The sequence below is a fragment of the Malus sylvestris genome, chromosome 13 (assembly GCF_916048215.2).
Source record: "Malus sylvestris chromosome 13, drMalSylv7.2, whole genome shotgun sequence".
Lineage (NCBI taxonomy): Eukaryota > Viridiplantae > Streptophyta > Magnoliopsida > Rosales > Rosaceae > Malus > Malus sylvestris.
The window spans coordinates 23,128,061-23,200,149 of record NC_062272.1 but is presented as its reverse complement, the minus strand read 5'-3'; the positions used below and the strand labels follow the sequence as shown (position 1 = coordinate 23,200,149).

Below are 72,089 nucleotides of genomic sequence, written 5' to 3'. Positions count from 1 at the left end.
ATCTCTTCCTTGACCTTTTCCTCGATCTCATTTGACATCCTCTGTGGTGCTTGCTTGACAGGTTTATACCCTTCCTTAGTAAGCATTCTGTGTTCTACTAAGGTTGAATCTAAACCTGGCATTTCAATGTAATGCCAAGCAAAACAGTCTTTGAACTCATGCAAAAGGTTGACTACCTTTGCCCGATCCTCCGTTTCTCATAAGCCACTGATCTGGATAAGCCTTGGATCTTCCTTAGATCATTGGTCTTCAATGGGTCTTGTACTTCTGGTGGTGGCTTTTCAGGTTTTGTGCACAAGAATTCAACTAACTCTGGACTCTCGGGCAAGTATTCTGGCCCATCCAGGTCGTATATACATTCAGCCATTTGTATGGCCACTTCCAATTCTTTTCCAAAAAACTCCTCTCCATTCTGGCTCCTTGAGGCTTCCTTTTGGTACTTCTCGGCCAAGCTCTCCCTCTCTTCTATACACCAACTGTCTTTTGATCAAGGACCTGACTGCAACTACCTGGCATTTTCTTCTTTGTTCTGACATTACGGGTGTTGAGGAGTTGGGACAATATGGGGTCGGTTCCATTCTTCCCTTGTAAGGAACAACCCTTGTTCCAAAAGCTTTTGGGCCGTCACCTTAGTCGGGCAGCCGTTCTCATTAACTCTTAAACACTAGAGAATCCCAATGCTAGGATTGTAAAAATTGGCTTCCGCCACATTGGCAGTGGGAAGGAATGGCCGTGACTCGGCCTCCATCATATCCCAAAATCCAGGTCTCATAGTTCCCTCTTCGTGGTAAACTGCCACTTTTTAATGTATGGTGGATGGCACCAAGAGACTGATGAATCCAATCTCGGCCCAATAAAGCTACATATTTGGAAGTACTATCCACAACGAAGAAAGCTAACATGATCTGCTTGGAACCCAAGTCAACCTCCAAGGGCAATATCCCATGAGTTTTGGTGATGGCTCTAGAAAAACTTGGAACTGTTAAGTCCATGGGGATGGGATCTTCCTCACTTTTACATACCCTATTCATCTACTTGAAAAGAAACACATTGATTGTGGCTCCTCTATCAATTAAAACCCTCTTGAAGGGCACTCCCTCCAGATTAGCAGTTACATAAATGGGCTTGAGATGGTTGGCCATGGCCAAACTCGGACGACTGAAGACCATCATGTTCAAATATTAAGCCAAACAAGACTATGACTGTACGTAGAATATATGAGGTCACATTTCCTCGTGAACAAAGAAGTCCGCATTAATGCTCAAGGGAGTTCTAGTCCAACTCTTTCAATAGATCAAATTGACAATACAGCTGAACATTGGAAGAGGGATGACATTCTTGTCTTTAACACTGGCCATTGGTGGGACTAATGGAAAAATTATTCGAGGATATGATTGCAAGCTTGTCTCATATTTACTTGATATAACGTAGTTTCTTGCATTTGTTCTGCAAATTGGAATATAGTTTTGTGGTTCATTCAGGGGTGTTAACCACTTTGGTTTGTTTTGGGTGTTTCTTCCTTCTTTGATTTTTTTTTGGGTGATTGAAAACATAAGATCATCCATATGATGTCCATGCATTTCTTACCAAAAAATTTACTTGGTTGGCTTATATAGATGAGACGTAGTCTGGTTAAGCGTGCATAAACTCTTTGGCCATTTTTACTTTTGTACTCTGACTGTTAATTTCTCATAGGAAAAACTACTATAAAGAGGGAGATTATCTTTATCCAAAGCTTGATCCAGTTGATGCCTATAAAAGGGCTATGAGGACATGGGCAAACTGGATTGATCATAATATTAATCCATCAAAGCAGGTGGTCTTCTATCGTGGTTACTCTTCTGTCCATTTCGATTATATTCAACTACTTAATCCTTTCATCTTTCATGTCTTTGTTCAGTTCATACGAGATGACTAGCAGAGAGTATTTTTATGTAATTTGCTTTTCTAGTGAAAATTCCAACAGAAAAAGGTAAAAGATGAATCCGGGTTTTTTTGTCAAATACTTTTTGAGAAAATTGTAGAAATAGTCCTTTAACCTTAACTTAATTGAAGCAATGGTCCCTTAACTAAAAATCTATGATCAATGGTCCTTTAACTCATCAAAACATGCAGCTATGGTTTTTTTTGTCAACTCCGTCAAAATGAGTCATCTTAGAAGGACTATTGCTACAATTGAGTTAAATTTGAGAGATCATTACTCTAATTGAGTTAAAGTCGAGGGACCATTCTTCCAATTAGATTAAAGTTGAGGGACCATTACTACATTTTTTCTCATTTAATTTTTCATATTTGCCCCTTGATTCAGCCTCATATGCGTGGTACATTACTCATTTTGATTGAAGTTCTGACGAAGTTGACAAAAATGACCATACATGCATGTTTTGTTTTGATGAGTTAAGGGACCCAATGGTCGTGGATTTTTAGTTAAGGAACTATTACTTTAATTGGATTATTGAGAGATCATTACTACAATTTTCTCATATATATATATATATATATTTTTTTTTTTTTTTTTTTGTGGAGTTCTGGTTAATAGTGGATGATTTAGGAGGCCCCCGCTTTAAATTGATATAATGAGAAACGGAACAAAATTTTGGGATAAACAAACAATTATAACAAATTCTTAAGTGCTTAAGAGAAGGAACAATTACTTTGGCATTGATTTAATTTATTATGGCAAGTGTTTGATCGAAAATTCTACTATGTTCTAGTGTACGGCACACCAGAGCATACTAGAAACTCCCGTGTTTGATTTATTTCTCTCTTAATTGCAAACTCCTGAAGGCAGAGGTGGAAATTGGGATTCAGGTGGGGTTTGCAATGGAGAAAAAGAACCAGTCGTAAGTGGAGCCATACTTGATGACTATCCTTTGGAAATGAAGATAGTGGAGGTATTCAATATGCGGATTCCTGTGAGGCTGCTGAACGTGACAAGGTTGACCAATTTCCGCAAAGATGGCCATCCATCGATCTTTGGCAAGAATGCAACCCCTGGAAAAAATGTTTCCACAGTGATCCAAGACTGCAGCCACTCGTGTGTTCCTGGGGTCCCTGATACATGGAACGAGCTCATTTATGCCACTTTTGCTTTACAGCAGACCTACTCAGAGTAAAATTTCATAGGGCTTTCTAATTTTACCATGACACTGACAGTAATTACTATATACTTAGTACATATCTGCATTCTTTTACTTGACCAAGAATCAGTTAAATCGGAGTAGAAGAGGAGAGTGTTCGGGGGTACAGGGATCCCACGTACCAATCCATTGGCGGTGTACGTATTTTCCGTGTAGGCCAACTCTTGTCCGAGATGCAACTCATTCTTTACTTACAAAGAAGTCATTCTTTATTTGCAATCAAGTTACTATTTGAAAAGCGTTTGACAGACTGTGATTTACAGATAAAAAAGAATTTGCGGTGAGTTAAGCATTATTCAAAGTAAAATTCATTCTTGGAAACCAGCCTACAAGGCAAGGGGTGCTCGATGCTAACGAAAGCTTGTGTTCATCTTATGTAACAATGCTCAAAGTAATGCACTTTTTTTCTTATATGGAAAAAGTATTACTTTCTTCAGCGTTTCTAAAGTGGGCACCTTAAAATGTTTCTCACCATTAATCAATGCTAGAATTCTTCCTTAAGAAGATATCATTTTCAATCAATTTATGTATTACAAAGGGCTTGAAGAGTAAAGTGAAATTGTAGTATTGCTAACTTGGTCATGCAAGTGGCCTTTTACCACAATGGTGCACAGGTGTTGAGTCATTGCATGACAGTGTGTGTTCGAACCTCATCAGAAGCTAATCTAATATCTAATATAACAAAATCTATCGTTTGACAAAAAAAAAAAAAAAAAAAAACTTGGTCATACAAATCATAATAATTTTAATCGAAAATTAAATGATTACCATATATAACAAAAAAGAATAATTGATCGAAATTGAAAGATACATCTCTCCTATGTTTCCCTGAAAATTACAATTTTTTTTTTTATTCAAAAGAGCCAACGCCAATACCAGCATGCATGCTAGCTAGTACCTTTCAGTTGTGCTCAATGATATCGGATATTTAAATAGTGCATGAAGAATTCATTGTTCAACAGTTACGACATTTTTTCACGAAGCTAATATGCCATTGCGGAGCGGATCGGCAATGTAATCATGTGGAAGACCCTATTGCCACCGGTACAAGAGGCTATCTTCTGATGAGGGTCGATATTAATACCAATATGCCACTACCGATTGGGTTCCGACTCCCACACAAGGAAGTCCTTGATAAGGCTCAGGTATGAAGGTTTAAAACGATTATGCTTTCGGTGTGGTAGACTGGGGCATGTCAATCGCCCAGACAACCAATGTATTCACCCACTTTGCCCGGTGATGGTTCGAGAAGGATTATCATATCGGACTATAGCCTTGCCACCTACTATATCAAAGGTCCGACTCCTCTGTTTCCAGCAAAGCCAATGAAGAAAGCCACGAGTTCAACGGTTTGTGCAGATGAACCTCACCGGAGAAACTGGTCGGAGAGGGAAGAGGGGAGTATGTATGGCGTGCACCCACATGAACGAGTTGACTCAGAAGGAGAGGACCGAGAGGTGGAATGGTCAAGACCTTTGGATATTAACCAGGTCAGTTTTCAACGATTTGAACAGAACAATGCGCCTCCCGAGGCATTGAGTTTGACTAGTAATAGCAACACACTGCACAAAGCAACGGTAAAAAATCTTGAACCTGGTATGTTAACCATTGAGCAATCTTCTTTAAAGCTTCTCTGGAACGGTCCTTTTCAATCAACTCCTACCACTTTCCTTGATAGGGCTTTTGATACTCTTTCCATCCCTCACCAACATGTTACCTTAAACCCAACCACCCAAAATTGCTTAACCTAAGCTAGTCCTTGTGAACACCCCATCTGCTTTGACAAAACTTTAGCATCCCAAAGCCAAGTTGCACTAACCCGTGACTATAAGCTATCCATCATCCCACCCATAAACACTTGTCCCACCAATATCAAACAAGTAGAAAATACCCCACTCACTTTAGATGTGGACGTGGGGTCCACAAATACAAATCAGACTGTGAAGGGAAAGAGACCCATACAAGTCAATGGTGGTAGCAAGAACATGAAACGAGGGAAGGGGGCCCATTTCAGCCTAGGGGTCTCGTGTCCTCTAAGGCCATCTCCAACCGAAAGATCCAGAGGGCTAGGCCAAAGGGCTCGGGAATCTAGGAGGGTCCCACGAAATTTCAAAGGGCCAAAGGGCTGGCTGCTTTCGGTTATAATGTTTTGTTATTCCTGTCGGTTATAACCGACAGGAATACATGCTATTATTTAGGGATGGTTTGGGAGTGAGGTGCTTAAAAAAAAACACCCATGAAAAAAAGCTGTGAGGGTTTTAGGTGTTTGGTAAACTGAAAAAAAAAGGCTTGTTTTGGAAGCTGCTGTGAGAATAAGCTGAAATCAAAGGAAAAAACTGAAGCTGCTATTTGCAGCTTTGGAAAACTAGCTTTTTTTCAAAGCACATGGAGCTACAGTGCTCATTTAATGAAAAGACCAACTATCAGACTGTTTTTTTTTTCAAAAGCACTTTTACAAAAAAATTTACCAAACATTCTGCTGATTTATTTCACAGCCGCTTATCTTCACAGCATAGCCACTTATTCTCACAGCAGTTTTTTTTCAAAGCACAGCAATACCAAAACAACCCTTAATATACTAAATAATGGCATGTATTCCTGTCGGTTATAACCGACAGGATTTAAAAAAAAAATTCAAATGAAACGGCTACTAGCCGTTCCATTTGATTTGATTTTTTTTACATTATTAATTTTTTTTTTACATAAATTTTCATATAACTTCTATTTCACAAAATTTATTTCATATTTTTTTTAAATTCCATTTTTTTCCTATAACTTCTATTTCACAAAATTTGTTTCATATTTTTTTTTTTAAATTCCATTTTTTTCCTATAACTTCTCTTTCACAAAATTTATTTCATATTTTTTTAAAATTCTATTTCTTTTCCTATAACTTCCTAAGCCATTATACAACATTAAATTAAATTAAGTAACATGAAACAACATGAAACAATATGAAACAACATTAAATAACATTAACCAACATAAAAATTATACAACATGAAACTTAAACAACATTTTTAAAAACATTTAAAAACATAAAACGTAAATGCCTACTCCATGCTTCTTTGGGCCCAAAGATGTGCAACAAGATCTTGTTGTAGGTACTTGTTTGTGGCATGAGAACGTATCATTCTATAACGCCTCATGTACTCATCTATAGAGATACTACCAGTTCTTGGATTGAAAGGCAAATTAGGTTCATCATATATTTTTGCACGAGCCATTCTTGACCTATTTGGATCTTCTTGGTCGTCATAGGACTCTCCATCAATATACCCATCTCGCTCATCCTCCACTATCATATTGTGTAATATGATGCAAGACACCATGATGGAGTCCAAATTTTCTCGACTCCACCCGCTTGTCGGTTCTTCCACCGTGCTTGTAAAATATCAAAAGCTCTTTGAACATCTTTCCGATATGCCTCTTGGTGTAAGGTAAACAACTTTTCTGCATCATTCCTAGGGTTTGGAATTGCTTGGACAAGTGTCGCCCACTTTGGGTAGATGCCATCTACCAAGTAATACCCCATATTGTATTGACGACCGTTGATGTAGTAGTCAAGTTGAGGTGCTTTACCTTCCGTCAAGTTATTGAAGAGGGGTAAACGCCCAAGAACTGTAATGTCATTTTGGGATCCAGGAACTCCAAAGAAAGCATGCCAAATCCATGTGTCATATGAGGCAACCGCCTCTAACACAACAGTTGGCTTTCTCGACCTTCCGCTAAAGCCTCCTTGCCATCCGGTGGGACAGTTCTTCCAATCCCAATGCATGCAGTCTAATGACCCTATCATGCCCGGAAACCCACGGTCTTCAGCTTTGTGAATGAGCCGATTTAGATCTTCTTAATTTGGCTTGCGGAGGTACTCGTCTTTGTAAAGCTGAACAATTGTGTCACAAAATTCTTGAAGAGTATCAAGGCATGTAGACTCAGACATACCATAGGTTTCATCCATCGAATCAGCTGGGGAGCCATATGCCATTATTCGGAGTGCAACAATAACCTTCTTATGAGGTGAGAAACTAGGGCGGCCTGCTCTGTCCCGCTTCTATCGAAAGTACGGATTGACCTGCTGGACATCACAAAGTAAACGCTCGAAGACATAACGCCTCATCCGGAAGCGACATCTGAAATCCTCTTCTGTGTACACCAAGTTGGGGTCGAAGTAGTTGTTCATCAGATTGGCATGCTTCATCGCTCTGTTTCGTGGTTTGTAAGAGCGACCAGCAATAGAGCCATCCCATTGGGGTTGTTCCTCAATTGGCTGACACACTATGGCCACAGCCATGGCGCTACTATGTTTTGTTTGTTGCGCCTTACTTGAACTTCTTCATCAGACTCCTCATCTTCTCGTCTCATTTGCGCCCATTTTGCTTCTTTTTTGGAATTGGATGAGGACCCCCAGTTGGAATCTGAAGAGGATCCAAAGTTGGAATTCATTGCAAACTTGAATTGAAAGAGATTGAATTTAAATAGATTGAATTCAAAGTTGTGTGAATTATATCCCAATATCCACCCTATTTATAGCAAAAAAAAAATTCAAATCCAACGGCTAGCTGACGTCATGCTGACGTCACTTAGCCGTTGGATTTGAATTTAAGTTGTAGTTTTTAAATAATAAATTATGTTTGGCCCTCGGTTGGAGACGGTTTTTTGTGAAAGGGCTAAAACAAGCCCTCTGGCCCTTTGGCCCTTAGTTGGAGACGGAGGCAAATATGGCCCTGTACTGTTCATTAAAATATTAATATCTTGGAGAATCTTGGAGCCAGAGGGCTAAAACGAGCCCTCTGGCCAGCCATCGGTTGGAGATGGCCTAAGACTTTCAAACCAAGCAACATGTGGCAGAGGTCGAGGATCTCGTGAGAGCAACAACATAAAACACCAAGGAAAACTGTACATTGCAAAAAGGGCGAAGCGGAAGGTGTCCATAATGAGGGAAATTTGACTGAGATAACAGTTACTGCCTCGGAACAACTACAAAAAGTGGAAAGTAGGATGAATGGCTTGGGTGAGGAGGAGTTGACCTACCTCTTGGGCTGTGGTGGCTGGCCTTATGCAGCCACATGGATTAGATAAGTATAATATGTTGGAGCTGTCAAGGGTTGGATAATGCCTTGACAGTCCAAACTCTACGAGAGATGGTTCGCTCTCACACTCCCTCTTTGATTTTTCTAATGGAAACCAAGCAGAAAAGTTACTGCATGAACCAATTGAGAAAACAATGTGGATACCATTTGGTATCAATATTGAGCCATATGGTACTGCCGGTAGGCTGTGTTTATAGTGGAAACCCTGTGCTAATGTACAAATTGTCTCATCGTCCAAGAATTTGATTGACACCTTTATTCATCTCAAGAATGAAAATTTACTCTTCCATGCATCCTTTGTTTATGGTCCTCCTTATAGAGATGAGAAGCTGCCCTTTTAGGAAGACGCTATGACACTTGGTAATGGGAATGATTGCCCTTGGATTTGTGTAGAAGACTTCAACGAGTTACTATGAGCTCATGAAAAAAAGGTGGGAGTCCATGGTCTATTACAAGGGTCAGACACTTGCATAATTTTATGGACTCTAATTGCTTGATTGATATTGGTTATAAAGGGCCAAGCTTCATTTGGGTCAAGATTGAGGATGGGTCCATTGTTTTACAAGAAAGACTTGATCGAGCATTGGTTATGATAAGTGGGTGGAGTGTAGGCCTTGCACTTATGTTATTCATGGACCCTGAATTGGGTATGATTATTGCCTTATCATACTCTACCTTAAGCCCAAGAAAGGAAAGTCCAATAAGCTCTTTAAGTTTGAGTCTTCTTGGGCCACTGAACCAAATTGTGGTGATGTTGTTAAACAAGGATGGGACAAAGGTAAAGGAGTCTTGGGTCACACAAGGTGGCAATCTAGTCTTGGGCATTGTAGACGTCACCTCATCACTTAGAGTAAGGAGAAATTTCAGAACAACTAGGTTAAAATTAGAGAGCTTCTAGCGGAGTTATCTGATATTCATGATAGTAATAACTCTTGCAACCATTGTGAGTTTGATATTAATGCCAACCTTATTGAGTTGTGGACGAGCAAGGAATCGTACTGGAAACAGAGATCTAGAATAAAAGATGGTGATGGCAACACCAAATTCTTTCACTTATCCACAGTTATGAGAAGGGGTCGAAACCGCATTGTAAAATTTTTTGATGATGAGGGCGTGTGGGGTGAATAGTGATTTAGCTATCAGAAAGGCTTTTGAGAATTATTATATGAACTTATTCTCCACAAGTGGGGTTAGACCTTGGGGGGAAGTCCTCTCCCATATGCAACCCACCATTACTTATGCTATGAACTCCACTCTTTGCTCTCCATTCTCCATAGAAGACGTCCATGAAGCTATTTTTCAATTGGGTGCCTTGAAAGCTCCGAGCCTGGATGGTTTTCCTAGTGTTTTTTACCATAAGTTTTGGGAGACTATCAATGACACTATTATGGATACAGCCACAAAGTTTCATGAGGGTCGAGTGATGTTACAACAACTCAATCAAGCCCACATAACCCTCATTCCCAAAGTTCCAAACCCCGAATCCACTTCATAGTATAGACCTATTAGCCTTTGTAACAATTCATATAAAATCCCTTCCAAGATCCTAGCTAACCGACTTAAAGCAATCCTCCCAAATATTATCTCCTATCATCAAAATGCTTTTGTCCCTAACAGACAAATACAAGATAATATTCTCATTGTCCATGAAGCTTTCCACTATTTAAAGATGAAGAAAAAAAGTAAAGTTTGTGAGCTTGGTCTTAAGTTAAGCATGAATAAACTTTTGATCGGGTTGAATGGGATTTCTTGGATGCCACTATGAGAATGATGGGCTTTGATGATCTTTGGATACGGCTGGTCATGTTGTGTGTCACAACGGTTTCTTTCTATGTAGTGATCAATGGAAAGCCGAGGCCATATTTCTGTCATACTAGAGGATTGAGGCAAAGGTACCCTCTTTCCCCTTATCTCTTCCTTCTAGATTGCAGTAGACTGATGATAATTTTTTAGGAATATTGCCTAGCATCTGGACAAAGCATAAATTATGATAAATCATCTATTTTCTTAAGCCCAAATACTCCATTCCCTTTAGAAAATCAAGTCTGCACAATTCCAAAACTCCCTGCCTCTACATACCCAGGGAAGTATTTGGGTCTACCAGCAATATGGGGAAAGTCTAAACGTGATGCTCTCGTCTACGTCAAAGATCGAATCTTGAACAAGATTCAAGGTTGGAAGCAAGTTCACTCACTATGGCAGGTAGGGAGGTCCTTCTGAAGTCAGTAGCTTTAGTGGTTCCTATGTATCCTATAACTTGCTTCAAGTCTCCCACTACCACTTGCAATTCTTTCAATGGGGATCTTGCGAGATTTTGGTGGGGTGAATTTGAGAAAGGAAATCATATTCATTGGACAAGCTGGAAGTATCTTTATGGCACTAAGAAGGAGAGGTGGGGTTTAGGGACCTTGAAAACTTTAGCATCTCTCTTCTTGCAAAACAATGCTAGAAAATCTAGATGCCTTTTGGGTTCGTGTTCTTAAGGCTAAGTACTTTCCAAGGTGTGATTTTCTAAAAGCTACAAGAAGAGCTTGCCCTTATTGGGCTTGGTCTAGTTTACCTGAAGGTAGAAGAATTATTCTTGAATGAGCTAAATGGCATGTAGCGAATGGTGAATCAATCAAAATCTGGCAAGATATTTAGTTTCCTACCTTGGAATGCACCAGCCGTTTACCTCTGCAATTGATTCATGGGCCAATTCCTACTTTGGTGGCCTCTTTGATTGATGTGAACACTGCTACTTGAAGATTGGACGCAATCTCTAATATTTTATCTTCACATGACATTGCTCTTATCAAATCTATCCCATTGTACAATACTCATGATCATGATTCTCTTTTCTAGCCTTGGAACAATGATGGTGTCTATATGGTAAAGAGTGGATATCATTGGGCACTACCACTACATCCTCTTCTCACTTGATTGATAAAGAGGTCTGGAAGATTTTGTGGGGGATAAAGGCAACTCCTAAAGGTCTCATTTTTATTTGGCGAGCTGTAAACAATGCTCTTCCTAGCAGATTTAATCTTTTTTGCAGGCATCTACATGTGAATCCAATTTTCCCTTTCTGCAAGGATCAAAATGAATAGATCGAGCATTTACTTCTTCTATGCCCATGGGTACAATGTGTGTGGTTTGGCCTGCCAATTAATTACAAGCCAAACTCTCATCACATTACATCTTTTGATTGCTGGCTATTCTCAATGGCAAAACTAGTTACAACCAATACTACATGATGAGTATATGTTATATTATATATTTTGCCCTATTTTTAGTATATTTTGGTTAATATTTTGGAACAATTTTGATACTTTGAATTGTATTTTCAGTATAGGACTTTCGACTTCCTCTGGAGCAAAACAGGACCAAATAGATGAATTTTGGAGTAATTCTATTGGAGGACGTTCGTGAGTCACTTAGCTTGATCGGATCAAAATTTGGGATTTTTCCACCAAGCGGTTATTTTCTGGCGATAAATTAAAGGAGCAATGTACAGTAATGGAAAATGACGTTTTTGGGCTTAAATTACGTTTTTGGAGCCCAAGATGACCTCGGATGGTTTCGTGGCCTTCTGGTGATGTGTTCGGAATGTCCTGATCTTTAAAACAAGCTATCTTGGGCTGGATTGGGAGGAGATCTGAAGCTAAAACGTGGCTCGACAATTACTTGGTAGATTCTCTTAGTTTAATTAGGGTTTTATTTTCTAAGATATTTTATTATTTTTCTTAGTTTCCTAATTGGAATAAGAGACCTATGGTTTAGGGTTTGTGGATAGCTTAGCAAATATATTGCTTGGCCGTTCTTAGTTTTTTTGGCTACGCTTGTTTTTATGAAACTTTGGAGACAGAGAAAATTGCTAGGGTCCTTGAAGATTTTCTACTTGGAGGTGTTTTCATTCTTATTCATTTTAATGATATTTCCTTTGATTTTTATTATGAGTATGCGTAACTAATTCTTTTGCTAGGGTTAGGCCATGATCCTTAGCAAGAATATGTAGTTTTATTTGTTGATGCACAAAATCAGTGGGGACTTTGGTACACCAGAAAGTGTCAAGTTTGTGACCTTCGCTAGATTGTTCCGGTCACTAGTGTGGATAAGTATGTAAATGGATAAGGACAGGGAAGCAAACACAAGATGTACGTGGTTCACCTAGATTGGCCACGTCCACGGAGTAGAGGAGTTCTCATTAATTGTGAAGGGTTTACACAAGTACATAGGTTCAAGCTTTCCTTTAGTGAGTACTAGTGAATGATTTAGTACAAATAACATTAGAAAATATTGTGAGAGAATGATCTCTATTTATAGAAGAGAGTTTCTAGTTTCATTCTGACATTGACACGTGTCGTGTTATGATTGGCTTCTGATGTTGACATGTGTCGCTCTATGATTGGCTTCTGATGTCGGCACGTGTCAAGCTGTGATTGGCCTCCTGGTTGTAGGGAAACTCTTTTGGGTCCTTGATGGTATAACGTTGACTGGTGCTCAGCAGTTTCGGGATTGGTCAAGTATGGTACAAACAGTGCTCCCCTAAGTTCCCAAGTGAGGGAAGCTCATCGGCTGGAGACTTGTAAGATCCAAGCCATTGAGTAATCACGAAACTTCTAAGCACCGAAGTGTGGTATCATTTTCACTTGCCTTATCTGTCTCATATGTAGATGTGGCATCTTCTCTGGAAGTATTTTTCCTCCATCCATGGGTAATATCTTTAACCGATGAAGATGCACAAGGTAATGTATCAATTTCACTTGAAGCTTACTTGTAGTTTCGGGCTTGGTCAAGTACGATACAAACCCTATAGTAGGAGTCCCCCAAGTCGCCAAGCTAGAAGATTTGCCGAAGAAGGTAACAAACAAGGTAAGTAATCAGACTTCCAAGTAAGCAACCTGGATCGAAGGTTCGACTTCGGCTTCCGATTGATTGTTCTCCTTCTCCTTGTGTCATAAACAACAACAAGGATAAGGAGAAGGAAATGGATAAGAGATAATAGGAGATACTTTTGCTTTTGAACAAGTAACTTTGCACAGGCTTATTCTTGAACTGGGCTAGAGGCTGGTTTCCTTCAGAGTATAAGGCCGACTCAAGAATTTGAGGGTAAAAAAAAGTCCATTAAATCTAGAGTATGTTCGACCCTGATGATATGGGATACTTTTGCTGTTGACAAAGTAGTGGATGTATCGGCACGTGTTCTGTTACGCTTGTCTCCACATGCTTCCTTGTATCCCTCTCACTTGCCTAATATGTTCCTCAGGCAGATGTGGTATCTTATCTGGAAGCTTAAGATGTTGAAGATGAGTACTCGAGAGCAATGCCAGGGAAGTAATCAGGCAGGGGGTTCTAGCCAGTCAGTTCCTGACTGGAAGCTTAATTCCAAGTGTTGACTGATTGTTCTCTTTCTCTTTATCTTACAGGTAAGAACAAAGCCAAAGGAAAAGACAGGAAAAAAGCATGATATGGGATACTCTTGCTTTTAACCCTGATGATATGAGATACTCTTGATCTAGTGTGGCTTGTTTGTAGAGGTATTATCGGGGGGAAAAGAAGATGAGTATTTCGAGAGACTCTGCTGAGAGTGCCCTCTCGAATGTGAAGAAAAGTTAAGCATTTTTTTTATTTGCAGGTCTGCCTGGCTGTGGAGGATAAAGGTCGACATATATAGGAATTGTCCCAACAGCGAGTGGTAACACTGTTCCTTTACCTTTCTCGGTCATAGCAATGTAGTGGGAGCTGCAAGATTCACGTGTTTTAACTTTGTCAGAGCACTTTGAAAAGTGGTTTGTGGTATTTGGAAAGCTGATGTTGCGTGTGAAGATCGCAAACAAGCTTTATCCAAGGAAATCTAGCTCTCGAAGTTCGCAGAGTGGTGCCTCTTCGATTTTCGAACAAGCAATCCTATCAGGGATCTAGCTCTCGAGATTCGGAAAACGGTGCCTTTTCAGTTTTTAAGAAAGTAATCCGGTTGGGAGTCTGGCTCTTGAGATTCGGAGAGTGGTGCCTCTTCGATTTTTGAGCAAGTAATCCTATTGGGAGTCTAGCTCTCAAGATTCGGAGAGATGTGCCTCTTTAATTTTTGAGTAAGTAATCCTGTTGGGAGTCTGGCTCTCGAGATTCGGAGGGCGGTGCCTCTTCGATTTTTGAGCAAGTAATCCTGTTGGGAGTCTAGCTCTCGAAATTCGAATAGTTGTGCCTCTTCAATTTTTAAGCAAGCAATCTTGTTGGGAGTGTTTTCTCGAATGTGAGTAAAGGTTGGGCATTTTTGCCAGTCTGCCTTGCCACGGAGCACGAAGGTTGACACACATAGGGACTTTCCAGTTATCAAGCAGTGGTGCTGTTCCTTTACCCTTATGGGTAATAGTAGGGTAGCTGGACCTTCAAAATTTATATGTCTAAACTTTGTCAGAGATCTTTGGCAAAGTTATCTGTGGTACCTGAGGAGCTGATGTTGCGAGTGGGGATTGTCAACATATTTTACTTAGGAAAATTTGCTTCTCGAAATCAGGAGAATGGTGCCTCTTCGATTTTTAAACCAACGACCATTTTGCCCTTTCTTTTATAGGGGCACCAATTGTGTGCAAGAAGTATGTTCAGAGAGTTATTGCTTGTAGGAATTTTCCCTTTATTTTTGTACTTCAGAGATTTATTGCACCTCATTTCTCCTTTATCATTTCTGAGAATGTCTGGCCCATCCGACCGTCGTTTTGACTTGAACTTTGGTGAAGAGACAACCATGCCTTCTCAAGACAACATATTTCTTATCCCATACTGGTCCTTTTACCGTTGGGGACTCTGTGATGAAGAATGATATGATAGCTGCGGTGGTGGCTAGGAACCTTCTCACTCCCAAAGATAACAGACTACTTTCCAAACGGTCTGATGAGTTGGCTGTTAAGAATTCTCTGGCTCTCAGTATTCAGTGTGCATGTTCTGTGTTTAATATGGCCCAACGCCTATTTTCTCGAACCTGCCAAGTTGAATCATTGGCGGTTGAAGTGATAAGTCTCAAACAGGAGATCAGAGGGCTTAAGCATGAGAATAAACAGTTGCACAGGCCCGTACATGACTATGCTACAAACATGAAGAGAAAGCTCAACCAGCTATAAGAATCTGATGGTCAGATTTTACTTGATCATCAAAGGTTTGTGGGTTTGTTCCAAAGGCATTTATTGCCTTCGTCTTCTAGGGCTGTACCGCGTAATGAAGCTCCAAATGATCAACCTTCGATGCCTCTTCCTTCTGGGGTTTTGCCTAGTACTGAGGCTCCGAATAATCACCCTCTGGTGCCTCCTCTTTCTAGGGCTCTGCAAATTGCTGAGACTTCTTCTAAGCAACCTTTGTGAAGGCTCCCTCTTGTTTGTTTATTTTGATTCATGTATATGTACATATTTGTAACTTAGCGGGGATATCAATAAACAAGCTTTGCTTCATTTCAACGTATTATGTTAAATACACCAAGACCTTCTTCACTAAGTTCTTTGAGTTTTTTCTTTTGTTGAAGCTTGTATGTTGAAGTAGTGGTTTCTTAATTTCCCGAGTGAGGAAAATTTCTCGGTTGGAGACTTGAAAAATCCAAGTCACTAAGTAGCCGTGAGACTTCCGAGTATCAAGGTGCAGTAGCATATGGTAGGAGTCCCCCAAGTCTCCGGTCGAAGGAGTTAATGAAGGAGGTGTCTTCCTAGTAGCCAAGTTTCCAAAGTAACAAAACTTCACCATTTTCCTTTCTAAGTGGTAGCCCAAAACTCCTCCTTCATATATATTTGTTATGAAAGTTGTTAGGCCCAACGAAGAGGAGGCCTGGGCAATTTATTTTTTTTTCAAATTTTTGAATTTTCGAATTTTCGAATTTTCGAATTTTATAATACAAATATATATATTTGAAGCCTTATAGGTGAAGCTTTCTAGGTGAAGCTTTGAGGTTGAAGTTTTGTTGGGTACCATGAATTGATTTTGCTTCACACTATCTTGATCAAGATAGTGTGAAGCTTTTGCAGGTAAAGCTTTTGTGTTGAAGCTTTGTAGGTGAAGCTTTTATGGGTGAAGCTTTTGTGGTGGGTGAAACTTTTGTGGTGTGAGAAGCTTTTGTGGTATGGGAAGCTTTTGTGGTTGGGGAAGCTTTTGTTGGTGAAGCTTTTGTAGGTGAAGCTTTTGTGGTGGGTGAAGATTTTGTGGGTGAAACTTTTGTTGGGTGAAGCTTTTGTAAGTGAAGCTATTGTGAGTGAAACTTTTGTAGATGAAGCTTTGGAGTTGAAGCTTTATAGGTGAAGTTTGGAGTTGAAGCTTTTGTTGGGTACCATGAATTGATTTTGCTTCACACTAGGATGAAGCTTTTGTCGGTGAAGCTTTGTTGGTACCACGAATTGATTTTGCTTCACACTATCTTGATCAAGATAACGTGAAGCTTTTGAGAATTTGTAGTTGTCCTCCATTGATAAAGCTTTGTTGAATTTCCTTTTTTTTGGGGGGGGGGGGGAAACTAGAAATTTGAAAATGTGGGAGAGACAACATATACAAATTTTGCTTCCACACTGTTGAGCAAGAGATTGTGATGCAAGCCACACCTTGTAGTAGTCGAATGTTTGGATGAACCATATAAATTGAATTTGCTTCGAACAATCTTGAATTTGCTTCGAATGTTTGAGAATTGTAGTTGCCCTCCATTGATGAAGCTTTTATTGGCACCATAAATTGGTTTTGCTTCACACTGTCTTGATCAAGAGTGTGTGAAGCTTTTGAGAATTGTGGTTGCCCTCTATTGATGAAGCTCTTGTTAGCACCATAAATTGGTTTTGCTTCACATTGTCTTGATCAAGAGTGTGTGAAGCTTTTGAGAATTGTGGTTAAACTCCTTTGATGAAACTTTTATTGGCACCATAAATTGGTTTTGCTTCACACTGTCTTGATCAAGAGTGTGTGAAGCTTTTGAGAATTGTGGTTACCTTCCATTGATGAAGCTCTTGTTGGCACCATAAATTGGTTTTGCTTCACACTATCTTGATCAAGAGTGTGTGAAGCTTTTGAGAATTGTGGTTGAACTCCTTTGATGAAGCTCTTGTTGGCACCATAAATTGGTTTTGTTTCACACTGTCTTGATCAAGCTTTTGAGAATTGTGGTTGCCCTCCATTGATGAAGCTCTTGTTGGCACCATAAATTAGTTTTGCTTCACACTGTCTTGATCAAGAGTGTATGAAGCTTTTGACAATTGTGGTTGAACTCCTCTGAAGAAGCTCTTGTTGGCACCATAAATTGGTTTTGCTTTACATTGTCTTGATCAATAGTGTGTGAAGCTTTCTACGAGTTGTAGTGTTTGCATTCTTACAGAGGAGAAATGCCTGAAGCAGATGCAAGAGGGCTGAATAGCTTGATCTTTGTATGCTATGCATTGAAGTTGTTGTTGGCTTGCAATAAGACTTTGTTAGTGACTATAACTCTTGTTGGGCATAAGTGCTCCCCTAGTTGAGTTGTCAAGCTTGAGGGTTTTTGATTATTTGTGAATGCTAGGAGTTCACATGTACAAGTTGTACCACTCGTCTTCTGGTAGGTGGAATGAATGGTGAGTTGCTTTCAACACTTGGTTAGTGGTACGAATGTGAGTTCCTTCATCACCTTTCATCATATTTCATCACCTGGTTGGTGGCACGAGGATGAGTTCCTTCTTCACCTAGTTGGTGGCATGAATGGCAAGTTGTCAAATGATATTAGAGTACGGGTTGTATATTTTATCACCTGGTTGGTGGCATGAAAGAGAGTACGGGTTGTATATTTCATCACTTGGTTAGTGGCATGAAGATGAGTTCCTTCTTCACCTGGTTGGTGGCATGAGTGGCAAGTTGCCAAATGATATTAGAGTACGGGTTGTACATTTCATCACTTGGTTGGTGGCATGAAGAAGAGTACAGGTTGTACATTTCATCATCTGGTTGGTGGCATGAATGGCAAGTTGCCAAATGATATTAGGGTACGGGTTACATTTCATCACCTGGTTAGTGGTATGAAGGAGAGTACGGGTTGTACATTTCTCACCTGGTTAGTGGCATGAGTGGCAAGTTGCCAAATGATATTAGAGTACGGGTTGTACATTTCATCACCTAGTTTGTGGCATGAAAAAAAGTACGGGTTGTACATTTCATCACCTAGTTGGTGGCATGAAGATGAGTTCCTTCTTCACATTTCATCATCTGGTTGGTGAGAATAAGGGCAAGGTGTCGAGGCACATTGTAGTAAGTCAAATGACACAATGTATGTTGAACCCTTTCGAAGCATAGTTGGCTTATGTATGAATGTGTTGGAATGTATGATTGAACAAATATACGATGAAGCTGTTCGTTTATTTGTATAGTCTTGTTGACATATACTTAGACTTTGTTTCATGTTGGAAGCATTCATGTTGAAGGTTTAAACCCGAGTGTTTCATTGCTAGGAATGTAAGAGGATTAGGACCGAGTTGTCTAAATCACCTCTTTATTGAATTCATGCCAAATAGTCTTTGTTACATAAGATGCCGAATGGCTGAAGCTTAACATTTGTACAATGTAAGTTTACTTGTAATAGTACTTCAAGTGATCAGCGTTTCATGGATGGCCAAGGGTCTTGCCATCGGAGCTTCTAAGCTTGTAGGAGCCAGGGCGACTAATGCTAACAACTTCAAACGGTCCATCCTAGTTTGGACTAAGTGTTCCTTCACTCGGGACTCCGTCGTCGAGTAATCTTTTCTTCAATACCCAATCCCCCACTTTGAAAGAACAAGGTTTGACCCTTGAGTCATAATAGTTGGAGATGCGCTGCTTGTAGGCGACATTCCTCAAGTGAGCCTGGTTTCTGTGTTCCTCGACTAGATCTAAGTTGAGGGTAAGTTGTTTGTCATTTTCGCTTTGCACGTAGTTCTGGACTCGGAACGTTGCTTGCTTAAGCTCAACTGGGACAACTGCCTCTATACCAAAGGCAAGTGAGAATGGGGTTTCTCCTGTTGATGTCCGATACAAAGTGCGATATGACCAAAGAACTTGGGGTACAAATTCTGGCCAATACCCTTTAGCCTTTTCCAAGCTAGTTTTCAAAGTTCGCTTGATTATTTTGTTGATGGCTTCAACTTGTCCATTAAACTGAGGATGAGCTGGGGAGGCAAAACATAAGTTGATTTTGAACTTACAGCAGAACATCCGGAACTTATTATTGGGGTTCAACCTCATTCGATACCTCTTTAGAATGGTGAAAGTTTCAAATAAGTTGGTGATGTGTTGGTCAACATGTTTGCTCTTGACTAGCATATCATCAACGTAAACTTCCATGCTCTTCCCAATATGTTCGGCGAACATTGAATTTACCAGTCTTTGATAAGTTGCTCCTGCATTCTTTAGGCCGAAAGGCATGACTTTATAGAAATATAGTCCCCTGTCAGTAGTGAAGGCTGTGTGTTCTTGGTCCGGAGGATTCATGAGGATTTGGTTGTATCCTGAGTAAGCATCCATGAAGCTCAGAAGTTCACACCCTACCGTAAAGTCTATAAGTCTGTCTATGAGAGGGAGACGAAAGCTATCATTTGGGCATCCTTTGTTTAGGTCGGTGTAATCGACACACATTCTCCATAAGACCTTTTGGAGCAGGAGACTTTCCTTGGTCGGATTCTTCTTAACAAGGACAACATTTGCTACCCACGTTGGATAATTGACTTCGCCGATGAAGCCTATGCTTTTTAGTTTTTCAACTTCTGCCTTCATTACCTCGTACCGTTCAGCGTCATAAGATCTTCGCTTCTGTCTCACTGGCTTGGTCTTGGGGTCAATACTTAAGCGATGATAGATGATATCGGGAAAAATGCCTAGCATGTCCTCGTATGACCAAGCGAAGACCTCAGTGTTCTCTTGCAAAAAAGATATCAATGCCAACCAAATGAGTGGTGACAAGGTGGTGCCAATCTTCACCATGCGATCCGGATAATATTTTGAGATAAAGACCTTCTCCAACTTTTCAGCGGGTTGTGCTTGCTGGGTGAAAGAGTCATCTCGAGGATCGTCGAGTTGACTGTTGCCACTGTGAAGATCCAAGTTGGCTTCGTCTGGGCTGGTCTTTATGACTTAGTCATGTATAGAAAGGGTTTCCTTGGGCACGAGCAGGTGATGTTGCTTGACCGAAGTGTTGTAACATGATCGTGCACTAAGTTGATCTCTTCTAATGTAACCATTGCCATAGGGGGTTGGAAATTTTATCAACAACATATGTGTGGATACCATGGCCTTGAGATCATTGATACCTGTGCGTCCGAAGATGACATTGTATGTCGTTGGGCAATCAACCACCAGGAAGTTAGTGGTAATGGTAGCTGTGTAAGGGCATGTACCAATGGTGAAAGGTAAGTGTATGCTCCCTAAAGGTGAAGGATTATTTTGTGAAAAACATGTTCATTTAAGCAACATCAATAAGCAAGCAATTAACAATTAAAGGCGGAATCATGCTAGCATGCACTTAAAAACAAAACATTAACCAAGAAATTCAAAGCCTAGTAGATTGGTGAACCAAAACTCAACTCAAAACAAAGTGAGTTGAAATTGTACCTTTGTAGATTCCTCTTTGCATAAGTAAAGGCTAATCACCCAAAGAGAGGGCCTTCATTCCTTGCATAATAAATCTATGGATTTGGATGGATGAATAGGTTTCTCCAAGTTCCCAAAATAGGGAACCTCTAAGTCTCTTCACCAAGGAGAGATTGGAGAAGAAATGAGTGACCTTGGAGTAGTGGGATTGCAAGATGCACCCCCAAGGTGGCCAGCCTCTTTAGAGAGAAATGGAGAGACATGTTCTCTCCAATTTTCTCCAAAACAAACCCTTAAATGAATTTTGGCTATAAAGTCATATTTATACCTTTATTCATTTGAGTGGCAAACTTGTAAATAAGTCCAAGTTCACTACCCTAAACAATATGGCCGGCCATTAGGATATTTTGGACTAATTGGGCCTTTGTGAATCATTATTCATTAAGTTGTCATACAACTTAAGTTAATGGGCTTGACGTTCGAAGCCCATTGGGCCTTAAGGTCCAAAACTATCCCGAGGTCTTTAACGAACTTATTCATTTGATTAATTAACATATTAATTAATCCTTGCCATAAATAAATGATTAAACCATTTAATCATTCTTACTCATCTCCATTGTTTCTTCAATCTCCACCTTACACGGTGTGCGATCCATTAGGTTCCTTTTAGCGAGGCAGTGGGCGATTAAAACCATTTTACATCGATTGTGAATTGAAACTTACTTTCAATTCTCCCTTTAGTGATTACACACGTTTAGGGCTTCCACAAACCATGAGTGACACCTTGCAGCATATCATGGTTACCCAAGCTAATCAGAAGAGGTAGAGAAAACCTATTCAGTTTGGGATTACAAATGCAATACGGTCTTTCTCTAATACAATACTCTTGACCACATTGTTTGGTTTGATAGTTTATTTATTCATGTCTACTATCCAATGTGATTCATGTGCTTATATGATTACTTTGAATGTGATTTGGAACGCATTCCTAAATCTCATTCATACTTTGGCCAGAGATTCTAAATCATATCATAGAGTATTCTCCCTCAAACGGTTTGAAGGTTAGAGATCCCTTGTTGCGCATTCACTTGCCTCCATGACTAAGTGGCTTAACCCCAACGATGCCGTGGACACCCCGATGGGGTGACTTTGACATAATCAAAGATCAAGTACTTAACCACAAGACAACTGTGATGCCTCAGGTCAAAGGACTAATTTGCATTATCCCAAACATGAGTTCTCATGTGACATGAGTATGAGAACTCTTCGTTGATCACGTTCAGTGAACTCATTCTCTACTGAGCACCTACGTACTTGTCTTGATGTCACACACACCAATGACTCGAGACTAGTCACTCTCCCTGAGAGAAGACATAGCACGTACCGATCTTGACGGACTGTCAATGCCCAATTGGCAATCCTATGATCAGGAACATTTAGGATGTGTCAACGAAAGAATGGTCTCATGAATCTAACTTCATTAAATTGCATTCTCCCAATCACATATTCCTTGGACTTTATCGTTTAAGCATATAACATTTATATGAGACGGCTCAAACAATAATCTTTGCCCTTTATATTAAACTAGATTAGTTTAACATGTGAAATGTCCGTAAAGTATCATCACATGATTGGTTTTAGGGCACATTTCCAACAATCTCCCACTTGCACTAGAGCCAATCAGCTTGGTCATCAGTGATGATATCTCTTCTGTAGTCATTTCATAAATGGCTGAATAGTAGGCCTAGACAATGGATATCTATATGTTATCCATAGAAGCAACCTTGAGAATAACGACGTCACCATTATACATGATTCTTAATCATGTGGTTCAGTCTCTCATTTGAGTTCGGACCTTGATGAGACCTTGATTCCCTGGCTTGAGCTATCGCCCCATTAGTGTCATAGTGTCAGTACACTAGATACACTTTCTGGTTGGAACCGAATAGAGAGTTCATAAATGAACTTTCCCATCCAAACAACATTGTTGTAAACTTCTATATGGCAATATATTTTGCATTCATAATGGAACACACTACAGTCATTACTTTAATGTTTCCATCCAAAAATCTCTTTAGTCATAATAAAGAGATATTCGTTTATCTCTTCATTCATAATGAAGAAACATCCAATGATGGATTAGATTCATAATCTAATACATTTACGCTTCCATTACGTTACTCTAATTCTTCCTCATTCTTTGAGGAATCTATCCTTTAGTATTTCTTAAATACTTAAGGACTCACTTGACAGTTGCCATGGTTCTGATCCTGGGCTTGCACTGATATCGTCTTGTACCGTTCTAGGTACAACTCATATCAATGTTTTTCATACAATATGAAATACATAAATCACCTTTATGCGTATGCATAAAGGATTCTTATTTACGCATTATTTCTTTGGGAGTCAAAGGGTACGTTCCCTTTGAGAAGAGCTACTTCCTAGTCTCACTAGAGTTGTTCTTCTGATTAAAGTTTATCATCATATGAGAAACTTCCTAGCATCTTTTGTCTATTATTAGGGATTTATATAATCAAATTATATCCTAAAATCTATCAATATAGATTTCCATCCCATGTATATAGACTATGTCTCCCATATACATTCTATCTTCATATAATGTTTAAAGTCATAACTTTAACGAAGAAATATTCTTTTCATTTCCAAAATTAATATATCATATATACATTCATATATATCATATATATATTTATATATATATATATATATAAATTTAGGAATATGATTAACTCCCACTAATCTTTTGTAAACCTAGTAAACAAAAGATTCATTTACATCTTTATGAGAAAGCAAACGATTTGACCTTTCTCTCATAAGACGCTTATAGCTCCCACTAGCTTGCTAAGATCCATGATGGATGGATCTCTACAACTTACATGTCTTGTGATTCATAGTTTTAGACATATATTATCAAGACTATCTTAATAATGGTTTAGGAAACCTATATTATGTCCAAACATTGAATCACCACTTAATTGTAGCTAGCAATCTTCGAATTAATTGAAACTAAGACTATGTCAAAAATGGTTCCTTCAAAGTCAACCATCCTTTTGATTGTAGTTACCTTAAGCTACCAATTAGCTTATGAAGGTTTCATTATTTCGGGTCAAATGGTACTTTACCATTTCCTTGAGTATATGTCGCATATACACTCAATGTAGTCATAAGGATTTTCATTCTTATTTCTTTGGAATTAAGAGGTGTAACTCTATGACATAGTCATAAAGTTCAAACCATTCAACTGAGACGGTTTAAAAATCCTTCTCGACTACCTAGGAGCTTGTGGTATAGGAACTAGGTTGTTATATTTGTTGATTACTATCTTGTCTCTCAAAGAACCTATTCTTTGAGTTCTATCTCTCGTTCATTTGCATTTAGGCAAATCACATTGTAGGATTACAATGAACTACCCAACAAAACAACATTTGTTAATTGGTTTATAGAAGCGATATCCAAAAGTTAATTTAAGGATATCCCACAAGATTGTTATCAAACAAATATTGCTTATTAGCACACAACCCCAAATCTTAACATGTTTTAAGATTTGTCTTTCTTTCCAACTACATCTTATGGAGTCATGAAAAATTTGGAAGATCTTCTAATTGACAATCATATTGTCTTAGAAGCATATATATCCTATATATGGGTAATTGATAATATCCAACGAACTAAATCTTATTCAAGTTCGTTCTTCTCCTAATGGAGAAATCTATTATCTTATGATGCTTCTTTCCTTGATATCTTTCAAGAAAACTATTCTAAAGTGTTACCATTCCTTGGATCAAATCTAAGGATGTAAATACTTTAGACGTCTTACTCATCAACTTACATTTCTTGAATTCTTTGAAACCTTTTGCAAAGTATTCGGACTTGTGTTTATTTAAAATAAACTATAGTCCAACCGAGGGTGATCTTCGGTGAATGTCATACAACATGAGTAGTATTATGTTGTGGACAAGTGCCACTAACATCTAAGTGAATTAACCTCAACAACTTTGTGATTCTTTATTCTTTCCAAAAGAATGAAGATTCAAACATTTTGCCTCTATACAATTTTAACAAGAAGGCATTGGATCCGGATCTTACGATCCTAAGTATCTATCTATGACTAACTTGTAATTTATGTTTTTAGAGGTATCACAACTTTAGTTGGGATTAGTCACTACCTTGCAACCTTTTGGGTTTTAAGCATCGTTGTATTCTAAACAGTTAACACTACCATATCATCTCTACTATAGAGACAATCAATTAGATTACTATAATCCAATCATTGATTAATAAAGAACAATGTTTTGTCAAACAAAACATTCATCCATCTCTACTATAGTGACGGAATTAAATTCCTTAAAATTGGAATGTAAAGAAATCTTTGGTTTTTCCAATTTCTTTGGTAGTTCATATGAGGAAGTAAGTACCATCTGCTTTCGCAGAAATCTATATTTTATTCACTTTCCGAATGTGAAGTACTTTCTCTTTTCTCATTAATCTTCTACTTCTTATTAGCCACACTTTTACAACGATTGTAAAACATAGTTACTAATACGGAATCAAACATTCAAGTAGAAGAACCAACTGTTTTGAACTATTCAAGAACAATTTACAACACCTTCGAAAGGTGTGTTCTTGACACTTGCAAGACATTTCTTGCAAATACCCCTTCCAATGTCCATCCTTTCATAAAGAAAGTTTGTTCCCTTGGAGTTATTTCGCTTTCTTCATTTGACTTCTCCTTTGACTACCATAGTCAAGGTCCCTAAACTCCCACTATCTCTCTTGAAACTTATTTCAATTGTGTTATACACATCAAACATTTTGGAGAGCATGTGTTTATTGTACACTACATAGTTTACAATAAACTTAGTGAACCATTAGGATAGGGACACAAAGGTGAAGTCCTTGCCTAGTTCCCGTCTCTAGAAGTGTTCTAACACTTCAACACTCAATGATTCAAAATCATCATAAGTCCATGTTGATGCACTATTTTTGTCAACCAACCATTATGTTCTAAACATAATTACAAACTTTCAAGAGTTGTTCAAAGCAACTCTCATTTCTTCATACAACAATTTGTAAGTGAAGAATCATGGCACATTAAGTGTCCATGCCTTTGTGCTTTCTTCTTAAGTTCTTTGTTCATTTAACAAAGAAACAAGCACTAAGTGTTTGCATTGACTAAGGGTTGTTCAAAACAACTCATTATTTCTTCATACAACGATTTGTAAGTGAAGAACTAATAACACTAAAAGTGTCCTTTTCTTTATGCTAATCTTCGTAAGTTCCTTTGTTCATATAACGAAGGAATAAGCATTGGTTGTTTGTGTTGTTCTCTTCATGATAGACTTTTCTAACATGTTCTTCCAATGATACATTATCATTAGGAAGATTGTGAGGATGAGAGTACTTAGGTACATATGCAATCCTTTTTAAGACATTCTTTGGGATTGTGGTACCAAGTCCGGAAACTAAAACATTCGGTTTTTATTTGTCAAGTGTTGGATAGCGTTTGCAAATATATTGGTAAACAAATACATAACGAATATAAATTGATTGATTTTAAGCCATTTGATTCGGGTCTTTAAATCAAATAGCACCACCTACTATTTTTGGCAAATTCCATATCCTTCATTGGAATTCGAGAGTTTTTTATGAAACTCTTAGTAGGTTATGGGAGACTCACTATTACCAAGCCCACCTCACAATGATATGATGTTGGCTAGCATTAATAATAACGAGAGAGTACACTTACTCATTTGCAACTAATGCAAGTACCCATCTTATTTGGCCTCTAGAGAATGTCACCTCACAATGATATGATGTTGGTTCCATTGCACTTAGTTAAGTCATTCCCACCATGCTTAGTTCGTGAAGGGGTTCAAGAATAGCCTCACGATGATACGATGTCGGCTATCCTCGTTGCCTACACTAACCTCATCATATGTTTATGGATTCCTCCTGAGTATAAGCATGCACTTTGTACTCCCCCATGATAGGGTGAAGCCGGTGTACAAGTCATAAACGATTGGAGCCACCACGGTGGAAGGCCTACGAAAGAGTGTTCTAAGCACTCTCACGCTTATCAACTTAATAATGGTTTGGTTGAGGGTTTTAGGTCTCATCACATACAAATATTCAATTTTAATCTCTATTAAAACAATTTTGGTCCTATTACAATTATTGGTCCATCTCATTGTTTTTAGTTGTATATAATACTCCCACTATGCTTATAAAACGGTTTTTAAAGCAAGAGTATATGATACTACTAACATAACCTTTGCATTCATTTGATGGACTATATAGTTGCCTTAGGGCCTTAGGATGATTATGAACCTTTGTTTAGATTCAACACAAGCCTTGTGTTGAATCTCGGTCTAGGGATGGTGATTGATTTTAGTTACGCGTTTAATCACATTAAGGCGTGTTGTCTTAGGGGCGTTGGACCAAACTACTTCATTTTCATGCATATCAAATAAAGCAAGAAAGAAGTACTTCAAAGTAAAGGTGAGCTTATGCTCATTACAACATTTGCATATAACAAATTACTTTAAAGTAAAGAAGAGCTTATGCCCTTTTACAACATTTGATCAAATCAAATTACAACTAAAATCTAATCTACACATTCCCATGATTCAAACAAATTTGAAACGGCCTATCACATAGCTCAATTATATTAGGCTTAGGTTCATAATCACCCTTTAATTAATTAACACTTTAACTAATTAAATTGAATGCAACATTTTCATTTGGTTTTTGTATCCATAAAATTGATTTAAATGGAGCTAAACAAAATGAAAATCCAATTCTCATTTAAAGAGACAAAACAATTTTGTACTCAACCTAATTTGGGCCATCATGCAATAACCACAACTTTTGGGCCATAAAGCAATTAACCTCAACTTTTGGGCTATATTGCAAAACTTTTGGGGTCACTTTGTAAAGACACAAAAGTCCACTACTTCATGTAATTACACTAGAACCCAAAATTTAATCAATGCAAAAACTTCATTAAAGGATCAAAACAATTTGTCCTTTAGCGTTTTTGGACCTAAACGTAAAAACGTAAACTTTTGGGCCAAAGTGCAAATACACAAAAGTATCAAAACTTTATGTAATTGCATAAAAGGCCCCAAAAGTACTCCCATTGAGGGAGTGGCCGGTTTTGGAAGAGGATAGAGTGATGTGTGTGTTGATTTGTGAGTTTTAGACATAAAGCAACAAGTGGTGCAAGTAGTGTGTGTGAAAGGAAATTAATCCTTACACACCCATCACCATTTCCATCACCATTTCCATCACCATTCAAATAATTATCTTATGCAATAAATCATTTGAAAAACATAAAACATAAACTTTATGAAATAAATCAAAACTTTGAATCAAAACACAAACCTTTTTGTTCTTGGCTAAAATGTCAAGAACAATGAAGAACACTCATGAAAAACCCAAAAATTTTCCATGAACATTTTTCACCCAAAAACATTCCAAAACCATTCAAACTTAAGGGAAATAACATCTAACCAAACTAGGGTACATAGGGGTTCCAAAAGTCACTTGAAAACACTTTTAACAAGTCAAACAAGAACCCAAAAAATCACCCTTTGTATTTGGCCGAAAATTCCCAAAAGCATGGCACCAAATTTTAGCTCCAATATTCATGCTCATATGAACTGCATCTACAACATTTGAGATGGCAAATTTTCTAGCAAAATTTACATTCAAAGAAACAAGAATAAAGCTTGTAACAATTACAACTTTTAAATCACAAACTATGAACTACAAAACCCAAAAGGATTCACCAACTACTAGACCTAGGCTCTGATACCACTTGAAGGATTATTTTGTGAAAAACATGTTCATTTAAGCAACATCAATAAGCATGCAATTAACAATTAAAGGCGGAATCATGCTAGCATGCACTTAAAAACAAAACATTAACCAAGAAATTCAAAGCCTAGTAGATTGGTGAACCAAAACTCAACTCAAAACAAAGTGAGTTGAAATTGTACCTTTGTAGATTCCTCTTTGCATAAGCAAAGGCTAATCACCCAAAGAGAGGGCCTTCATTCCTTGCATAATAAATCTATGGATTTGGATGGATGAATAGGTTTCTCCAAGTTCCCAAAATAGGGAACCTCTAAGTCTCTTCACCAAGGAGAGATTGGAGAAGAAATGAGTGACCTTGGAGTAGTGGGATTGCAAGATGCACCCCCAAGGTGGCCGGCCTCTTTAGAGAGAAATGGAGAGACATGTTCTCTCCAATTTTCTCCAAAACAAACCCTTAAATGAATTTTGGCTATAAAGTCATATTTATACCTTTATTCATTTGAGTGGCAAACTTGTAAATAAGTCCAAGTTCACTACCCTAAACAATATGGCCGGCCATTAGGATATTTTGGACTAATTGGGCCTTTGTGAATCATTATTCATTAAGTTGTCATACAACTTAAGTTAATGGGCTTGACGTTCGAAGCCCATTGGGCCTTAAGGTCCAAAACTATCCCGAGGTCTTTAACGAACTTATTCATTTGATTAATTAACATATTAATTAATCCTTGCCATAAATAAATGATTAAAACATTTAATCATTCTTACTCATCTCCATTGTTTCTTCAATCTCCACCTTACACGGTGTGCGATCCATTAGGTTCCTTTTAGCGAGGCAGTGGGCGATTAAAACCATTTTACATCGATTGTGAATTGAAACTTACTTTCAATTCTCCCTTTAGTGATTACACACGTTTAGGGCTTCCACAAACCATGAGTGACACCTTGCAGCATATCATGGTTACCCAAGCTAATCAGAAGAGGTAGAGAAAACCTATTCAGTTTGGGATTACAAATGCAATACGGTCTTTCTCTAATACAATACTCTTGACCACATTGTTTGGTTTGATAGTTTATTTATTCATGTCTACTATCCAATGTGATTCATGTGCTTATATGATTACTTTGAATGTGATTTGGAACGCATTCCTAAATCTCATTCATACTTTGGCCAGAGATTCTAAATCATATCATAGAGTATTCTCCCTCAAACGGTTTGAAGGTTAGAGATCCCTTGTTGCGCATTCACTTGCCTCAATGACTAAGTGGCTTAACCCCAACGATGCCGTGGACACCCCGATGGGGTGACTTTGACATAATCAAAGATCAAGGACTTAACCACAAGACAACTGTGATGCCTCAGGTCAAAGGACTAATTTGCATTATCCCAAACATGAGTTCTCATGTGACATGAGTATGAGAACTCTTCGTTGATCACGTTCAGTGAACTCATTCTCTACTGAGCACCTACGTACTTGTCTTGATGTCACACACACCAATGACTCGAGACTAGTCACTCTCCCTGAGAGAAGACATAGCACGTACCGATCTTGACGGACTGTCAATGCCCAATTGGCAATCCTATGATCAGGAACATTTAGGATGTGTCAACGAAAGAATGGTCTCATGAATCTAACTTCATTAAATTGCATTCTCCTAATCACATATTCCTTGGACTTTATCGTTTAAGCATATAACATTTATATGAGACGGCTCAAACAATAATCTTTGCCCTTTATATTAAACTAGATTAGTTTAACATGTGAAATGTCCGTAAAGTATCATCACATGATTGGTTTTAGGGCACATTTCCAACAAAAGGTTGCACGATATCACCGGAAAAGCTTATCAAAGGGGAAATCGAGCGATCAAGCAAGTGTTCAGCTACATTAAGTGCCTTGAAAGCTTCAGCAAACATGATATTGACCGAAGCCCCCGTGTCTACAAAATTCGTCGTACTTCAAAATTGGCTATGTGAGCTTCCATGATCAGTGGGTCGTTGTGATGGTAGATGATACCTCTTTCTTCCTCAAGGTAGAAACATATTAGATCCTAGTTAGGCTTTTGATACTTACCTCATCTGATGTCTTCCACGTGAAACACTTGATGCCCAGACCTTAAAGCTCGTTCACTATTTTTCATGGCCCTGTTGGAAGATTTAGATATAAGTGTGCCACCACTTATGGAATATATCACATTCACCTGGCGTTGGTTACTGTTACCCCTTGGAGGGTGAAAGAGGAATTGATCAATTTTTCCTTCATGTGCCAAAGCTTCAATATGATCACGAAGGGTGATACACTTCTCGCCGTCATGGCCGTTATGCTCGTGGTAGCAGCAAAACGTGCCCGTGTTCTTCGTGGGCTTGTAATTCGTTTGGCTTCAATATCAAGTGTGCTATGCTAGGGTAAATGGCCACGCATGTGGCATTCAATGGTGTGTATGCCTCATACCTCGGGGTAGGGGCTGTCCTGACACGTGTTTAACCCACTGTGTTAACTGCCTGAGGTCGAGGATTATCATGGCAATACCCTTGGTTATCGCAATAGTGTCCCTTAATCCTTTTACTAAAATGAGATTGGTGAGGATGAAAATCTTTCCTTTTGCCCTGAGATATGGCTGTTGACTTGGCAAAGTATTAAGTAAGGCAGGGGGAGGCACCGCTGCCGTTTGGAAGGTCGAGGTCTTCTCATTTTGTTGGATCTGGCTTCCACTCCCTACTTGCTGATAAAGGGTAGATGTGGGGGGTTTCCCTTGATATGTCTTTACCTCGACGGAGGCATGGTTGTAAGCCTATGCCATCATTTCAGAGTAAGTCTTCCAAGTGTTGGCATTGATCATGTAATTGAAGAAACAATCACGTAGGCCTGCCGTGAAGGCCTTGAGGGTGGTCTTGTCATCTGCCTCAGCGCAATGAGAATATTCATGGCTGAAATGACCAGCATACTCTCATAGTAACTCGTTTGGCTTCTGCCGAATAGTGTACAAGTCATCTGCAAAATGCAAGCGATCAGTCTGGAAGATGTGTTGAGAGTCAAACAATTTCCTCAGTTCCTCAAATGAGTCTACTATCTCAGGTGGAAGACAGCAATACCAGTTTAGAGCTCCGCCAGAGAGGGCGAAGGGGAAAAGAAGACATCGCTCTTCGTCGGTGTGCATCTGATATGCCATGGTGGACTCAAAGAGGTTAAGGTGTTCAATTGGGTCCTCCATTCCAGTATAGAGTTGTAAACTAAGCTTTTGTTTTGTCTTTGCTTGAAGGAAGGTGTCAAGGATCCTCCTTGTGAGAGGGCCAGGCCTGGGTTGGTTCCAGTCAGGTATCTTGGCCTGATGTTTGGCCTTCAACTTGTTTACTTCCTCAAAGAGCCGTAGGACAAGAGGGTCCTGAGTGGAGTCATGTACCACTGAGATTTTTTTTCATAAGTCTCCATCACCTCTTGGAAGTAGGAAGGTTTGAGCAAGGGTGTGTGACTTTTCCTTGGACTCGCCGTACTGACTTCTAGGGCGAGTCTGTCGGAATACCTCAGAGTTCCTTGTACCTTCATGTTCATCTGGGACCTATCGTTCCTTCCCTAGATTGGCAACTGGCCTGGGTCGTGGGAGGGGACCGAGTCTTTCAGAATCCCTTGGGTCATTGATCTTCGAGCATATATGGAGGGGATTTTCTCGACGTTGCTTTAGGAAGTCTCGGCAGTCACGATAAACGGTTTTCGATCCTTCCAACCCTTCTGCAATGAGGTGTCTTCCTCCACTTCTCCTGCTTCGGGTCGAAGCAGCTGGGTTGAAAGAAGTCTCATGTTGATCAATGTTTTGATGATTAGCTAGCTCCTCATCAGGGATACCCATGTCGAATGAAGGTGACCCTCCGTGTTGGGAGGCACCCAGATGATGGTTGATGTCTACAGGGGCAATGAGCTCACGTGTTTGAGTACGTCTAATTTCGTGGAGCGTCTCAAAAAGCTTCTCATACTGCTCTTAGAGGACCAAATTCTTCATTGCTATCTTGTTGTTTTAAGCTTCTAGCTCATCGACTTTAGCTTGAAGAGCAACCTTCTTTCCTTTCTTCTTTCGTTGCTTCGCACTAGGTGCAAGAGGGGTGTCATTCTGTGTGCTGTGGCTTCTTTCGCTCCCCATGTTGGAGAGGGATGCCTAGTCAAAAGAGAGTGTACGAATGCTGGAAACCAGCTTAACAAAGCTGAAAATAGTGGGAATAAGTGTCGTTCTCACAGACGGCGCTAAATGTTGATGCACAAAATCAATGGGGACTTTGGTACAACATAAAGTGTCAAGTTTGTGACCTTCGCTAGATTGGTCCAGTCGCTAATGTAGATAAGTATATAAATGGATAGGGATAGGGAAGCAAACACAAGATATACGTGGTTTACCCAGATTGGCTACGTCCACGGAGTAGAGGGGTTCTCATTAATTGTGAAAGGTTTACACAAGTACATAGGTTCAAGCTCTCCTTTAGTGAGTACTAGTGAATGATTTAGTACAAATGACATTAGGAAATATTGTGAGAGAATGATCTCTATTTATAGAAGAGAGTTTCTAGTTTCATTCTGACATTGACACGTGTCGTGTTGTGATTGGCTTCTGATGTTGACACGTGTCACGCTATGATTGACTTCTAATGTCGACATGTGTCGCACTGTGATTGGCCTCCTGGTTGGAGGGAAACTCTTCTGGGTCCTTGATCGTATAACGTTGACCGGTGCTCAGTAGTTTCAGGATTGGTCAAGTATGGTACAAACATTATTAATTTGCTTATGAATGGATGCATGCTTGCTTTGAATTATCAACCACTGTGATTAAAACTATCTATATATTTTAATGATTGATCACCATTAGGGTATTTAGATAAGTAATTTGATGCAATTTCTGTTGGAACATCACCTTGAAATTGAGGAAGGCTTCTTGTGATTAGTAATTGTAAGTTCATTTAAGGCGAACATCACGCTCTTAAGGGTTTCATGGTTTTTTAAAGGGTTTTCATGAAGCTTTGTGAGTCTTGCATGTTTATATTTGATCTGAACATCACAGACAGATAGCATACTAGATATACATTTTCGCTTGAACATCACAAGGAAAATATGCATTAAGAAAACCTAACATTCAAAGCGTGGATGTGGAAATTCATAAGTAATTGATAGATTTGCATAGGATTGTGACGGTGACGGCTAAACCCTAGTCTTTCCCTAAATTGATTTAGTTAAAAAAAGGTTTTTCTATTTGCTGTCTTTAGTTTCTAACTTCTAGGTTTCTTTAATTGTTAATTCAATATTTTCAAACTCAAAAATCTCAAATCTTTGATAAAAATCTGTTTTAATAGTTAATTAAGAGTTGATTTAATTACGAATTAGTCAAACAATCTTTGGGGACAACAACCTTGCATGAGCAATTATACTACAATTACCTTGTATTCTTGCAAGTATTTTCAATGATTTTAACCCTATTTGCGTAGGTGTAAAAAATCCTATCACTACACAACTCACTCTCCTACTTTCTTACTTCACTGTTATCTCGCATCACATTCTCAATTTGGTATCGAAATTCAGTAACATCTATCGTTGCCGTCAACCACATTCAAATTCTGCAGTACAGAGAAATCTTTCTTTCTTGGCAAGCTCGTCAATGGTCTCTTATTAAAATTAATGTTGACGGGGCATGGAATCTCGCTACAAGTGAAGCTTGTGCAAGAATTATTGCACACGATCACAATGGTACATTTTTAGCTGGTGCTTCTTTACACTCACATCGATCCTCGTTTGATGTTGCCGAAGCAGAGGCTGTTCTTGGGGGTTTGAAATTTGCCAAAGCCAAATGCTTCAATCATATCATCATTGAGAGCGATTCTTCTAGGTCATCGATTGCTTGCGGAAACCATACCTTCACAACCAATGGTGTCTATATCGAATTGTCGATGAAATTCGTCGGGCAGCGGCTTCCTTTGCTTTTGTTCAGTGGAACTGGGTTCCAAGAACGGCTAACCAAGTAGCTCATGTGGCTACATCTTTAACCGATTTGAAAGTGAGCAATCTCTCATGGGCAACTTTGCCCCCTCCCTCACTGGTTATGGTGCTATCTCAGGATGGGCTTCCATGTCCTCTGCCATCTTTTGATTGAGGTTTGATAATGGTATCACTATTAGCCTCTTCCTCTTTTGTTTCACCTGAGTGGTGTTCAGTAGTGTTTGTCTGATTGTCTAAGCCGTATTTCGCTGCTGCTTAGTTTGTATCGACTGCACTCTTTTTTTTATTCTGGGTTTTGCCTTTGGGCTATCATAGCCTTTATTTGTACTTGTTGTCCCTCTACAGGTCTTTAATGAAGTTTTCATTTGGCCAAAAAAAAAAAAAAACATGATATACTAGATGTGGGGACATCATTTTCATAATCTTTGTATATGGTTTTATAACTTCCAACTTAATGTGAATAAACTAATATGAATGATAGTAGATGACGTATGTTTTTTTACAAATTTCTATTCAATGTTCTTGCAGAAGATGTAAACATTTTTATAAGAATTCAGTAAAGTTTTATAATTTAGTGAAATTTTTTAATCATGTATATTATGTAAAAGTCAAACACATGTCCCAAAGGAATTCACCTTGTAAGTTTTTTTTTTCCAAAATTGAACCAAATGAAAAAAAATAAAAAAAATTATCCAACATATCCAATACTACAATGCTAGATAATTTGTTTGAAAATGTTTTTATAATAACTAAAATCATTTTTAAACAACCAAAAGCGTTTATGATAATGTTACAGAAAAAGTTCAAAGTACTTCTAGATTACAAAGGAACTTGAAGTGCTTTGCTTTAGAATAAAAATGCAAATACTTTATTTGCATTTCTATTATAAAATTCGATGCATTTCTAAAATAAGTGCTTTTAAAGAAACATTTTCAAACAAAAGAGAGTACAAATAGTAAAGCAAAATAGATAAAAAAACATTTGGGTCAAATCAAATAAATCCTTGTGAAGGAAATGATAAATATAAAATTAACTTTTCTTTTCTAGCTGCCCTATTCTTTTCTATAATTAGAACACTTAGACCCCTCATTGTGATGCATATAAATCATTTTAGTCATGTGGCTAGTTGTTGATTGATTGATATGAATCATATGATCAATACTTCATTGCTTGTTGTAACTATATATATATTGGCTGAGGTTATAGCTATGAAGCTTATACCATCCAATCTCTCTAGTTAAATTGTACCGTCAAAGCCACCCTGCAATTTATTACTGCTCTTTCGGACCACATTGAGATCTTCTGCTTTCTTTGCAGCTGCTTGGTTATTATGACGAGCTTTTACCATTTTCTCACAAGATGGGCACATTGTAAGCATTGTAGCCTTTGGAATCTGAATGTACAATGGTGATGTCCCGTTGCCGTTTAATGATTTCAGCTCCTGCAATTCTTGCTTCAACCTCTGATTCTCGATGCTGAGACTTTCACAGCATTTCTTTAAGAACTCACAGTCTACTTCTGATTGCTTCAACTTTGTCCTGCGGATGCATGCACATCAGTTTATGTGTCGCCTTTTTGAGAACCTATATAACATGTCAAACTGTTTGATACGAGAATAATTTCTATTTACGAGTCACCTTGCTCTTCTGTTCTGAAACCAAACTTCAACTTGTCTTGGCTTCAGATTCAATTGCTCAGCAAGTGACTGTTTCTGGGCCTACATAATATAAATCAAACAAACTAAATGGAAATTAAATAAGTAAAATAGTTCTTGACAAAGCAAGCCTTCACAATTTCTCATCTTTATCCTTTCATTAACCGTTATGTCATACCGAGTAACCAATATTCAAGAGGGAGAACGAGTTTGAAATTCAAAATTATAATAGAACTGCTCGATCCCCCTTATGCACTCAGAGTTTGAGTCCCCCTCTTTGCAATTTAGATGAATTTAAACTAGAACATCACTTGTATAATAAAAAAAAAATCTAAAACATGGCTAAATCAGATTAAAGATTTATATCATACCGGATTTAGGGTGCTATGCCGATTGAAGCTCTCTTCCAGCAAGGTGGATTGCTCTTTTGTGAGCCTCAGCTTCTTTCTCACAACGTTTTTGTTGTTCATGATTACACCCTTTATATTGGTGTGCTCAGTGCTTCTCTCATAACTATCTTCATCTTCATCCATCGTCTTCAAACCTGATCCATTTGCGATGTGATCGTCCGAACTAGGAACCTCCTGCTTCGGGCAAAGCGCAAATAATAGGTCCAAGCATACCAAAGGATTATCCTTCTTCTCTTGCCTTGAAGCATATTCACACACACCAAGCCCTAGTTGGAGCTCTGTGCTGCATGCTGCTTGATCATCATCCATGTTTGAGAGAGAGAGAGAGAGAGAGAGAGAGAGAGAGAGAGATGAATATAATTGTGAAATGGGAAAGGTGGGGGATAAGAGGGATTTGATAGAGATTTTATTATGGGGGTTGAGTTTTAATCAGTTGTTAGTCATAATAATTTTGATTGAGAAATTACTTACACCAAATGACCCGTTTTAATGTACTAATGAAAAGTAGAGTAGAAAGAGTAAAGGAAGACGTTAAAATTTTGACTCCTTTTAGGAAACCAGAACCTCCTTTAATGCCACATGTTTGCCTTCAAGAATTCCATGGGTTAATGATTTTTCTTGAGCTAGCATTTTTTTCTCATCCATAAAGTTGACTTTCCCCATAACAACATTATCTAGTCGTTTCTTTGACTCCTTGTTCTTGGACGGATGTCCACTCATACAAAAAAATTAAAAGAATTCATATCCAATAATTTGCTGAATGATGTTCCTCAAATCCCAATTCCAAGTTTCTCCATTGTTCAAGTTTGATCAGGCATACCAACTGTCTTTGATTGTAAATACATGTAACGATCATGGCGAGTATCGTCACTTTGGCGTGCATTATTCATGTTTCTTTTTTTATACTTCTTACTATTAGATATTGTCCATAAATCTCATGATAGGCACCTTGCCTGAACATAACATTAAGTTAGGAATGTACCGAGAGATCAACCACTATTCTAAATATAGTAAGGCGGAGAACTACTTTTCATTAGAACGCCGGGGTGTGAGGGTTGTTCCCATCATTGAAGTTAGAGTGTGGAGCTGAGCTTTCCGAATGATAAAGACAAAAAGGTGTATCAGGGAATCCCAAATTTCCAAACATCGGTATTTTTCTCATCTTAAATTTATTGGAGTTTTTAGAGTTTCATTCAATTCCATTAGTTAATGTAGTTTTGACTCTTTGCTGGAACTTTTCAATTGGATTTATATGTAGTAATTGGGAATTGGCTTTATGTGGTTTATGATCATTCGATTTAGATGGCTTGAATATTTGGGTGGGTTTACATAAAATTGATAATGAACTGAAGACTGAAGTGCCGAAGTAGATTCTTTTTTAATTGCATTTTGTTTTGGTTGAGTCGGTGGTTGTTTATTTGATCAAACTTGTATTATATTGACTCTTTTTTCTTTGTATTTTTTAAACAGTTATGGAGAGGTATTTTAAGAGAAAACCAATAGAAGACACTCCTAAACCCTCGACAACAAATATTCATGAAAGTTCAAATGAAAGTGACATAGAAAGTATACTAGCAAATCTTCTGGGCTTCAACTTCGAATATCATCATATGATTTAATTATTAGAGATCAAGTCTAAAGAGCTTATTTACAGATGTAATTGTTTCAACCTTGAAGTCATCAATTTCCATATACGTCATTTGTAGGAGTACAATGAATAATATTTTGACATGCATTTGCATAATGACTTTTCTGCATTGAAATGAATTAGTAATCTTGCACAAAATTTGATGGAGATAAAGAGGGATAGACAATATCCCTTGGTGTACTTGTTCGTCAAGTTAGCATTAATTTTACCTATTGTGACTACTTTCGTTGAAAGAGATTTTTCGTTGATGAATATTGTGAAGAACCCACATTGTAATAGGATGAGAAATAAATGGTTGAATGATATTTTGGTTGTATACATTGAAAAAGATGTATTTGATGCTATTGACAATGATACTGTGATACAATGTTTTCAATACACGAGAACATGTCGTGGATAATTATAAATGAAAGTATGATCGATTTTTAAAAACTATTTTTTATACCATCGCGGTGAATTCCTAGCTTCATCACTAATTGTGATGGTTCATTATATTTATAATAGTATAGGAATGCATCAGTTTGAGGGATAAAATCAAATCCCTATTTACAAGTGAACATTTGAAATACAAAGAACAAACTCTAATAACCTATCCAACAACTGTTGCGCATTTGAATTTCAATTACAGAGCTAAACTATGGTTTGACATTAGCCTGTGAGAAAGATTGCGTGATGGTTACGGTTTGATTGTTAGATGTGGATTTAATAATTTTAGTTTGAGTTAATTTAATTTTGTACTTGAATGTAATTATACAAGAAAAATGATAAGCACACAATTTTTTAGCCTCTTACACATCTCTGTTTGATCCTAACAATAGATTTCGTTTAACTTATTCAATTTGATGACCTGAAATAAAGAGAGGTGTGTGATAAGCTCAAAAGGGTGTGTGAAAATCATTTCCCTGATACAATAAGGCAAGAAGACAATTCACATTTAACGTTTAAGTTGAGTGTGCCAGTGTTAAGGGTCCTAGTTTTTTAGATATAAATAGAGCGTCAAATGCGTTAAAAAAAACTTCAATTTATTCACTGAGGAATTTCGTCGAATACAGATGATCTTGTTGTCGTCAGTCGAACTATATTGCACACAGACTAACAAATATCAACAATTTGATGAGTATTATCGAGAACTTTTGTCAAGTGCTATCGGTGCAACCTGCTGAGATATGCCCAGCAAACATTACATCAAGCACCTCTTGGGCGCAAAAGGGGTTCATACCAAACATTCAGAGTGTCCCTAGAGGATCTTCACATGTGTATTTCTTGGCCTCTAGGAAATCTTGGGATCACCTTGGTCCCAATGTACATTCACCCTTAGCTATAGAGTGAGATTATATGGATTCAAATAAAATTTCTCCAATTTAAACTTGGAAACCAACTAGGTTTTGGCCAAGTTGGTGACGATTTGTCAATATGACTACAATAGCTTTATGGTTTTTCGGTCTTAGTTTAAGTTTGGCTCACATGGTTGAGAGTTTGATACCTATTTTTGTGAGTTCAATTTCTACTCAGTCGTTGAAATTTTTATCTAGATAATACTAATGATGTTGATTTTGTGGAACCATGCACTCTTTGTTAATGCAATTATTCGGTTCTCATTGTGAAGAGACTCTCATTTAACCGGTGATGCCATATGGTAAACATTTACTAGATAGTTATGTTAATTTTGAACACGTAACAAACATTTAATGAACTAGTAACGCCACTAGGGCTATGCATTGGTTTAAGAAGAGAATCTCTTCTTAGTGTGGCGAATAAGCAAATCAATATCATCCTCATAACCATTCCCGACCCATTTTTCGTTTCACCCTTGTTCATCTTTCATTTCCCTATATACTTTCTTCATCTCTGAGCACAAAAATGAAAACTGAACACAAAAAACGAAATAGTTAGGTCCTAAATTTCTGAAAGATGAAAATCAAAACCGGATATATGAAGCGGATCAAGGGCCAGGGATTACCTTTGGCAATAAAACCATCATCACAGATTGCATCTTGAAAAAAAGATGCCCTCAACATCAAAATTTTGGAGAGAGAGCGAGAGACAGAGTGGGGAAAGCAGCCAAAGATTGACATGGGAAAAATAATTAGTTGTTGGTGAGGACAAAACATGGTTAATGATTCAATAGTGAGTGGCTTTGTTTGAAGTGAAACACAAGGGTAAATTTCAGTTTCTTCTCTTTACCTGCCCTGCAACACCAGACGGGAATCCAGTTGGACATTATTAGGCCACAAGCAAGTCTTCACCAAAGAGAGTAAATTTGGTAACAGCATAGGCCCTGGGGACACACCTGTCTACACCATTCTGGGCTGCTCTCTCTCTCTCTCTCTCTCTCTCTCTCTCTCTCTCTCTCTCTCTCTCGCTCTCTCTCTCTTTCTCTCTCTCTCATAACAACAGAATCACAAGCATGGGCTCAGACATGTTTCCCCAGTCCCTTAATCAATAATTCTCTCTCTCTCTCTCTCTCTCTCTCTCTCACACACACACACAAACATTGGTGCTCCAACTTTTCCCTCCCTAAGAACATCTCCAATCCTGACCTAAAACCTAAAAATATTTAGCCCAGAAACAGTTTTTCTACTCCAACCATTTTGGCCTAAAATTTTAGCCCCAGATTATCAAAAAATGAATTAAGGCTAATTTTTTTTAAATTAACTTTTTTTTTTTAAAAAAAAATTATGTAGACTATCCTAAATTAATTTTATGAACATTTTAACCTAAAAATATTTAAATTCCAATAAATTTTGAAAAATCACTAAATCAATACATGAAAATCATGATAAACCACATAAACTTTAAAAAAAAAAAAATATTCTAGCCATTGGAAAAAAATATTTAAATTCCGATAAATTTTAAGATTATTCTAGCAATTGGATTTAAATTTGGACTGTTAGATCTTTTTTTTTACCGTTAGATTTGATTATATTCGATTTAAGCCGTTGGATTCAATAAATATATAAATATAAAAAAAAATTGTCCAATTACCACCACCACCCGATAAAGAAAAGTAGTTGTTGGCTACAGGACAGGGCCCACTTTTCACTCTCATCCGTGGGTCCCAACAACTTTTGTGGACTAAATTTGTGACCTATATTTACCTTCATTTTAAGTTTTAGGTTTTAGGTTTGGTTTAGGTTTTGGGTTGGAGTGGATTTGGGGGGGAAAAAAAGGGGAAAATTTAGGTTATAAGCCACCATTGGAGATGGTCTAAGAGCAACTCCAGCGTGGGAGTTTGCTTGGGGGACAGGCTAGGAAAAAGGGCCCGAAAGCCTGGCCTACACACTCCAACGTGGGGAGCCCGAGGGACAGTGGAGGCCCGAGTACCAGGCCTGTGAGGAATTGCTAGCCCACGAGTTCGAAGTGGATCTATCAGGCGCGTGCACCTCACCCGCATTTGGGGGCGCATCACCCGACATGGTTTCAGTGCCTAGGGCCCGCGGCACAGTTTCAAAAAGTTACCATTGGGAAGCCACGTGGCTTCCCATGGTCCGTTGGATTTCAACTGCTATATAATGTGGACCATTCAATTTACAATGGTAAAAAAAAAATAAAAAAATCTTAATTAATATCAACCGTTGGATTTGAGATCAATGATTGATATTATTCTCCTTCATAAATAAAAAAAATAGTTTTAAAATTAAGAAAAGTTACCGTTGTGCCACGTGGCACAATCTAGAATGTTGGAATTCAATGTTTTTTAAATCCAACAGCAAAGATTAATTAGTTGAATAAAAAAAATTTAAAAATTGTAAAAAATCCGAAAAAAAAATTGTTTTTACTTTTCTATAAATACCTTCTCATTATCATCTACCTTACACCACAATTTCATATTTTCTCAACTACTTTCAATCATATTCCTATCTTTCTCTCAAAGTTTTAATCCAATTTTTTCAACAAAATGACTATTGATGCAGGTACGAATTGGTCGCTTTTTGAAGATGTTGCATTGTGTACTAGCTTGGTTGAAGTTACTCATAGTTCGCTTACGGGTAATGAGATGCAGTTGCGAGAAATGTGGAGTCTTATTCATACCAATTATCTTGAGAAAATGGGTGGGAAAAGAACCAAAGAATTGATGTTCAATCGTTGGAAATTACTTAGCCAATCGTTTAGTACATGGAGAGACGCCTTGGCACAAGCTAGTGATAGGAGCATATTTATGCGCCTTAGTTAGCTAGTTCTTATGCATTTATGTTGTGTTTTCTTAGTTAAGTTAGTCTTTTAAGCTATTTTCATGTGTTTTCAGGTTTTAAGGATAAAGTAAGCAAAAAGATGCAATTTGGAGCATTTTGGAGCAAAATTGAGCTAGAATGGAGCTCATGCATGTGGAGCACAAAGAATGGACGAATTTGAAGGATTGAAGAAGCTAGGAATGTGCTTAATTGAAGATGAAATCCTAGTCAACAATGGATTCCTAGTTGAAGAATGATTCCTAAGTGAAGTTGGATTTCTAGAAGATTGAAGTTTCCTACTCAAACAAGGTTTCCTACTTGAAGAAGGGAAGTTACAGCCAAAGAATCAGCTCAAGTGAAGAAACCTTATCCAAAACATTATCCAAACCTTATCCTATCCTATCTTATCCTAATCCTAATCCACCTATATTTCAGCTGCGAGGGAGGATTCCTAACTATATTAGGATGCTTAAAATCAGATTTCTAGAAGACCTAATCCTTTCCTACAAAGGTGGCGCCTAGAACCTTTCTAGAAGACCTTTGCCTTGCATTGCAATTCAGCCACTTTCCCTCCAATTCTTGCCGTGAGTTTTCACCCAATTCCCTTGGGATTTTGGTTTCTAGAAGCCCTTATCCTTTCCTATTTTAATGCCGCACCTTATCCTCCCATTCCCTTTGGATTTCTGATTTGTTTTCCTTCAAGGATTGTGTGTTATTTTCCTATGCAAATTAGGCTTTTAAATCCTTTTCCTTTGCTACCTAGGGGCTGTGATTTTCAGCCTATAAATACAACCCTTTGCCGCACCAATTGATCACCACCCTCTACCATATTTTCACTACATCATTCACCCAAACATCCCTCTTGTGCCGTGAGTTTGTAAAGGAGAAGGAAGGAGACTCTTGGAGCCGTGCATGCCATTCAAGGAGCTTGGATTGTTGGAGCGTTTCTAGGTGTTTTCTATCTTTATGTCAATGTTTAAATTTAATTATCTTTGTTTATTTGCGAACATGAGGAACTAATTTCTTTGTAGTTAGAGGGGAATTCAAAGCCATGATCATATGTTTTATATGACTTGATTTCCTCCAGTTATGATTTCATAAATCGTGAATGTGGTTTACTTATCTATTTGATTGATAACATGTTTATGTATGTTGATTGAGGGTCGACACTTAGTTTGCATGCATGAATTTGATGCTAGAGTATAAGGGAATTTCACCTAATCGTTATTAACTTATATTCATAAGTAGTAAAAGTCGATAGTCACGATTGTGTTAAGTAAATCCTTGGCAAGAGTAACATGTGTATTCCATAGTTATAAATGCCTCGTCAATGCTTATGATTTCCATTGAACTTAATGATCTTTGATATGTGTCTCTATCATGCGTATTCCATAGTTAGGGTCCTTGATAAGAATAATTTGGTTGTAATGCGTATTCCATTCAATTCAATGAATCTAGGGAAATCTGAGAATTAATTGGTGCAATCTAGTTAATTTGGGGCATTGTCATTCATGGTTTGTTGAAAGAGTAACTGGAAATCGAGTCGTATGCATATGTTTCATGTGTGGAGAAGGAACCCTCTAACTAGCCTTTCACCATTCTTTTTCATCCAAAATCGTTTTTGTTAAGTTTGTTTTCAAAGTTTATGTTTTAACCATGGAAGAAAAAATCGATAATATCGGCGATATTTCGCCGATATTATCGTTTTTTTGGAAGTTCGATATTTTTTTTAACTATCCAAACGATTTTGTTAAAATATCACGATATTATCGATAATATCATTAATTACTACATATTTTCTACACTCACAATGTTTGCCAGCTCGCTATATAATCAACTTAAATCAGTTAAATCCATCATGCAATGCATTTCCTTTCAATTTTTTGTGATAAACTAATAGATAATTGACTAAATAAACATCCTGCAAAGTTTCATTAAAAATTTCCAAGTTTTTCTTACAATTTCCGTGGTTTCCATGTAATTTTTATCGATATCGATATTATCCCGATATTTCCATCGATATTTCCGTGTTTTCGGACTACCGATATTTCCGATATTACCGATATTTTCTTCCTTGGTTTTAACTTTCAATTTCGTCAAAACCAAACCCCTTGCTTTTAAGTCTTGTTTTTAGAGTAAAAACTTGTTTCCTTTAAGTCTTTTGAGTCTTTAAAGTTCTATTTTCGTCCAAATCACTTATTAGGTCTAGAATTGAGTCTTTTTTATTGTTATTTGCTGTTTTGAGTGTTTTGAGTTAGTTTTGAGTCTATAGAGTCTAGTTTAGTGTTTTTTAGTCTTATTTGTGTTGATTAGCATCCCTAGTTAATCCCCGGTCTAGAAGATCCATACTTGCATCATTACTACAATTGTCATCAATAGGGTTTAATTTGTGTGTCAAGTTAATTTTCACATCAGCTAGTACTAATATTCGAAGTGAGGAAAATTACGCGGATCAGGTAACAATATATTATTTATATGTTTGTACTATACCCAAATTTACATTATAATTATTTGTTTGTATTATTTATTTGTTACCTACTTTCATTATAATTATTTCTTCTCCCACATTGTGTAGCAACTTCAAGCACAAAACTTGGTTTGGTGCCAAAACCAAAAGCAAAAATAAATCATTCAACCAGTGGGAATGTTGGAATATTGTCAAAGATTGTCCTAAATTCAGAGTTGTGCCTGTTGGTCCAGAAGTTTTCATGAACAGCACTCATCTACACTCTACACCCGATCATGGCTCACATGTTCATGAAGATGATGCAGAAGAAGTGCCCGAAACGCCCCTCCCTGAACAAGCGTCAGGTTTGACCCGTTATCCAATTAGGCCTTAAGGTAAGAAGGCTTCAAAGAGAAAAGGGAGTGCTTCCAAGAATGAATATGCAAAGTACATGGACGAACTTGCTCGCTAAGGTGAATTGACTTTGGCACTGGAAATTGCGAAATTTAAGGCTGATAAGGCTAGAGATGAGGCAAAAGTTGCAGCTGTTGAGAGAGAATTTCAAGCTAATGAGAGAGAAAGAGCGCTACTTAGGCAAGAAATGAAACAGGTTAGAGAAAATTGAATGGCTCAACGAGATCGTGAAATTATGAACACGCCTTTAAAGGAAAGTCTCCAAATTCTAAATATTTTTGGAAGTTGGAGAAAATGAACATGGTGCGAAGGAGGCGTGCAAGAGAAGTGAGAGCAAGAGAAGATGATCCTAACACGACAAGAGAAGATCATTCTCGCACCACAAATTGGTTAAGTGATGATGAATAGAGTAGTTTTTGTAATCGGAGCCCATAATTTTCCAATCACATTGGGTTATCATTTATTATTTATTGAATAGAGTACTTTATGTTGTTTCCAATTTATTGAATTTAGTACTTTATTTAAAGTGAGTAAATTTATTTAATTTGGTAAATTATTTATACTAAGAGAATATTTATTCAAATGACAAAAGCACACCAAATAAAATTACATAAACATATCAAATAATAAAAAACTCACTAAAAATGAACTGAAAAAAACACACCAACTAAAATTAAATAAACACATCAAATAAAAACAAACACATTAAATGAACTTAAATATCTGCAGCTTGTTTCAATGCCCACTGGTGCTCTATTAAGTCATTTTGCCGGGCATTGTGCATATATGGCCTTTGAAGTGCAGTATATTGTTGAATGACCAATTCATTGTAACGTTCATCCCTTTCTAATGGCTCATGTTGCACGGGTTCTTCGGTGACATCATGAGCAGAATATATACATGTTCTTGAATTGTTCATCGTGTCTAACTCATATTCATCAATGGCATCATAATCGTACTCACTTTCCACAATCATGTTGTGAAGAATGATGCATGTCATCATGATGGATCGAAGTGACTCTACATCAAACATTTTGGCAACACCCCTGACAATCACGCATCGAGCTTGGAGGATACAAAAACAACGCTCCACATCCTTCCTGCACCCCTCTTGACAGCTCGCAAACTGTTTTTCCCTTGCATTTTGCGAATGTGGTACTGTTTTGACAAACGATGACCATATTGGGTAAATGCGCTAAGTAGTATGGCCCATTGTACATACGTCCGTTGACCCAGTACGTGACTTTTGGTGCCTTTCCTTGCAAAACATCGTTGAACACTGGGGATTGGACTAGGACGTTGAGATCATTTTGAGCTCCTGGAACCCTAAAAAAGGTGTGCCAAATCCATGTATCAAAATATGCCACCGCCTCCAAAATGATACTTTTTTATCCTTTTCTTTCCCCATAAGCGTCTTGCCATGCACTTGAACAGTTTTTTCAGGTCTAGTGCATACAATCAATACTTCCAATCATCCTAGGAAAACCTCACATCTCGTTCTTCTTTAGAAGCTTTTGCAAGTCCATTTCAGTAGGTTTCTAGAGGTACTCTGCAGTGTAGATAGATTCGATTGCTCCACAAAACCTCATCAAGGAATCAAGAATGGTTGATTTCCCCATCCTCGTTATCTCATCCACTTAGTCTGCAGATGCTCCATATGCAAGCATTCGTAAGGCAGCAGTAATTTTTTGATGAGGAAGAAGATCCATAGCACCAAAAGCATCATTCTTTTGCATAAAGTAAGAATCATGGTTGCAAACAACAATCATGATTTTGTTGAACAAATGTCGTTCCATTCTAAAACGACGTTTAAAGTACATATTAGGGAATGCACTATTACGACAAAATAATCGTCCAAGAATCCTGTAGCTTGTCGTTGCCTGCTTCTATCAAGGTTTCCAGAACGGCTGGGCCTGTAGATCTGACCCACAGCTTAGATGACTCGACGGGAATGCAAGACTCTGCCCATTCTTGCTTCGTCATCTCTCCTTCTACGCTCCTCATCCTCTTCCCTCTCAGTTTGGGCCACCTGGAGAACATTCCTTTTGATTGGTTAAACAATTCTTCCTCTTGCTGATCGATTTCCTACATCATCCTTGAAGAAGAAGACATTGTAAAAATGAAGCAAAAACTATGAATTTTGGTGAAGAAGGAAGCAAAAACTATGAATAATGATAGAAATCTTAAGAAAATTGGTGTGAGATTTGTGAGGATGCATGGGGGATGATTATATGGAGGATTCAGAAAGGATTAGGTTGTAGATAATATCACGTGACATGCCGTCATTCATTAAAAATCTAATGGAAACCTATCCTCAAAGATTGTAAACAGATTATGACACGTGACGCGACGTGATTGGTTAATAATCTTATCGGAAATCCATCACCAATAATTGTTTTTTTCGGATTATGACAAGTGGAGCAACGAGAACGATTAAAAATCTTATTCGAAGTTACAAAAAAAATTATTTTGTATTATACTAATATTTTATTGCTTATTGTCAAGGCTATTGAAATGCAACGGTGGAGATGCAAAAGATGATTACTGTTAATTAAGGACAGTTACTGTTCACTTGGTGGATAGCATAGTGTATTGCCTTTTTTGGGGTTTTTTTTTTTGGGGGGGGGGGGGGGGGGGGGGGAGGGGTGTTCCCACGTTGGAACTGCTCTAAGTATAGGAAGCTTTTCATTTCAGCTGTATAAATGATGAAATCTTTGTGTATCGTCATCTTCTGTTTCCTTATAACAGGTCTCTATCTTTCTTCCCACAAGATCAATTCCGCTTCACGGGCTTCTCTCCCAGGAAGACGACCGGCTAGAAAATTAAGCATGTCATTGACCCACAACAAAGATGAATATCAAAAGTTCAAGGTAGGGTTTTTTTTATTATTATTATTTATTTTTATATATATATATTTGATGCATAATGTTTTTATTCCAAGTTTTCATGCAATTCAGAAAATTTTGAGTAAGGGCAACGTGACTTCAACTATTTTCAAAAAGGGTCCAAAACATATCTGTTTTCAGTTCTCACATAACATGCCAAATGAATCCTGTTCGAGCATGTCAGTCTTTCTTTTCACACAATACATGAGTTAACAATCATAATGTTCAGTTCTTCCTGAACAGTCTGCTTTAGTGACGGAAAACATTGTAATTTCACATCAAGTTTGTAGCCTGAAACCGTCTGATTCTATTTTTGAAGTTTTTTTAATAGATGCTGTGTTCGTATTCTACTTTTATCCAAAACCATCATTGAGGTTGTGTTACATGTAGGTCATTGATGAAGATGGAGAGTTAGAAGCATCCAAAGTCAAAGAAATTCCACTAGCAATCAAACATGCAAACAGTAACAATGATTTAGACGAGCTTGTTTATCATATTGATTATCATGGAGTGACTACTCATCCAAATCCAACACCCAGACATCCCACACCATAGACCGGTACTGAACCTTCTAGACTGAGATGTATGCAGATATGATGTACTTATATATCTCACGAAGGATTCATTAAAAAAATATATATATATCTCATGAAGGAACACTTGATTAAAGTTGTCTTTAATACTGTTGCGGGAATTCATTTTTCTTTTCATCATTTCACTCTACCTACATAGCTGTTTGTTCACAAGAATAAACCAAGTCAACAAGTGAAGTATGACGTACCTTGAGCCATAGGTTATAGAATGGCACTTTAACCGTAAACTGGCTACATTAGGTATAAAGCTGGATCATTGACGTATGAATCAGATCCCACCGTGCAAGACGGAGCTGATTCATTCCCTTCCATCAGGGTCTCACACTGTCAGAACTAGCTATAATTATGAACAGAGAGGAGGAAGCGAATATGTCTCTAAACTCATAATTCATAATGCAGTGAAACCATCCCATTCATATATTGCTTTCTGGCCCTTCTATATGTCTCTAGCAGTATCTTATACCTTTCTATTGCATCATCAAATATCACCTCACTACTAAACCTAGATGTTAGCTGCTGGAATGTAGCTTCCACCTTGCCTTTATGTCGACTGCACAATGTGAACAAGTTTTTCATCCCCATCAAATGCATATTCTGTTCACAATTTGGACTGCTTTCCTCCTCCGTATTAAGAAACCCAAGCCATCTAATTCGTTGGAAAGGATCTTCGCTTTTCTGAATTGCTAATTCTACATTCCTGAACACTTTCAAGAACTGTGACTCTATTTTAATTTTGTCAATCAACTGACAGAAAATAATTCGCTGGTTTAAATCAAGCCAATTATGGATATGTGATTGCGAAAAAACCGAAGCAACCAAGCAAGCCTTCCGGAAGGTAGAATCAGAATCGCCAATCAGCACAATAGCAGCGTGCAACAAATTCACAGATATATCATGAATAATTCCAGATGAATACTCGGAAAGGTTATGAGCTTTTTTTTGGTTCTGGTTCCAACTGAAGAGTGCAACATGAACAAATCCCTCCCACCTGTACACAATGAGAACCAGAGTATGTCAGAAGTCTAGCAATGTTAATTCGATTATGAGTTCAGAATTTTTTACATCTTACTTGAAGGTTTTTTTTCTTTCAGAAATCAAAAAGTAAGGGCAATTTCTAATTTTACATACATAACCAACCAATACCAGATGATATGGATTGTAGAAAAAAGATGTCTATTACTCAGCACCATATGATATGGTCACAAATGTGGATCAGCCCACATGCATTGTTCAGCCTCAGAAACAAAGACGTTTCAAAGAAGAATCATTTTAAGCAGTCAAAAGAATTTTTTAATCTTTTGTATAGTTAAAAATATCTTTTGACTGCTTAGAATGATTCTTCTTTGAAACATCTTTGGGTGTAAGCCAACTCCTTATAAGAAAATTTAAGGTTCTTAATCCCCTGATACTTTCAACATGCCCCCTCACTTCTGGTGTCATCTAAGACTACACGTGGACATTCCATATTGTGTGATGTGGGAACATGTGGGCAGTTAGGAACAACACGCGAGCAACCTGCTTTGATAACATGCTAACACTAGAAAATTAAACTTCAACAGACCGAGAAAGCCCTTGAATTCTAGACAATTCAAGTAGTTTGTGTAACTGACTAATTTTGTGTTACAGTTACCCAAGTGTTGTGAACTCAATAATTTATAGACCAAGCTCCCTATCTGTTCAATATTTCCCCCACACAGTGCTTAGGAGTCGATGACAGCTTTTGGGGTTAAGTGGATAGGGATACGGTCAACAGGACTCTAGACAACAACTACTCATTCATTGAGCATTCTGGAGATTCTATTAAATTAAAATGAAGAGGATGTCATAAAAGTATACAAATGACATTATCACAACAGATATTGTTCATGCCCACAAGACAGTTAGAAGAGGTCAATCTCTTCATATCTTATCTATAATTGGTAGATAATGTATATTGCAGCGTCAATATTGCAGCATTCCCTTATATCCACAAAATATTCAATGTTCCACATCAGAGGGTGAAAAATAAGTTAAAACTATCCATATGCTTTCGTCATATATCACTTGCACACATACTCTGCACGATACTGAATCGTGTACCTATAAGTTTACTTACACTACCAACATCCCACTTGGAAATATTTTATTAGTAAACTATGCCAAAAATCATACCCTTCTGATTTTTTTTTAATTTTAATAATCAACTAATTAGACAAGTAAATTCCTAAATACACAATATGAGGACCAAGGATATCTTAAATCACATGGGTAGAACACCAGGTCAAGACTTTGTGATTGGTAACAGATGGTAATATATTTGATCTGACATACTAAAGATGCATGGGACTAGAAAGTCATTTCATGAACATATTTGACCCAAAAAAACCACAGCGGTAGCAATTAAGAAAGTTGATCATTAACGATAGATTATATTTTACTCATACTTACTCAAAAGGAGGCTCAACCTCAATACCGAGTGTAAGGTGTAAGGAATTGCCATCAGACCCATCAAAACTAACATTCTCGGTGCATGCCTCATGGAGAACACCTCTGGGAATATACAAAATATCACCTTCTCTCAGCAAAAATTGTTTGCATTCAGCTGGTGAACTCTGCACTTCTGAAGCATGTAGCCGATCAAGAGGATCATACAAGCGAGGTAAATGCACATTTGACTGAGGATAAAGTCTCCATTTCTTAGTCCCAACAAGTTGGCATACAAACACACAATGGTCATCGTAGTGGCGAGCCAAACCCTGAGAATCAGGGGGTGTCAAGTACATATTGGCACCAATTGATGGTTGACCAAAAAGAGATGCCAATCCATCTGCAATAGCAGCAACGCTCTCAAAGCGGAACTCCATTCCACGCAGTGCAACTGTATAACCTTCCTTGTATGCTTCTTCACATTTGAAAACATCTTTGACACCAAGATAATGAGGATCCTTTGTACAACAAGAGTTCAAACTGTTCAGAAAAAAATGTTCCTCCCTCTTTAGGTGGCCGTCTGTTCTTAGAACCCGAATGTCCTGCTGGTAGGTTAGAGGGCAACCCAATTTATTTTTCACCTCCCCTAGGAAAGTAAGGATGTTAAATTCATCAGAAGCAATAGGAAGACAAGAAACCATCCTCGGAAGCATAGAAGAAAGAAAGGAAGGAAATGCTCCCGTTGAGTTTAGAGATCGTACAAATGGTCCAAAACTATCATTCTCCTCAACTAAATCCCCTTCTGGATGCCCACGCCGCACAAGAAAGGGTGAGACCTCCCACTGATTTGATATGAAATCCTTAAAACCAGACTCAGAGAATCCAAATATACCCCTTTCAACCACATGAAAAGGCAAAGGCTTGATAAGCTGAGAGGCACAAATGGAAAGCCTAAAAAGGGTTTCGGCTATATCACTAATCCTAATGTTGCTAATATGTAAATGCCCCCCTTGGGTGGACTCTAATTGGCTTTCGAACACCATTTCATTCCGCACTTTCACCCACAGATTTCTCATGAAGGCGAAAAAAACATGAGAGAGGTTTGTTGGGATGTTCTCCAATTGCTCAATTTTACAGGTATTGATGAGAAGAACTGCAGCACTAAGAAGTAACACTGGAAGTTCATCTCCCTTAAACCCGATTTTTGGTGCGATAACTCCTCCACTATCCACAGAAACAGAGCAAAAAGACACTGAATTTTCCAAAGATTTATGAACCTGAAGAAACCCAGAACTAAAAACCTATCACATGACAAGCCAAGTAAATGAAAAACAATGGAAAGCAAAATAGTTGGGTATGACAATAAAAATGTTGGGCACTCACAGAATCCTGGGAAGCGCATAGGAATCGAGCAAACGACGCCGTCCGAAACCAGTGGTGCACAAATCCAGAAGGGCATTGCAGGCAGCCACTGAGACGCCAGTGTTGGAGCTGGCCAATGCGGAGAGCAAGCTATTGATTATGTCAGCATCGGAAGCAATCCTCTGGTTCATGTCCAAGGACTCCAGGGCGGCGGACCCCACCATCTCAGCGGCACGGCGAGATATTGCAGGAGAGTTGAAAGTGAGGAGAGTTGGGAGAAGAGAGAGGGTGGGATCGGTGATCGAGTGGTGGAGTTTGTTTAGGCATTTATTGATTAAGGGTCCGAGGGAGTTGGGGTTCAGAGATGAGAGAGCGGCCAGCACGACGGCGAAGGCGGTGTCGTCGCTAATGTCGTCGGATTCCGGCTTTCTTTTTCTTTTGGTGCGATTCTCCATTTATCTTTCTAGTAGGTGAACGGAGTTGAGTTTAAACTCTTCTAATTTATTCTCCTCAAATGGGCATCGTGACTGGGGAAATATTTTGGACTGTGTTCAACCTGTGGTTACGGCGCAGATGAATGAAATGTTGTCTCGACCTTTGGCGGATGAGGAAATTAAAGATGCTGTGGTTCAGATGGGAAGGTTGAAAGCTCCAGGGCCGGATGGATTCCAAGGTGTGTTTTTTCAATCTTACTGGGATATTATTGAAGCGGAGATTAAAGGTTTGGCAGCAGAGTTTCTAAATGGAGGAACTTGTTTAAAACCGTTAAATTCCACTAATATCGGAACTTTAACAAAAAATTTACGGTACTGTTTAATTTAACGAAAAACAACATTTTTACATAAAAAATCAATCCTTGTACTATTTATTTTACCCTTTATTTTATTTTTATCGTTAAAACTCAGTTTTCATTAGTTTTCCTCTAATATTGTCCTAATTCAAAAGATTCCTAATCCATAATCGGTGAGCCATTTTCGACCAATCAACCTATGTAATTATTCCTATAAAGTGCTCTCAAAGATTTTAACAAATAGGCTTAAACCCCTACTTTCTGATATTATGATATTATCTCTCCTTCTCAGAATGCTTTTGTGGAAGGAAGACAGATTCAAGACAATATCATCATTGCCCATGAAGTTTTCCATTTCCCTAAACTCAGGAAGGCGAAGTTAAAGTATGACCTGGGAATTAAACTTGATATGAATAAGGGGGTGGAATGGGACTTCTTGGAGGCTGTTATGTTGAAGATGGGTTTTGATAGAAATTGGGTGAATTTGGTGATGAATTATGTTACTACAGTGGAGTTCTCGGTTTTGATTAATGGTCATCAGGGAGAGAGATTTAAGTCGACGAGGGGTTTACGGCAGGGTGACCCACTTTCGCCCTATTTATTTCCTCTTGTCAGTGAGGTGCAATCACTTCTTATCAGATATGCTTCTGATGTGGGATTTGTTGAAGGAATTCAGATCAATGTTATCAGGCCATGCCTCTCTCATCTTTTATTCGCATATGACACTCTGATCTTTCTAAAAGCCACAAGGAACAATTGTCAGAATATTGTGAATCTTCTTAATGCTTACTGTCATGCGTCCGTCCAGGAGGTTAGTTTGCAAAAGTTTGTGGTTTATTTTAATGTTAATACACTAGTTGAGGTGTGTCAGGATCTTTGCAGCATTTTGAATATGCCACAGGTGGAGGACCTAGGGAAGTATTTAGGGATTCCAACAGATTGGGGAAGTTCCAAAAAAGAGGCAATGGCCTATGTTAAGGATCGTGTTTTTAGAAAGATCAAAGGGTGGAAACAACAGTTCATTTCTCAAGCGGGGCGGAAGGTACTGATTAAGGTCGTTGCTCAGGCAGTTCCTGCATACCCAATGAATATATTTAAATTCTCGAATACCTTATGCAATGAAATTGATGTTGCTCTTGCAAGATTTTGGTGGGGGCAACAAGAAAAAGAAAGAATAATTCACTGGATTAGTTGGGGAGATATGGGGTACTCAAAATGTGAAGGGGCAATGAGTTTCAGGAACTTAAAAGAGTTTAATGTCGCTCATCTTGCCAAGCAATGTTGGAGATTAATTCATGATCCAAATTCTTTATGGGCCCAGGTTTTAAAGGAGCGATACTTATAACATGTTTCATTTTTGGAAGCTAAAATGGGTGGGCGGGCTTCATGGATTTGGTCCAGTTTGCTTTAAGGAAGGGAGTTGTTGCTTAAGGATATGCAATGGCAAGTTATGAGTGGTAATCAAATAAAATTTTGGGTTGATAAATGGGTTCCAAGTATTGACTGTGGTCACCCAAAACCTCCTAGTGGAGTAGAAGTGGACAGAGAAATGCACGTAGCTTCTGTTATTCACATGGTGGGTGGTAGTTGGGATTTGGAGTCTATGCATAATTTGATATCTGAAGAGGACTGTATGGAAGTCTCTAATATCCAGGTGGGTGATTCCAAGTGGGAGGATAGGTTGATATGGCTTGTGGATAGGAAGGGGGCTTATACTGTTAAATTGGGCTAAAGGTGGCTTCGGAAAAATCATGAGAGAAGATGAAATTCTTGACATTCCTCTTCCAGGCATATTGATCCAGCGGTGTGGCATGGGATTTGGAGGGTGGAGGCCCTTCCAAAAATTCGACATTTCTTATGGAGAGGAATCAAGGGTGCTTTAGCAACGCAGCTGAATCTTTTTAAGCAGAAGTATGCCCTGTCTCCCGTCTGTCCAATCTGCAACGAGTGTGAGGAGTATGTTGAACATCTTTTGTTTTTTTGTCCTTGGGTTGATATGGTTTGGTTTGGTGGCCCTTTGAATTATAGAGTTGATAAGAGCTCTATTACTAATTTTGATGTTTGGCTTTTTAAAATGTTTAAGGAGAATTTTGGGGATAAGGCGGAGAGGGCGAAAATTCTGTCTTTGTTGGCCTTTACATGCTGGTACATATGGAAATACCGCTGTAAGTCTATTTTTAACCTCAAACCTCCTTCTCCTATGCAAACTATACAAGCTATTCAATTTGATTATACTATGTTTATGAAGATGAGAGAAAGAAACACTATTCAGCGAGATGCAATGTCTACTGTTCAGCAAGACTGTTCCTGGTCTCCACCCTTTCCCAAATGGTAAAAATTAATGTTGATGTGCATTGGAAATTGGGGGATTCAAACAGTTTTGTGGGTATTGTCGTGAGAGACTCGAGGAAAAGATATTTAATGATTCAAAGAAAGGAAGTGCACGCCTCCTGCCCTGAAGTCGCTGAGGCTTTAGCGATTCTTAAGGGGTGTCTTTTGGCTCAACAACTTTTCACAAATCATGGTAGAATCGGATTATAAGCAATTAGTTTCTTATTTAAATGGTAGTGTTGAAAATTGTAGTTGGATGACATACCCTATTTTAAGTCGTATACGGCAGTTGGGGTGTCGTTTTATCAACTGCGTGTGGTCCTGGGTGCCTAGGATAGGGAATGAAGAGGCAAACTATGTCGCTAGATTTCATGGAACGGAGATGAGCGACTCTACCTGGGTCGATAGACCCCCATCTTCGTTGGTGAGGATTTTGAACAAAGATGGTTTACCTTGCCCTCCTTCTTAGGTAGGGTTGCTGTGGGGTGGGGATAACGTGTGAGCCTTGGTTGGCAGCATCTTTTGTATTCCCTATCTTGCTTGTATGTTTTGTTGGTCAGGCTTCCTAACTTTCCTTATTTGTGGTGGTTGTTGTCTTGGAATGAAATTTCCTTGTTTCTAAAAAAAAAAAGAGCACTCTAGCGTTGCAAAGGCCCTAGGACAAGTCACTATTGAATAGCTTCTAATGAACAGTAACTACCTTTTGCATCTTCACCCCTACACTGAATAGTCATGGCAATAGGTAATAAAATATTAGTATTTTTTATTTTATAAAATAATACAAAATAATTTTATTTGTAATTTCGGATAAGATTTTTAATCGCTCTCATTGCACCACGTGTCATTATCAGAGAAGAAAATTTTTTATGATAGATTTCGATAAGATATTTATCCAATGTCGTTGTGCCACGTGTCGTTACATTTTCAGAATCGTTGATGATAGATTTCCAATAAGATTTTTAACCAATCACGTCGCGCCACGTGTCATAATATGTTTACAATCTTTGAGGATAGATTTCGATCTGATTTTTAACGAATGACAGTATGCCACATGGCATTATCTACAACCTAATCCTTTCTTTTTCCTCCATATAACCCACCATCCATCCTAAGAAATCACACACCAAAATCAAAATCTTTATCATTATTCATAGTTTTTGCTTCCTTCTTACAATGTCTTCTTGAAGGATGTTGTGGGAAATCGATGAGCAAGAGAAAGAATTGTTTAAGCAAGGGAAAGAAATGTTTAATCTCCATGTGGGCGAAAATGTGATGGAAGATGAAGAGAATGAGGAGTGTAGAAGGAGAGATGACGAAGCAAGAAGCAAAAAAGCCTCACATTCATGTTGAGTCATCCAAGCTGTGGCTTAGATCTTTGGGCCAATCGTTCCACAAACCTTAATAGAAGCAGGCAACGACGATGTACGGATCTCTTGGATGATTATTTTGTCTGTAACAGTGCATTCCCTGATACGTACTTCAAACGTTGTTTTAGAATGGAACAACATTTATTCAACAAAATCATGATTGCTGTTTGCAACCATCATTCTTACTTTGTGTAAAATAATAATGCTTTTGGTGTTATGGGTCTCATTCCTGAGCAAAAAATTATTGTTGCCTTGGGGATGCTTGAATATGGAGCATCTGCAGACCAAGTGGATGAGATAGCGAGGATGGGGAAATCAACCATTTTTGAGTGCCTGATGAGGTTTTGCTCTGCAATCGAATCTATCTACATCGCAAAGTACTTCCGGAGACCTACTGAGATGGACTTGCAAAGGCTTCTGAAGAAGGCCGAGATGCGAGGTTTTCCTAAGTGATTGGAAGCATCGACTGTATGCAATGGACCTGGAAAAACTGTCCAAATACATGATAACAAGCTTATGGGGATAGAAAATGAGCAAAAAGTATCATTTTGGAGGCGGTAACATCATTTGATACATGGCTTTGGCACGCTTTTTTGGGTGTTCTGGGGGCTTAAAATGACCTTAATGTCCTTGCCAAATCCCCAGTGTTCAACGATGTCCTGCAAGGAAAAGCACCAAGAGTCATGTACTGGGTCAACGGACGTAAGTACCACGGGCCATACTACTTAGCAGACGACATTTCCCCAAGGTGATCTTCGTTTGTCAAAACAGTGCCACATCCGCGAAATGCAAAGGTGGTCATCATTTCAAAAAAAAATTTACCGTTGGAAATCCAACAGTCCAAAATAAGTAATCATTGAAATCCAACGGACGAGAAAAAGCCACGTGGCCACCAATGGTAACATTTTTACCGTCTGCACAGCGGGCCCCAGCGCCTGAAATGTTGTCTGCGACGCACCCCTACGCACTAGCGTTATGCACGCTCCTGACGCAAAAATAATTAAAAAGTGACTGACGCCACCCTGACGTCAGCATTGTTGCTGGTGCGTGTGGGTCTTCAAAGTCGCCTATCTATCGGGCTCTAGCATACGCTAGAGCTGCTTTAATAGCAGTTGGCAAGAGTGTCATCTGACCAACCTTTTATCCAACACATTTTCATTTTTTTTTCGAAAAATTGTGATTAGGTGTGAGGCTCACTCTACATCGAACTTTAATTATCCAAATTGTCATAAATCATCCTTGCAAAAATTCAATTCAATCTGAAACCATTTGCCTATTTAATTATAAAGATAAAATTTAATTGTTTCTTATATAACAAAATATTAGTTAATTTTTTTGAACCCAATTAGATGTCTTAAATATTTTCAATTTTGCTAATATTTTGCAAAGATGATCTATGAGGTGCAACTTGAAAAATAGATAGTTTGGATCGTTAAAATTTGATGTAGTGTGGACCCCACAACTAATCCCTTATTTTATAAATAAAAAAAATGAGAATCTCTTCCCTTAAAGGTTTTCGTCATCTAACAATATAACGATAATCCAATCCACATTCCAATTAACCCTTAAAACTTTAATTTTCAAGTATTTAGAAAACAACTCTTAATTAAAACTAGTGGTATGCTGGCAAGTTATACATGTGTAATTAAATTTGTGTATAGTTATAAAAATATTTATTTTACCTTTTTAAGAAAAAAGAAAACATAAAAAAATAAATTAAAAAAAAATGTTGATGAAAAGAATTCAGATGATGGGAGAAATTATGGGGAGACAATTGTAACCATGTTTCAGATTGTTTGTACCATACTTGACCAATCCCGAAACTACTGAGCACCGGTCAACGTTATACCGTCAAGGACCTAGAAGAGCTTCCCTTCAACCAGGAGGGCAATCACAATGCGACACGTGTTGACATCAGAAGCCAATCACAGCGCGACACGTGTCAACATCAGAAGCCAATCACAACACGACACGTGTCAATGTCAGAACAAAACTAGAAACTCTTTTCTATAAATATGGATCATTCTCCCACAATAATCTCTAATGTCATTTTGTACTAAACTATTCACTAGAACTCACAAAAGGAGAGCTTGAACCTATGTATTTGTGTAAACCCTTCACAATTAATGAGAACTCCCCTACTCCGTGAACGTAGCCAATTTGGGTGAACCACGTATGTCTTGTGTTTGCTTCTCTGTCTCTATTCATTTACATACTTATCCTCACTAGTGACCGAAGCAACCAAGCGAAGGTCACAAAACCTGACACTTTCTGTTGTACCAAAGTCCTCACTAATTTTGTGCATCAACATTTGGCGCCGTCTGTGGGAACGACACTTGTTCCCACTCTCTTCAACTTTGTTAAGCTGGTTTCCACCGCTCGTACACTTTCTTTTGGCCAAGCATCTCTCTCCGACATAGGGAGCGAAAGAAGCCATAGCACACAAAATGACACCCCCCTTGGACCTAGTATGAAGCAACGAAAGCAGGAAGGAAATAGAGTTGCTTTTCAAGCTAAAGTTGATGAGCTAGAGGTTCAGAACAACAAGATAGCGATGAAGAATGAGGTCCTCCAGGAACAATATGAAAAACTTTTCGAGATGCTTCACGAGGCTAGGCATGCTCAAACACACAAGCTCGTCGCCCATGTTGAGGTCAACAATTATCTTAATGCCCCCCAACACGGAGGGTCACCGATATCCAACATGGACATCCCTGATAGGGATCGAGCTACACATCAATATGATAATCAACAGGAGACTTCTCTCAACCCAGCTGCTTCAACCTGAAGCAAAAGAAGTAGAGAAAAGCACCTTCTCACAAAGGGAGTGGAAGGATCAAAAGCCGTCTATCGCGATTGTCGAGACTTCCTAAAGCAACGTCGAGAGAATCTCATCCACATAAGCTCGAAGATCAATGACCCAAGAGTTTCTGAAAGACTCAGTCCTCTTCCACGACCCAGGCCAGCAGCCAATCTAGGGAATGGGCAACAGGTTCCAGAAGAACATGAAGGTACAGGGGACTCAGAAATATTCCGACATACTCACTCTAGGAGTCAGTGTGGAGAGTCCAAGGAAAAATCAAGCTATCTTGATCCAACTTTCCTACTTACAAGAGACGATGAGGACTTACAGAAGAAAACTTCAGTGGTGCACGACTCCACTCAGGACCCCCTTGTCCTACAGCTCCTGGAGGAAGTAAACAAGTTGAAGGCTGAACGTCAAGCCGAGATACCTGACTGGAACCAACCCAGGCCTGGCCCCCTCACAAGAAAGATCCTTAACACCCCTCTCCAAGCGAAGACAAAGCAGAAGCTTGACTTACAACTCTATACTGGAAGGGAAGACCCGATTGAACACCTTAACCTCTTTGAGTCCACCATGGTATACCGGAGACACACCGACGAAGAACGGTGCCTTCTCTTCCGCTCCACCCTCTCTGGCGGAGCTTTAAACTGGTATTGCCGTCTTCCACCTGAGACAGTAGACTCATTTGAAGAGTTGAGGAAGCTGTTTGTCTCTCAACACATCTTACAGATCGATCGCTTGCATTCCGCAGATGACTTGTACACTATTCGCCAGAAGCCGGACGAGTCATTACGAAAGTATGCTGGCCGCTTCAGCCATGAGTATTCTCGCTGCGCTGAGGCAGATGACAAGACCGCCCTTAAGGCCTTCACGACAGGCTTACGTGACTGTTTCTTCAAGTACATGATCAATGCCAACATTTGGAAGACTTACTCTGAGGTGATGGCACAAGCTTACAACCATGCCTCCGCCGAGGCAAGGACATATCAAGGGAAACCCCCTACAGTCACCCCTTATCAGCAAGTAGGGAGTGGAGGCCAGATCCAACCGAATGAGAAGACCTCAACCTTCCAAACAGTAGCAGCACACCCTCCTGCCTCATTTAATGCTTCACTAAGTCAGCAGACATATCAATCCCAGGGCAAAAGGAAAGATTTCCATCATCACCAATCTCATTTTAATAAAAAGAATAAGGGGCACTATCGCGATAACTCAGGATAACGTCATAATAACGCCCGTCCCCAGGCAGTCAACGCAGTGGGCCAATCACGTGTCAAGACAGGCCCTACCCCGAGGTAGACATACACACCTTTGAACGCTACATGCGCGGTCATCTACCCCAGTATAGCTCACCTGATACCAAAGCCAAAGCCAAGACAACCAGATTACAAGTCCACGAAGAACACTGGCATGTTTTGTTGCTACCACGAGTATAATGGCCATGATGGCGAGAAGTGCATCATCCTCTGTGATCATATTGAAGCTTTGGCACGTGAAGGAAAAATTGATCAGTTCCTCCTTCACCCTCCAAGGGATAACTGTAATCAACGCCAGGTGAATGTGATATATTCCATAAGCGGTGGCACACCCATGTCTGAATCTTCCAATAGGGCCATGAAAAATAGTGAACGAACTTTGAAACCTGGCCATCAAGTGTTTCACGTGGAAGACATCAGGGGAGGCAAGTATCAAAAGCCTAACTGGGATCCAATATGTTTCTACCTTGAGGAAGAAAAAGGTATCATCTACCCTCACAACGACCCGCTGATCGTGGAGGCTCACATAGCAAATTTTGATGTGAAACGAATCCTGATAGACACAGGTGCTTCAGTCAATATCATGTTTGCTGAAGCTTTCAAGACACTTAATGTAGCTGAACACTTGCTCGATCGCTCGATTTCTCCTCTGATAAGCTTCTTTGGCGATATCGTACAACCTTTAGGGAGTATACACTTACCCCTCACCATTGGTACAGGCCCTTACACAGCTACTATTACCACTAACTTCCTAGTGGTCAATTGCCCGACGGCATACAATGTCATCTTTGGGCGCACATGCATCAATGATCTCAAGGCCATGGTATCTACACATATGTTGTTGATGAAGTTTCCAACCCCTTTCGGCAATGGATATATCATGGGAGATCAACTTAGTGCTCGATCATGTTACAACACTTCAGTTAAGCAACAACACCTGCCTGTCCCCAAGGAGACCCTCTCTATACATAACCAGGTAGTAAAGACCAGTCCAGATGAAGCTAACTCGGATCTTCATGATGGCAACAGTCAACCCGATGACCCTCGAGATGACTCCTTCACCCAGCAAGCACAACCCACTGAAGAGTTAGAGAATGTCTCTATCTCCAAAGACCATCCAGATCGCATGGTGAAGATTGGTACCACTTTGTCACCACCCCTTCGGTTGTCGCTGATCTTTTTTTTGCAAGAGAACGCCGAGGTCTTCGCTTGGTCATATAAAGATATACCGGGCATCTCTCCCGATATCATCTGTCACCACTTGAGTATTGATCCCAAGACCAAACTAGTAAAACAGAAGCGAAGATCTTATGATGTTGAACGATACGAGGCGATGAAAGCAGAAGTTGAAAAACTCAAGGACATAGGCTTGGTCCGTGAAGTCAATTACCCAACATGGGTAGCAAATGTTGTCCTTGTTAAGAAAAATCTGACCAAGGAAAGTCTCCTACTTCAAAAGGTCTTGTGGAGAATGTGTGTCGACTACACCGACCTAAACAAATGATGCCTAAAGGATAGTTTCCCCCTTCCTCTCATTGATAGACTTATAGATTCTATGGCAGGGTGTGAGCTCTTGAGCTTCATGGACGCTTATTCAGGATACAACCAAATCCTCATGAACCCCTCAGACCAAGAACACACAGCCTTCACTACTGACAGGGGACTATATTGCTACAAAGTCATGCCCTTCGGTCTAAAGAATGCAGAGGCAACTTATCAGAGGCTAGTTAATTCAATGTTTACCGAACAAATCGGAAAGAGCATGGAAGTTTATGTTGACGATATGTTAGTCAAGAGCAAACATGCCGACCAGCATATCACCAACCTATATGAAACCTTCACCATTCTGAAGAGGTATCGAATGAGGTTGAACCCCAACAAATGTGCCTTCGGCGTGGGCTCTGGCAAATTCTTAGGCTTCATGATTAGCCAACGAGGCATTGAAGCTAACCCCAAAAAGATCAAAGCAATCCTCGACATGAAAGAGCCAGTAACTTCAAAAGACATCCAAAGCCTTACTGGCAAGGTGGCAGCCTTAACCAGATTCATCTCTAAGGCCACAGACAGATGTGCTCCTTTCTTCAAAGCACTCAAGGGAAATAAGAAGGACATTACATGGACGGAGGAATGTGCCAAGGCATTCAGGAACCTCAAAGAGTACATGAGTAAAGCCCCTCTACTCTCCAAACCAAAAGTTAGTGACACTCTCATTATCTATCTATCGGTTTCGGCTTCAGCTGTCAGTTCTGTTCTTATTCGAAAGGACAATGGTGTCGTACGGCCCGTCTACTACGCTAGCAAGGCCCTACAAGATGCGGAGACACAATACTCCAACATTGAGAAATTAGCTCTAGCATTGGTCATGTCTGCTAAAAAACTTCGCCCTTATTTCCAAGCACACGCCATCATCGTGCTTACCAATCACCCTCTTCGATAGATACTCCAGAGTCCTGACACGTCTGGGCGAATAATCAAATGGGCGATAGAATTGGGTGAGTTTGACATCTCCTACCAGCCGAAAAGGGTTAAGCAGTAGCAGATTTCATCGTCGAATTCACATATCCTGTTGACATTGCTTCTACACCTGAAGCAGTAGCTTCATTACCATCGGAAACTCAGAAGATAGAATCAACAACCCTAGCATAGAGTCTGTATGTTGATGGCTCATCCAATCAACAGGGTTGCGGAGCAGGATTAGTCATCACTACCCCCGACAAAGTGGCGATAGAATACGCTATTCGTTTCAAATTCAAGGTATCGAACAACGAGGCCGAATACGAAGCCCTTCTAGCAGCCTTACATTTGGCTAAGCACTTTGGGGTTAAACAAATTGATATTTTCAGTGACTCCCAATTAGTGGTCAACCAAGTCACGAACAACTTTGATGCTAAGGATAGCTCCATGGCAGCATATCTTGCGCAAACACGACTTTTGCTCAAGCACTTCCACTACCAGATCACCCAAGTTCCTCGAGCAGCAAACAGTCATGCAGACACTTTGGCTCGCCTCACCTCGGCAGTGGAAGACAAGATTGGGAGAAAAATTCATGTCGAATTGTTGGCAGCACCAAGCACCATGGTCGCAGAAGTGTGCAATTTACAACAAGGAGATAGTTGGATCACCCCAATTTATAAATTCCTTGTTCATGGCACCCTCCCAAATGACAAAGTCCAAGCTAAGCAGATTCGATACAAGTCTACCCGCTACATGATCATTAATGACCAATTATACAAGCGCGGTTTTACCCTGCCATACCTAAGATGCCTTACACCTGCGGAGGTGGAAATTGTCCTTCGGGAAATACATGAAGGAGTCTGCGGAGATCATGCTGGGTCTCGATCCCTAGCACACAAGACTTTTCGCCAAGGATACTATTGGCCAACACTCCACCAAGATGCCATCAGAATATCTTGCTCATGTGATAAGTGTCAACGCTACGCAACTATTCCTCACTCCCCTCCCGAGCCGCTCACTCCTATGATCAGCCCTTCGCCCTTCGCCCAATGGGGACTTGATTTGATCGGCCCAATGCCTACAGGGAAGGGCAAGGTCCGCTATGCAATTGTTGCAGTTGACTACTTCACAAAGTGGGCTGAAGTAGAACCCTTGGTAACCATTACTGAGGCAAAAATAGAAGACTTCGTATGGAAGAACATCCTCTGCAGATTCGGCATTCCCAATGCTATAGTCACGGACAATGGGCGACAGTTCGACAATAAGAAGTTCATGATGTTCTGCTCTAAGTTCAACATCAACTTATGTTTTGCCTCTCCAGCCCATCCCCAGTCTAATGGACAGTCGAGGCCGTTAACAAAATAATCAAGCGCACTCTGAAAACTAGCTTGGACAAAGCTAAAGGTTGTTGGCCAGAATTCGTACCCCAAGTTCTTTGGTCATACCGCACTTCATATCGGACTTCCACAGGAAAAACTCCATTCTCACTTGCTTTTGGTACAGAAGCAGTTGTCCCGGTTGAGCTTGAGCAAGCAACATACCGAATCCAGAACTACATGTAGAATGAGAACGACAAATAACTCACCCTCAACCTGGATCTAGTCGAGGAACAGAAATCAGGCTCACCTGAGGAATGTCACCTACAAGCAGCGCATCTCCAACTACTACGACTCAAGGGTCAAACCTCGCTCTTTCAAAGTGGGAGACTGGGTACTGAAGAAAAGATTACTTTGTGATAGAGTCCCGAGTGCAGGAACACTCAGTCCTAACTGGGACGGACCATTCGAGGTTGTCGGCATCAGCCGCCCTGGCTCCTACAAGCTCAGAAGCTCCGACGGCAAGACCCTTGGCCATCCATGGAATGCTGACCACTTGAAGTACTATTACAAATAGACTCACATTGTACAAGTGTTAAGCTACAGCCGTTCGGCATCCTATGTAACAAAGACCATTTGGTATGAATTCAATAAAGAGGTGATTTAGCCAACTCGGCCCTAAACTCTTTTACATTCTGAGCAATGAAACACTCAAGTGTTGAAGCTTCAACGCAAATGTTTCCAATACAAAATAAAATCTAAGTATGTGTCAACAAGACTATACAAAGGATCTATGCAAACATAGCCAAACATTCATCAATGATAGGGCAAACACTTGAAGCTTGATAATACAAACACTTGCTTGATAATGCAAACACTCATAAACATGCAAAACAAAAAAAAAAATCTCAGGCTTATAACATAGCACATGCCATACAAACAACAAACTAGTGCAGGTAGAGTACATGCAGAAAGTGAAAGCACTTCTAGTCATCCTCATCTGAGGTTGAACCCCTGATCATATCACTCTGAGTCCTACCGCCATTTTCTCCATCTCCAAACTCATCATCACCCTAATGACTCTGCTCATCAGCACTAGCCTCATCGCCAGACTCATCTGCACTACTAGAATAAACTGCAAGGTCGAAGGTTTCACCTTTTCGATGATGCTCATCTATTTCTTCACGGTATTTTCGAAGAACGCTTCCATCATCATAACGATCAAGGATAGCCATCCACTTCTTTTTTTCAAAGTGAACTTCCCGGGTATAACGAGGTTTAAGGACATGGAGAAAGGCCTGGGAACCCAAGAACTCATTCACAGCATCTTCCTTCTTAGTCGGGATACTACTCTTCAGCTCAGAAACCTCAACCAAGGCACTATCCAACTCCCCTTTAACCTTGGAAACCTTGAGCATAGTTGTCTCCAACTGTTTCTTAGTCGCCTCCAACTGTACCTTGAGTCTCAAGTTCTCACCATTCCGTCTCTTCAAACTCTCAAAATGTTGATCCTTGACTTGGATGGCCTCAGCCAAAGCTTTGCTCGTCTTCCTGGCATCATTCACAAGCTGTTTATTCTCTTTCAATTTCACCTTGCACCGCTCAGCCTCTCGCAGTTTGTCGTGATACTCAGCCATGACCTGCATGACAAGACGATCATCGCTACCAAAATAATGCTAATAAAGAGGAGAAAACAAGGAAATGACAAAGTAACACTCACATATGAAGACAGCTTCAACATCCGGTCACAATCCGATTCATCTTTAGCTAAGGGCTCTCCAAGCTCATCGAAAGTGAATCGACGCCCTGCCAGGCAATTGTTGATATACCCAAAGTCCTTTGGCCGCATGGCAACCTTCAAATCCTTCCAAGGGACACTGCCAACCTCTTCCTTATCTTTACCCTCGCTGCTAGAACTAGGATCACCTTTCTGCCCAATGTGCTTTCTAACTGGAGGAAGGATAGGATTGATAGTAGGAAGAGGAGGCAGCAATTGCCTATCTTCCCCGGCAACTACGGCAGCAGCACATCCAATGGCCTCAGCTTCAGCTTTCTTCGAGGCAGCAACCTTGAGGACTTTTTCTCGAGACTTAGTTTTAATGATTGGTCTCACTCGGTGCTTGCAAGCTTCCTTGTGAAACAAGATGTCTTCTGAAAGAACTAACATGGGCACACTCCTTTTCTTGGTGCTAATCTCCACTTTCTTGCCCACCTTCTCCACTGAACAAGGAAAATCAAAGTAAGGAATACCACATTATATATATATATATATATATATATATATATATATATAAAAGGGAGGGAAGAACAAGGATCAAGTGAAGGATACAACTTACTCGCTCGTCTCTGGCACTCGGAAACTAAGGGCTGGAAACCGTACTTTCGAAACAAGGGTCGTAGCTTACCCAAATGTCTATCTTCTTTGGGCACCCTCAACACTTTCTCTACATCAGCTAGCTCCTGTCCGGAGAGTTTGATGGTGCCTCGTGTCACTGCATGAAGAAAAATCTTAGAAGCAAGAGAAAATCACAACAATAGCAAATAATGAGAAAATGGATACATTACAACCTACAGTCTAGAAGTGAGTAAGAACACGTCGCTCAGGCGTGACACCCTTAGCATGCTCCCAATCATTATAAAGAAAGCACCAACGTTTCTTCCATGTGCAGTACACCTTTCTCTTATCAAAGACAACACGCTTTCTCTCGCTCCGACATGCACAATCGGCATAACCAGTACATGCTTTCACCGGGCGCATCTTATAACAGTAGCGCCACTGATGGAAAGAAGGCTCACCTAATCCACACTCCATCCAAATAATATAAAACCCGATCAAGGTATCCCAGAAACCAGGGTTGAGTTGCCTAGGTGCATAACCAATAAAAGATAGCATCCGTTGCAACCACGGATGCAAAGGTAAATTTACCCCCAAGGTCACTAATGTTTGGGTATAGAACATAACATGACCCTTGGGCGGCTCAGAAGGCAATTCTTCACAACGCACCAAACGTATTCCTACACTACGGGGGATACTACATGATCGCCTTAGGGCCTCAAGCTGCTTTTCGCTATCTAACAAGTTATTTTCTAAATGGTCCGCTGTGAACTCAGAGCGAAATATGGGTATGGCGTCACAAACAACCCCCTCACCCACTAGCATGGAGTAAGAACCAATATTGGCTAAGGTTTGACAATTGTGCGGATCATCCAACGTTTCTTTCGTACAAAACTCTAACAAAGGCCATGAAGACCCTGACATTGCAGGCTCAAACCTAGAGCTAGAGCTAGGGGAGCCCTCATCACTAAAACTTCCAGACTCCGACATCTACAACAAACAGAAACAAACTCTATCACTACATGAATGATCAAAACATAAGGAAGCTCATAGGGCATGAAGAAAATATCAACAAGTTCATTATGTTCTTAACAAAATACATGAACACTCAAACAATTCAACAAGAATGAAAACATCCGATCTAGTGGAGAAGACTACCAACCTGAAGATGGTGCAGCAATGCAATGCTAAAATCCCTCTCAAGTAAAGAGCACTCTGTCTTCAAAAATCACTACAAGATGAGCAAATGAAGGTAAGGTAAAGAATGGAAACTTATCCTTCTTATATATAGTTCAACATGGCTATTGACATTCAAAATTCAAATTCAAACCATGAGAAAACCCCACATGGAAAATCTTCAAACTTCTAACACTAGGGAGTTTCAAATTTCAAATGTTTCAGTTCCCCCCTTCAAAAAAAAAAAAAAAAAAATGGAAGGGGGAACACAACAGCTTCATCAATGGGATTCAACTACCAATCTCAAAAACTTCGCACTATCTTCATCAAGATAGTGCAAAGTACAATCAATTTATGGTGCCAACAAAAGCTTCATCAATGGAGGACAAATATCAATCTCAAAAGCTTCGCACTATCTTCATCAAGATAGTGTGAAGCAAAATCAATTTATGGTGCCAACAAAAGCTTCACCTATAAAGCTTCAACCCTTCAACACCAAAGCTTCAACACCAAAGCTTCACCTATAAAGCTTCAACACCAAAGCTTCACCTATCAAGCTTCAACCCCAAAGCTTCACCTACAATACAAAATTTCAACACCAAAACATATAAAAGCTTCACACACTCTTCATCAAGATAGTGTGAAGCTAATTCAAGTTTTGTGTCCTAAAAATAGCTTCAACTAGTCGCGCTATATACCCAAGCAAAAATCTATAGTCAATAAACCTTACCTATTAAACTATTTTCCAAACACAAAACCTTGTGGCAAATAAACAAATTTTGTTCACAAAACCAAGATTCTCTTGAACTTGTACAACAACACATGAGTAAACACAAACATTTTTTGTTTTACATCCGCAATATCCCTATCATAAACAGACATACAATTATATAAAATCCAACCCAAGCAGCCTTTTTCTCCCTCTCCCTCTTCCGCCTCTTTCCATCTATCAAATTTCTGCAACTCCTGCTATTCCTCAGTGGAGCTGAATTTTGGACATCTTATAGTTCTTGAGCAGATGAACAACTTTCACGAAGGAAATGTTTCTATTTGAGTGACGGAAGTTAGAGTGTTGAAGCTCCAAACATGACGGTCAGATTTCTGCAAGCTTCAAAGCTGCTGCGGTGTTTCTAAGATCTGGAAATATTCAACCGTTAGTTTGTTCTGAATTTTTGATATGTTATGGAAGAGATGATGAGGAACAACTTCGATGAAGAACGTATGTTGATCTGAACAAGAGAAAATGAAGTTTCGAAGCTCACAATAAGTCTGACGGGTTAATAGAAAAATGATGAATAACTACTCATCATACCTGACTTTCTGAATTTGTACTGCTCCGACAGATCTTAGATTTGGATATGTTGTAGTTCACATGGTGAGGAACAACTTCGATGAAGAAAGTATGTTGATCTGAACAAGAGAACATGAAATTTCGAAGCTCACAATTAACAGAAAAATGATGAACAGTCACTCATCATACCTGAATATCTGGAGTTGTACTACTCCGATGGATCTCAAATTTGGATATGTTGTAGTTCACAAGCTAAGGAACAATTTTCATGAAGACAACCTTGCGATTTGAGCTACAAAGAATGGTGTTATATTGAAGAGCTACCGCTCCCTCTACGTTAACTCCCTCATTCACTTCCTTGGCTTCAACACCCACATTTCCTTCAACATGGCTTTGGAATAATTCAGATTTTTAGTGGAAATGAAAACCTTTCCAGCAAAGAAAGGAAAAGGCAAAGCAAAAGAAAAGCTAAAGGCCACAAAAAGTGACAGACAAAAGGAATAAATGAGCAGTTTTGGGCTACACAAAAATTTTGGGCCCTCACAAAGCTAAAACCAACTTGAAATATTTTTGGATAAGGCATATATGAAGGTGTGACATCAAAACAAGGCTTTGTTACTTTGACAAATTAGTAGCTAGCAAGACACCTCATTTGGCAACTCTCCTCGCCTGGAGACTTGGGGGACTCCCACCATATGCTACTGCACCTTGATACTCGGAAGTCTCACAACCACTCAGTGACTTGGATTTTTCAAGTCTCCAACCAAGAAGTTTTCCTCACTCGGAAAATTAAGGGAACACTACCTCAAACTACATGCTTCACTCACAAAGCTTCAACAATACAAGTTTCAACAAAAGAAAAAATTCAGAGAACTTTCTGAAGAAGGCTTTGGTGTATTTAACGCAATACGTTGAAATGAAGCAAAGCTTATTTATTAATATTTCCGATAAGCTACAAATATGTACATATACATGAGTCAAAATAAACAAACAAGAGGGAGCCTTCATAAAGGTTGCTTAGGGGAAGTCTCAGTAGTCGGTAGAGCCCCAGAAGGAGAAAGCACCGGAGGGTGGTTATCCGGAGCCTCAATACTGGACAGAACCCCAGAAGAAGGAGGCATTGGAGGTTGATCATTTGGAGCTTCATTATGCGGTACAGCCCCAAAAGACGAAGGCAATAAATGCCTTTGGAACAAACCCACAAACCTTTGATGATCAAGTAAAGCCTGACCATCAGATTCCTGCATCTGGTCAAGCTTCCTCTTCATGTTTGTAGCATAGTCATGCGCGAGCCTGTGCAATTGTTTATTCTCATGCTTGAGCCCTCTAATCTCCTGTTTGAGACTTATTACTTCAGCCTCCAATGATTCAACTTGGCGGGTTCTAGCAAATAGGCGTTATGCCATATTAGACACAGAACCTGCACACTGAACACTGGGAGCTAGAGAATCCTTAACAGCCAACTCATCAGACCATTTGGAAAGTAGTCTGTTATCTTTGGGAGTGAGAAGGTTCCTGGCCACCACCACAGCGGTCATATCATTCTTCATCACAGAGTCCCCAACGGTAAGAGGACCAGTAGGGCATAAGAAAGAGGGGCGCCATATGTTGTCTTGAAAAGGCATCCGTGCCTCCTCACCAAAGTTCAAGTCAAAACGACGATCGGATGGGCCAGACATTCTCAGAAATGATGAAGGAGAATGAGGTGCAATAAATCTCTGAAGTAAGGGGAAAATTCCTATAAGCAATAACTCTCTGAATGTACTTCTTACACACAATTGGTGCCCTTATAAAACGAAGGGCAACAGGGTCGTTGGTTCAAAAATCGAAGAAGCACTACTTTCCGGATTCCGAAGAGGCACCACTCTCTACACGCAACATCAACTCCTCGAGTACCACATATAACTTTGCCAAAGATCTCTGACAAAGTTTAGGCACGAGAATTTCGAAGTTCCAGCTACCCTACTATTACCCACAAGGGTAAAGGAACAACACCACTGCTTGACAACTGGAAAGTCCCTATGTGTGTCGACCTCCATGTTCCGTGGCAAGACAGACTGGCAATAACGTCCAACATTTACTCACATTCGAGAAAAGACTCCCAACATAATTACTTTCTTAAAAACCGAAGCGGCACCGCTCTCCGAATCTCGAGAGCCAGACTCCCAATAGGATTACTTTCTTAAAAACCGAAGCGGCACCGCTTTTCGAATCTCGAGAGCCAGATCCTCGATGAGATTGCTTGTTCAAAAACCGAAGAGGCACAACTCTCAGAACTTCGAGAGCCAGATTTCCTTAGATAAAGCTTGTCTGTAATCTTCACACGCAACATCAGCTTTCCAGATACCACATACCACTTTTTCAAAGTGCTCTGACAAAGTTAAAACACGTGAAGTTGGCAACTCCCACTA

At 39.1% G+C, this 72,089-nt stretch overlaps 3 protein-coding genes and 2 pseudogenes across 6 annotated transcripts; 2 read left to right on the top strand and 3 right to left on the bottom strand.

Moving 5' to 3' along the window:
* The first annotated feature begins 957 nt into the window (after positions 1–957).
* Positions 958–3,116, top strand: LOC126595376 (protein trichome birefringence-like 5; annotated as a pseudogene).
* A 32,558-nt stretch (positions 3,117–35,674) lies between these two features.
* On the bottom strand, positions 35,675–37,004 carry LOC126597175 (homeobox-leucine zipper protein HAT22-like). Its single transcript, XM_050263944.1, has 3 exons — positions 36,592–37,004; positions 36,204–36,283; positions 35,675–36,104 (listed from the first exon to the last, which is right to left on the bottom strand). The coding sequence occupies exons 1-3, from the start codon at positions 36,937–36,939 to the stop codon at positions 35,804–35,806; spliced, it is 729 nt and encodes a 242-aa protein (XP_050119901.1). The 5' UTR covers positions 36,940–37,004; the 3' UTR covers positions 35,675–35,803.
* A 10,014-nt stretch (positions 37,005–47,018) lies between these two features.
* LOC126596838 (uncharacterized) lies at positions 47,019–53,283 on the bottom strand. Of its 4 annotated transcripts, none has more exons than XR_007614037.1 (4): positions 52,578–53,283; positions 51,216–52,487; positions 48,977–49,776; positions 47,019–47,405 (listed from the first exon to the last, which is right to left on the bottom strand). XR_007614037.1 is itself a non-coding variant. In XM_050263494.1 (3 exons), the coding sequence occupies exons 1-3, from the start codon at positions 53,009–53,011 to the stop codon at positions 49,170–49,172; spliced, it is 2,313 nt and encodes a 770-aa protein (XP_050119451.1). In that variant the 5' UTR covers positions 53,012–53,283; the 3' UTR covers positions 48,817–49,169. The 4 variants fall into 4 exon arrangements, 1 of the variants encoding a protein (XP_050119451.1); XR_007614039.1 differs by having other exon boundaries at positions 47,019–47,339; XR_007614038.1 differs by lacking the exon at positions 47,019–47,405 and adding an exon at positions 47,763–48,124.
* Positions 53,284–54,781: 1,498 nt separating this feature from the next.
* Positions 54,782–55,887, top strand: LOC126595375 (uncharacterized). The gene is made up of 4 exons (XM_050261695.1): positions 54,782–55,026; positions 55,135–55,345; positions 55,430–55,511; positions 55,595–55,887. The coding sequence occupies exons 1-4, from the start codon at positions 54,782–54,784 to the stop codon at positions 55,885–55,887; spliced, it is 831 nt and encodes a 276-aa protein (XP_050117652.1).
* A 9,470-nt stretch (positions 55,888–65,357) lies between these two features.
* Positions 65,358–68,036, bottom strand: LOC126596840 (uncharacterized; annotated as a pseudogene).
* Positions 68,037–72,089: the final 4,053 nt, after the last annotated feature.

Coding starts and splice junctions, on each gene's coding strand:
- LOC126596838 (XM_050263494.1), bottom strand. CDS start 53,011: ATGGAGAATCGCACCAAAAGAAAAAGAAAGCCGGAATCCGACGACATT. Junction 52,488..52,577: donor TATGCGCTTCCCAGGATTCT/GTGAGTGCCCAA, acceptor ATAGGTTTTTAG/TTCTGGGTTTCTTCAGGTTC. Junction 49,777..51,215: donor GAGGTTGAGCCTCCTTTTGA/GTAAGTATGAGT, acceptor CATTGTGTACAG/GTGGGAGGGATTTGTTCATG.
- LOC126597175 (XM_050263944.1), bottom strand. CDS start 36,939: ATGGATGATGATCAAGCAGCATGCAGCACAGAGCTCCAACTAGGGCTT. Junction 36,284..36,591: donor GGCATAGCACCCTAAATCCG/GTATGATATAAA, acceptor TATATTATGTAG/GCCCAGAAACAGTCACTTGC. Junction 36,105..36,203: donor TTTCAGAACAGAAGAGCAAG/GTGACTCGTAAA, acceptor ATGCATCCGCAG/GACAAAGTTGAAGCAATCAG.
- LOC126595375 (XM_050261695.1), top strand. CDS start 54,782: ATGCAATGGCAAGTTATGAGTGGTAATCAAATAAAATTTTGGGTTGAT. Junction 55,027..55,134: donor GATTCCAAGTGGGAGGATAG/GTTGATATGGCT, acceptor TTCCTCTTCCAG/GCATATTGATCCAGCGGTGT. Junction 55,346..55,429: donor TTTGTCCTTGGGTTGATATG/GTTTGGTTTGGT, acceptor AAAATGTTTAAG/GAGAATTTTGGGGATAAGGC.